At 52.4% G+C, this 68,135-nt stretch overlaps 5 protein-coding genes across 12 annotated transcripts in view; 1 reads left to right on the top strand and 4 right to left on the bottom strand.

The window, feature by feature from the left end:
• Window positions 1-8,789: 8,789 nt before the first annotated feature.
• On the bottom strand, window positions 8,790-12,984 carry Neu1 (neuraminidase 1). Its single transcript, XM_032888527.1, has 6 exons — window positions 12,668-12,984; window positions 12,112-12,304; window positions 11,511-11,773; window positions 9,949-10,131; window positions 9,602-9,824; window positions 8,790-9,505 (listed from the first exon to the last, which is right to left on the bottom strand). Exons 1-6 carry the CDS (start codon window positions 12,806-12,808, stop codon window positions 9,279-9,281), a joined length of 1,230 nt encoding a protein of 409 aa, XP_032744418.1. The 5' UTR covers window positions 12,809-12,984; the 3' UTR covers window positions 8,790-9,278.
• A 1,413-nt stretch (window positions 12,985-14,397) lies between these two features.
• Slc44a4 (solute carrier family 44 member 4) lies at window positions 14,398-30,289 on the bottom strand. The gene is made up of 21 exons (XM_032888526.1): window positions 30,199-30,289; window positions 28,050-28,098; window positions 26,915-26,988; window positions 26,711-26,789; window positions 25,953-26,052; window positions 25,749-25,871; window positions 25,271-25,331; window positions 23,232-23,322; window positions 23,066-23,149; window positions 22,626-22,861; window positions 22,432-22,531; window positions 20,995-21,087; window positions 20,691-20,793; window positions 17,102-17,352; window positions 16,918-17,012; window positions 16,720-16,823; window positions 16,536-16,609; window positions 16,310-16,380; window positions 16,112-16,206; window positions 15,951-16,035; window positions 14,398-14,639 (listed from the first exon to the last, which is right to left on the bottom strand). Exons 1-21 carry the CDS (start codon window positions 30,230-30,232, stop codon window positions 14,518-14,520), a joined length of 2,124 nt encoding a protein of 707 aa, XP_032744417.1. The 5' UTR covers window positions 30,233-30,289; the 3' UTR covers window positions 14,398-14,517.
• Window positions 30,290-30,674: 385 nt separating this feature from the next.
• Window positions 30,675-47,385, bottom strand: Ehmt2 (euchromatic histone lysine methyltransferase 2). Of its 8 annotated transcripts, none has more exons than XM_032888899.1 (28): window positions 47,314-47,385; window positions 46,609-46,675; window positions 46,295-46,501; window positions 45,945-46,201; window positions 42,646-42,727; window positions 42,512-42,549; window positions 42,268-42,423; window positions 40,036-40,173; window positions 39,836-39,950; window positions 39,581-39,682; window positions 39,234-39,382; window positions 38,998-39,141; window positions 38,685-38,920; window positions 38,426-38,608; window positions 38,238-38,350; window positions 37,861-37,967; window positions 37,647-37,769; window positions 37,440-37,541; window positions 37,012-37,116; window positions 36,761-36,915; window positions 36,497-36,664; window positions 33,811-33,955; window positions 33,550-33,627; window positions 33,120-33,235; window positions 32,933-33,019; window positions 31,980-32,058; window positions 31,636-31,811; window positions 30,675-31,086 (listed from the first exon to the last, which is right to left on the bottom strand). In XM_032888899.1, the coding sequence occupies exons 1-28, from the start codon at window positions 47,353-47,355 to the stop codon at window positions 30,906-30,908; spliced, it is 3,651 nt and encodes a 1,216-aa protein (XP_032744790.1). In that variant the 5' UTR covers window positions 47,356-47,385; the 3' UTR covers window positions 30,675-30,905. The 8 variants fall into 8 exon arrangements, with proteins under 8 accessions (XP_032744790.1, XP_032744791.1, XP_032744793.1 ...); XM_032888900.1 differs by having other exon boundaries at window positions 38,238-38,320; XM_032888902.1 differs by lacking the exon at window positions 39,581-39,682 and having other exon boundaries at window positions 38,238-38,320.
• A 1,084-nt stretch (window positions 47,386-48,469) lies between these two features.
• Zbtb12 (zinc finger and BTB domain containing 12) lies at window positions 48,470-51,343 on the bottom strand. The gene is made up of 2 exons (XM_032888905.1): window positions 51,085-51,343; window positions 48,470-50,636 (listed from the first exon to the last, which is right to left on the bottom strand). Exon 2 carries the CDS (start codon window positions 50,614-50,616, stop codon window positions 49,237-49,239), a length of 1,380 nt encoding a protein of 459 aa, XP_032744796.1. The 5' UTR covers window positions 50,617-50,636; window positions 51,085-51,343; the 3' UTR covers window positions 48,470-49,236.
• A 10,625-nt stretch (window positions 51,344-61,968) lies between these two features.
• C2 (complement C2) overlaps window positions 61,969-68,135 on the top strand; it is a 19,432-nt gene continuing 13,265 nt past the window's right edge. The window contains exons 1-6 of the mRNA XM_032888903.1: window positions 61,969-62,215; window positions 62,353-62,580; window positions 63,805-63,990; window positions 67,342-67,518; window positions 67,591-67,689; window positions 67,822-67,955. Of these exons, the coding sequence (XP_032744794.1) occupies window positions 62,122-62,215; window positions 62,353-62,580; window positions 63,805-63,990; window positions 67,342-67,518; window positions 67,591-67,689; window positions 67,822-67,955 (918 nt within the window). The 5' untranslated portion in view covers window positions 61,969-62,121. The remainder of the gene's footprint in view (window positions 62,216-62,352; window positions 62,581-63,804; window positions 63,991-67,341; window positions 67,519-67,590; window positions 67,690-67,821; window positions 67,956-68,135) is intronic.

Genomic DNA, 68,135 nt, shown 5'->3' with positions numbered 1-68,135 from the left:
CTTCTTCTTCTTCTTCTTCTTCTTCTTCTTCTTCTTCTCCTTCTCCTTCTCCTTCTCCTTCTCCTTCTCCTTCTCCTTCTCCTTCTCCTTCTCCTTCTCCTTCTCCTTCTCCTTCTCCTTCTCCTTCTTCTTCTTTTCGGAGCTGGGGACCGAACCCAGGGCCTTGAGCTTGCTAGGCAAGTGCTCTACCACTGAGCTAAATCCCCAACCCCGGGGATTGTCTTTATTCAAGGCTAGCCTGGGCTATATGATAAGTTTTGTGCCCGCCTGGGTTATAAGAGACTTTTTTTTAATATATAGAATTATTTATTTTATGTATATGAGTACACTGTCGCTGTCTTCAGACACACCAGAAAAGGGCATCAGATCCCATTACAGATGGCTGTGGGCCACCATGTGGTTGCTGGGAATTGAACTCAGGACCTCTGGGAGAGCAGTCAGTGCTCTAACCACTGAGCCACCTCTCCAGCCCAAGAGACCTTTTCTTAAAGGATGAGTTGATGCCTCCAGCCTCCCTGGGCACCGGAATTCACCTGCACACACCGATCACACCACATACCCATATACACGTAATCTAAAAAATAAAACGACTTTTAAAACTGCTATCCGGAGACAGAGGTGTAGTTTATGTGGGAGGTCCTGGCTCAATTCCCAGCAGTGGGGGTTGGGAAGGACAAGAAAGTGACTAGAAATTCTAGAGTATAAATAAGTACACAGGGGAGTGGCTCACAAGACTCCTAGCTGAGGAGCTATTAGTTACGGAAGGCTGCTAGGGTGTGGAGAATCAGGTCTACAAATGTGTGTGTGTGTGTGTGTGTGTGTGTGTGTGTGTGTGTGTGTGTGTGTGTGTGTGTGTCTCACACTTGTGGAAGTCAGGACAAATTAGCAGTCAGATTTGGGGATTAAACTTGGGTCTCAGGTATGGAGGCAAATGCCTTTACCGGCTGAGCCATCTCACCTACCCAAAAGGTGTTGCCCCTAAAAGTGTCGCCCCTGGTAGATTTCCCATGTTCAAGTAGGTGGCCCTGCAAACATGGGTGTCTGGATGCATTGACTGGACTCATCGGTTTACAAAAAGGGGGTAGCTTAAAAGATGGTTCAGTGGCTAAGAGCACTGGCTGCTCTTCCACAGACGACCCAGGTTCGATTCCCACCACCCACATGACTGATTCTCCACTGTCAATTTGAAGGGGGTCCTATCCCCTCTTCTGGTCTCTGAGGGTACCAGACACGCCCATGGCACATAAACCCACACACAGACAAAACCCCTATTATGCCGTGGGGGCGATCTGGGCCGAGTTGGGTCAGGCAGTAGATAGGATCAAACTGTATTGCATACATGTGTGAATTTCTCAAAGGATAAATGGAAAGTATTATACTTAAAGTAAGCGCACAGTGAAGAGGTTTAACTGGAAGACGGACTGAATGCCGCATTAATGTCTCGGAAGGGAAATTACCCTTAAAAACTTTAGGAGTAGCGTCGAGTCCTGAAGTTGTGCCAAGTCAGGGCTTGTTGGGAGCTGTCCCGGCCATGCAGGTTTATCACGATGCTGCCACCCCAACAGGCACAGGTGATGTCCTTTGCTCTACCCGAGGAGGTGGACAGCGTCTCTCAGCAGGCCAGACCAGACCTTCCCATAACTATCTTTTTTTTTTTTAAGATTATTTTATTTATGAGTACACTGTTGCTGTCTTCAGACACACCAGAAGAGGGCATCAGATCTCATTACAGATGGCTGTGAGCCACCATGTGGTTGCTGGGATTTGAACTCAGGACATCTGGAAGAACAGTCAGTGCTCTAACCACTGAGCCACTTCTCCAGCCCTCCCATAACTAATCTTTATTCATTGTTTTTGAGGAAAGATCTTAGATAACTGGAGCTGGTCTCAGACTGGCCAGTGAGGTCCTCTGCCTCCCACAGGGCTGGTTATCTTTTGATTGCTGTATTATTTCCCCAAGAACAAGGAAATGAGTTGTTCCCAGTTAGTCCAAAGTACATGCTGACTCTTAACGAGTTAGATGTCATTGTCCCTGGCCAAGTGACCCTCAAGTGGAAATGACCACATTCTAGAATGCCTATTGCCTGTCATTAAACCATTAAAATCTAAAAATAGGCCTGAGACAGAGGTGTTTGCCAACACTCCCCAGTTAAACCTCATGGGGAAACACACTGGTGAGGGAACTTCATGGGGCCTTGTGACGGTTGATGCTGGGTTGGGTGAGGCATCTTCCACACAGAGAACCCTCTGAGAGGACTGAACGACTTCTATAAAAGAAGACTTTAGACATTTTTCACAAGCTGAGGTTGAATCCAGGGCCCTGAGCATAGGTATGCCACTGACCACAAGCCCCGGTCTAGCCTTTTCTTTACCATGAACAGTAAATATTACGGGACTATGCCGGCTATCCAAGAGGCCTGTGGTATTGCAAACAAAAGGCTAGCCTGGGCTACAGAAGTGTGATCAAAGCTTGGGAAACTTACCTAGATCCTGTCTCAAAATACACAAAGGGACTTGAGGGATAGCTCAGTAATATAGTGTGGGCCCTATCTAATCTTCAGAACAGGACAGTGCCCGGGTGCCGGTATGGTATTCCCTGTGCGTAGGAAGATCAGGAGTTCAAGGCCAGCTAGGTTTTAGGTTTAGATTTTATCTAAACTCTTTCCCAAGAAGGAAGGAAGGAAGGAAAGAAGGAAGGAAGGAAGGAAGGAAGGAGAGAGAGAGAGAGAGAGAGAGAGAGAGAGAGAGAGAGAGAGATGGAAATGTTAACAACTAACCTCAAATCAAAATGAAGACAGCACCTGCCTCTCTGGAAAATTCACACCCTCTTTCAACTGCCTCGCCCTTCTCCTATTCAAGCTCCTTGCTGCTGAGCCATCTCCCCAGCCTCCGTTGACCTGCCTCCCCTTCCCCCACCCTTGGGAGTACACGGCCCAGGACCTTTCTCCTAATCTGTTTGGCCAAATGCCATGCTGAAATCCAGATGAGCTGAGGTGCAGGCCTCTGACTCCTGTTTCAGCACAGCGGGGGGGGGGGGCTGGCGCTAACCTTGGCACCACATCCTCAGAGACCCATGCTTGGACCAGGACAGTGCCTAGGGCACACTGTGGTGCTTTCCCCTCTGCCTCCCAATGCTGGGGCAGCTCAGCATCTCCAGGGAGCATCATCCAGCCTGCTCGCCGGACTGCTACTCTGTAACTTTTACCAGCTCAGAGTTTGGACAGAATTCCTGCACTGGACTCAACAGACTTCAAACTAAGTCTGAAGCTCTGTCACACTGCTAGACTCTTTGCTTACAGATTCAGGGTCACTGGAAATGTGACTTCTGTCCTCCACCTCATACAGGTGTGAACTTCCTTTAGCCTCTTCCGTTACACCGGAACAGAGATGAAGAGCAGTTTACCCAGTGACGATCAGTGGTGCAGCCATTGACTAGCTTGCCTGTGGCCTCTGCTTCCTTTCCCAGCACACAAAACAAAGCCAAGGAAATAAAAAACAAAACAAAACAAAACAAAACAAAAAACAAAACCCGAGATGTTTACCCAGCACAGGTGCTGGTTTTTTTGTTTTTTTGGAGCTGAGGACCGAACCCAGGGCTTTGGGCTTGCTAGGCAAGGGCTCTACCACTGAGCTAAATCCCCAACTCCTGGTTTTTGTTTTTAAACTCTTTTGTATCTGTGGGTGTTTTGTCTGCGTGTATCTAAACGTACCACCCGAGAACCTGGTGCCCACAGAGACCAGAAGATGGTGCTGCTTCTACTTCACCAGTTCATAGGCAGGCACAGTGAGTATCATTTCCAATGTCCACTGGTGTGTTTGTGCCTGTATGTGTGTGTGAGCATGAGCGCATGTATGTGTGTGTGTGTGTGTGAGCATGAGTGCATGTATGTGTGTGTGTGTGTGAGCATACTTGGATGTGTGTGTGAGCATGAGTACACGCATGTATGTGTGTAAGCATGAGTGCATGTATGTGTGTGTAAGCATGAGTGCATGTATGTGTTGTAAGCATGAGTGCATGCATGTGTGTGTGTGAGCATGTGTGTGTGCATACATGCATGAGTGAGTATGCAGGTGCATATGTGTGAGCATACGTAAGTGGATGTATGTGTACATGAGTGAACGCATAAGTGTGCACATGCTTGTGTGTGTGTGTGTGTGTGTGTGTGTGTGTGTGTGTTTTTTTGGATCCCATTACAGATGGTTGTGAGCCACCATGTGGTTGCTGGGATTTGAACTCAGGACCATTAGAAAAGCAGTCAGCACTTTTAACTGCTGAGCCACCTCTCCAGCCCAAGTTTGACCACTCTATCTGTCCGTCTGTCTGTCTTTCTATGAACTGGCCTGGAACTTGCTCCGTACACAAGGCTGGCCTCAAGTTTTCAGGATCCTCCTCCTCTGCCCTCTGCGTGCTGGGGTTCCAGGCAGGCACCACCTCGTCTCTCTCTCTCTCTCTCCCACTATCTCTTCTGACTCAGTTTTACACTTACTGGTTTATGCGTTTGGTGGGGGTGGTGGGTGCATACATGCCGTGCCATGTTTGGTGTGTCACAGGACACCTTGCCAGAGCCAGTTCTCTCCTTCCAACCCGTGGGCTCAGAGCTTCGAACTCAGGTCATCAGCCTTGCTGACAAGAACCCACTGGGCCATCTTGCTCTCCCCTCTTCCACTGCTGGGTCCGGGCCTGTGATCTCAGGTCAAGGAGTGGAGCAGGAAGGACTGCAGGAGTCCCAGGCTGAGGAGCAAGGCTTGGGTCAAACACCAAAAAGCAAAGGACTGGCAGGCAGGTGTGCAAGTTCTGGTGGTGATAGTCATGGGACTGGTGTCCCAACTGCTGTGGTCCTGCCTCCATTCTTCCTTGTTCAGTGATCACAACCAAACCAGGGACTGGGCATTGTACCCGGGCCTCATGCATGCTAAGCAGGCATTGTACTGAGCTAACCCGTCAGCCTGTTGGGTGTCTTACTGTCAAGCATGTTTCCTCATTCCCTCTCTCTCTGCCCTGCAGGCCACAATGTTTCCTCATTCCCTCTCTCTCTGCCCTGCAGGCCACAATGTTTCCTCATTCCCTCTTTCTCTGCCCCTGCAGACCAGTGGAAGGGCCTCTGTACCTACCCCATGGGGCAACACTGTGGTTTACTGACTAGAGCAACCAGTTACATCAACTGACTCAGAACTGCTCGTTTAAGGGAGAGTGAGACCACACAGCCTGCAGTTCCTGTACCGGCTATGTGTCAGTTAACAAACAGAGGAGGGAAGGCTCTCTCTTTTTTCTTAAAGTCTTTACTTTTGTTTTAGATTTATTTTAGTTTTACGTGTATAAATGTTTTGCCTGCAAGTATGTATGTGTGTACGTATGTATGTACATATGTATGTATGTATGTGCCTGGTGCCCACAGAGGTCAGAACAGGGCATCAAAACCTCTGGAACAGAAACCACACATGGTTGGTGGGTGCTAGGAGTCAAACCCAGATTCTTTCCAACAGGAGAGCATTCTTTTTTTTTTTTTTTTCTTTTTTAATTTTTTTTTTCAGAGCTGGGATTGAACCCAGGGCCTTGCGCTTGCTAGGCAAGAGCTCTACCACTGAGCTAAATCCCCAACCCCCGTGTGTGTGACTTTTAACTGAATTTCAGGTAATAAATGAGGGAGAAATAAGAAAAAAGTGAAAAGCACTCATTTGCAACGGTAGCAGACAACGCATCCAGGATGGGTTTGTTGCTTGGGTTACCAGCAAACCTTACAAAGATGTCTGGGCCACCTCAACCCTGTGCTCAGTCTCTACCCAGAGGGATGAACAGGCTGTGCGAACATGGGGGAGCAGTGCGCAGCACATGGGAAACATGGGGGTCTGAATCCAGCCAAACCTTCAGAGGTGGAGGGAGATGTACGATGAGTCCGTCCAGGGCCATCCCACGGGACAGCCTGCTGTTTTGTTTAGATGGCACAAAAATCAGGCAACCTGCTGAACAAACAGAAAAGTTAGGCTACAAAGATTAAAAGAGAATCAGCAGTCGGAGCTGGGAGGTGGTGGCGAATGTCTTAAATCCCAGCACTAGGGAGGCAGAGGCAGGGGAATCTCTGAGTTTGGGGCCAGCCTGGCCTACAGAGTGAGTTCCAAGACAGCCAGGGTTACACAGAGAGACCCTGTCTTGATAAAATACAATCAAACAAACCCTAAAAGAATCAGGAACAGATTTTCCTTGGGTCGCTTTTGTTTTAAACTATTCTATTTTACGGGTATGGATATTTTTGCCGGCTTGTATGTCTGTGCACCACACAAGCACCTGATGCTTGTGGAGGCCAGAGGGTGTCAGGTCTCCGTGGAACTGGGGTTACAGATGCAGCTACCCTCCACGCTGTCTCCCCAAGTCGAGAGCACAAGGGCTCTCCTCAGCATGAAGGAAAAGAATGGGTAAAAGAAGAAAACATGGTAGCATCCAGTCTGCAGTCAGACATGGGTGGGGTCATGCGTGGTTAGAACGGAGGGTCTGAAGCTGGAGACGTCGTGCATTCTGGGCTAGCCTGGGATACATTGTGAGCCCTTGGTTCAAACCGCAAATAAACGATCAATGGTGGAGGCTGGCCTGTCTTGGTGGGTTATACTGGCAGTCCTAGTTCTGAGGCAGGAGGATGTCAGGAACTGGAGAGACCAGCTGAGCAGTATGTAGGATCCACCTTTAAACAAACAAGCAAAACCTAACCTAACCTGGATGTGTGAGTGTTGAAGACGTGTGACTCACTTTCCTTCTGAGTTTTGAAAGCGTCGATTAGCCAGGTGTGCTGGCGCACTCCTGTTATCCTAGCCCTTGGGAGACTGAGGCAGGAGGATAGCCATTTGGAGGCCAGTCTGGGTTGCTTAGTGGGTGGGTTGGGTTCAATCCACTTTAAAATACACGACAGGATTTTTGCGAAAATGAAGTGACTGAAAGTCAACACGTCTATCAATTTGTTTAGAAAACCTGAACATTTGTATTTGTGTGTGTGCCAGTGTGTGTGTGTGTATACATATGTATCAGTGTGTATGTACATGTATGTCAAAGTGTGTGTGTCTGTGTACCTGTGTGTCAGTGTGTATGTGTGTTTGTACATGTGTGCCAGTGTGTGTGTACATGTCAGTGTGTGTACATGTGACATGTGTGTCAATGTGTGTGTGTTTGTGTACCTGTGTGTCAGTGTGTACACATGTATCAGTGTGCATGTCTGTACCTGTGTGTGCCAGTGTGTGTGTACCTGTGTGTAAGTGTGTCTGTATATATGTGTGCCACTGTGTGTCTGTGTACCTGTGTGCCAGTGTGTATGTCTGTATCTATATGTGCCAGTGTGTCTGTGTATGTGTGCCTGTGTGTGTGTACCTGTGTGCCAGTGTATATGTCTGTACCTGTGTGTGCCAGTATGTGTCTGTGTACATGTGTGCCAGTGTATATGTCTGTACCTGTGTGTGCTAGTATGTGTCTGTGTACATGTGTGCCAGCGTATATGTCTGTACCTGTGTGTGCTAGTATGTGTCTGTATACATGTGTGCTAGTGTATATGTCTGTACCTGTGTGTGCTAGTATGTGTGTGTGTACGTGTGCCAGTGTGTGTACATGTGTGCCAGTGTGTGTACACGTGTGCCAGTGTGTATGTCTGTACCTGTGTGTGCCAGTGTGTCTGTGTACCTGTGTGTCAGTGTATACACATGTGCCAGTGTGTATGCACATGTGCCAGTATGTGTGTGTGTACCTGTGTGCCAGTGCGTGTGCACGCACATGCATGCACTGACTGAGGCCTTGTGCATGCTGAAGTGCTAAGCACCAGGCTGTACTAGCACCCCCTATACCTAGTACAAACTCTGGATACAGTGCACTCAATCCCTCCCTGCTGACATACAATGGGGTTATACCTCTATCACACAGAACGCATGATCTCAACCTTTCTTAGGGAAGAGACATCAAAAGAAAAATGGCCCTCCAATTGAAATGATCATAACCCGAACCCCCCAGTCCTTAATAGTCTTAAAAAAAATTAAAGCAGAGATGGTTTAATTTTTCCGGCAAAGGCACTGGCCCCCAACTCTGATGATGAGGTCATTCCGTAGGACTCACAGCGTGAAGGAGAGACAGCTCCAGTAGGCTGTCTTCTGGCCTCTACAGTACCTGTCACCTTCCTCTCAATGAACACATACCCCCTTCAAGACCCAGAGTCTTAGGCATTCCAACTAGCTCTACCAATGAGCTACACTGCCAAGCCAGCAGTGCAGGATCATAGGCAGCCGACGTGCGTGCTTAGCGCCCATCTTTCCTTCCCACATGGAGAAGGGTTCTTCTCTTCCCGACACGGGCAGCCTGTTTTTTTTTTTTTTTTTTCTTGGAGCTGAGGACCAATGCCTGCTACTTTCTTACAGATGGTCTTCCTCATAGGCTGGGCTGACGAGGCTTCCTGTCTGGTTTTACACAGCTGTTTCCTATTTCCTATGCCACCCCATCTTAGAAAATATCGGGGCTGGAGAGATGGCTCAGTGGTTAGAGCACTGACTGCTCTTCCAGGGGTCCTGAGTTCAAATCCCAGTAACCACATGGTGGCTCACAACCATCTGTAATGAGATCTGATGCCCTCTTCTGGTGTGTCTGAAGACAGTGTACTCACATAAATAAATCTTTAAAAAAAAATATATAAACAGCTCCCTGATACTTGTGAACAGCAGCGGGGAGGATCAGTTCCTCTTCCAACTGCCACCCTGTCTCTCCAGTGTCCATGAGGCAATCTGGAAAGTGTGAATGGACAGAAGCACAGACTCCACAAACACTTTTCTTTTGCATTAAAAATTTTAAGTCACAAATATTTCGATTCATAAATAATCAGGGGGTGCACGTGTGTGTGTGTGTGTGTGTGTGTGTTTATCCTTGCGCTGAAAGGACACTCTGCCCCGGGGACTTTCAGCAATCACATCTAGTACCTGCCTCCAATACCCTAGGACACCGGGCCTTCCCAGTTCCCTGAGTTCATATCTATTCACCTCTCCAGGGGGAGCCCCTCCCCCATCCTGTCCCAGAAAGGAACAGCTCCGTTGTCCTGGAGGAGAATGGACAGGGACCGTCCCCAACATTGTGGAAAACCAGTGTTCCTGGTGAGGCAGGGACTTCCTCTCTGGGAAGAGGAAGCTGGGCGTTAAGTCATAACGGAGTGACTTCCCCGTTGAAGGGGAATTCGGAGGAAGCGCTGTGTTTCAGGCACCCTCTGCACACGGTCCAGAGAGCTGTGAAGTCAGGGTCCAGGACTTGGTGTCCTTAGGCGCGCGGCTCAGAGCGTGCCGTAGACGCTGATTTTGACCATGGAGATGCTCTCCGTGTACCGGTTCAGTCCTTTCTCGTACAGAACGAACAGTTGCGGGGGCTGCTTCTTCCCGTCCGTGCTGTTTTCCAGGGCTGTCAGGGATGAGTAGCCGCTGGGTCCCGGCCACAACTGGACCCTCTCCTTCTGCCAGGATGTGCCATTGCTGAAGCTCCAGCGCAGGGTCAGGTTCACTCCTGGGAGAGCAACAGTCAAAGGGAGGTGGGTCTCCGCTCTGGCCAAGCCTTGTTTAGACGGGGCGCCCTCCACCCACTCCACCCTCAGTCACTCACGGTACTCGGGATGGGCTGGATTGGAGAAGAAGACAATGCCGGAGCTGGTGGCTAGCGCTCCTGCAGCTACCACAGGGTCCACGAGCTCAGGGTCGAAGGTCACATCCCGGGGCCTGAGGGTGTCACAGGCGTCATAGCTGCGGAGGACGATCCTGCAGCGGCAGTGGTAGTTATTCTGGTTCCGGGCGTTGATGATGACTGAGCCGTCTGGAAGCTCGTAGGGCTGTGGTGGGGGGAGAGGAGAGGAGAACCTGGGGAGGCTGAGGAGGCCAGAGCTGGGTCTTGGTGTGATATGGCTCTCCGGGGAAGGCCGTGGTGTGGGCGGGTACAGTCCGTGGACTCCTGACCTGGCACTCGTCGGGGTTGAAATCGTGATCGTGTTTGGGCTGGCCGAAGGGAATGCCGCTCACTCCAGTCCCATAGTGCCAGGAGGCACCGTGGTCATCACTGAGGAGACAGAAGACCCCATCTCGCTCCAGCGTCCCGTGTCCACACACAATGAGCCGGCCCTTCCAAGGCTCCCGCTGTTTCTGTAAGAAGAGGACGTGGGTGTCACAAAGGCGCTCCTGTGGAGCTCAGGCAGAGGGCTGGCAGCTCCAAGAGTGAGGACACGCTAGGCCCTTTTGTTCTCCTGCAGACACTGCCCAAATTTAGAAGCTTTGTCGTGCCAGGTCTGTAATCTCAGCTACTTAGGGTGCTGAGGACTGAAGATGGTTTGTCTGGGCCACCACAGGGTCACTTCGGGGCTAGCCTGGGGAACTTAGCGAGACTCTGTCTCAAAATAAAAAGTATAGTAAAAGAGCTGAGAGTATAGCTCAGCTCAGTGGTAAGAGTTCATAGCTCTCTGTTAATGAAACTCCTTAAAAAAATTTTTTTTAAAGTAGAAAAAAAAATCTCTCTAAGGGGTTGGGGATTTAGCTCAGTGGTAGAGTGCTTGCCAAGCAAGCGCAAGGCCCTGGGTTCGGTCCTCAGCTCCGGAAAAAAAAAGAAAGAAGAAAAAAAAAATCTCTCTAAATTCAAAATATTTATTTACTTGAATAAAAAGGGAGCCCACGCTGGCCTCCAACTCACTGTATAGCCAAGGCTGACTATTTGGCTCCCAGTCTTCCTCATTCTACTGCCTGATGCTAGACATGTAGGCTTTTCTTTCTCTCCTTAAGACAGGGTTTCTCCATGTAGCCTGGAAGGCTCTCTTGTAGACCAGGCTGGCCTTGAACTCAGAGATCTGCCTGCCCTTGCCTCCCGAGGGCTGGAAATGTCCCCAATTTCAATACTATCTTTTTCCATCCTCCACCCCGTTTTGAGATTGTCTCTCTCTGTAACCTGACTTTGAACTTACAATGTAGCCCAGGCTAGCCTTTAACTCATAGAGATGTCCTTGCCTTAGGTTTTTGTTCTTAAGTAAATTGTTGATTATCATGCAAGAAATGGGCTTCACCTTGACATTTTCACACATACACACACACACACACACACACACGTACGTCATGCTTGGCTCTCTCACCCTCCCACTGCCCTTCCCTGGAAGTCCCCCAGGACATGTGGAACGCATCACTGGACAAGTGTACAAGTGCCCAGCTAGCCTTGGGAACTTCAGGCTAACCTGCACTCATGGACTCTGTCGAGCCCTGGGTACCCTGCACAGGCTAAGGACAGACGGTCAACAGACAGTCTCCATGTGAGATGTCAATGGTGGTTTCTTTTTTTTTTTTTTTTTTCCCGGAGCTGGGGACTGAACCCAGGGCTCTACCACTGAGCTAAATCCCCAACCCCTCAATGGTGGTTTCATCTCCACAGTGGAGATGGAAACTTCCAGAACGCCCTCCTCCAAGGACTTTCTCTCATTTATGAAAAAAAAAAAAAATCTGACTCGCGGGATCGTGCCCTCTTCCTATCCCTAGGGTGTAACCTGAATGCCAGAGCCGGGTCCAGGGGCAAACATCTCTGTGCCAATATCCACGGAGAGATTCCGTGGTGGGCTCCAGGAAATGCCGTCGTCCTTACTCCAAACCAGCATGGTAGAGGCCACCTGGCAGTTGACCTTGTGAGCACAGAGGGTATAGATGAGAACACCACTCCTGTGTCTCACGTCGTCACAACACAGCCCCAGGTTCAGCCCATCGGAGGCCTCCCCGTCGTCTACAATGAAAGCCGTAGAGGACCACGTGCTACCTAGAAGTTAAAAAAAGAAAATCGTACCGTTTGCTGTTTACTTCCTGCCTCTCCCCAGGGACCTCAGGGTGGCCTCAGAACCATGTTTTCTTCTTTCTCTAACATTATTTCCTACTAATTCCCCCAGCGACCTAATTCTCGTTGTCAATACCTTGGTGGTTACAGTTTGTTCTCCAGACAACTTTCCCCCCTCTGGTTGCTCTAACTCCTTAGGGACTCAGGCCTCAAAGTTCTATCTCTGGGCGGTTGGACTGGTGAAGGGAACCCCCAACTCCCTACCCCAGCCACCCATACAACCCAACATCCGCTCTTTCCACCCACCCGGGGCACCTTTGTACCCTGGTCTGTGGACCTCCTCATAGCGATGAACTTGGCCCCCTCATCGGATGCAGACTTTTTCCTAGCCTCAGCGAAGGCCAGGAGCGTGCCCCGAGGGGTGGCTGTGATGAGCGGGATTCGAAAAGTGTCTACGGAGCCGATCTGCTTCCCGCTCACCCACAGCAATTGCTCCATGGTCACCAGCGGCTGCACCTGCGCAGAAGGACACCTCAATGAACGCAAGCTTAGTGAGGTTTAAGGTACCTAAGACCGGGGTGGGCTCCAGCCAGGGCTCCCGTAAGAGAGGGTAATGGGGAGCCTGAGCAGGGGTGGTGGTCCTAGAACAAGAGATGGGAGCCCGGAACCCAAGAGTATGGGCGGAACCTGAAAGCTCCTAAGGAAGAAAAGGCTTCGAGGAGAGAAGGAACGAACCCTCAGGGATGGGAGAGGACCCCATAACGAGCCAAGGGGTCAAAGGATGAAAAGGGGTTCGGAGAGGATGGAGGGGCAGGAGTGCGGTGCGGAGGAGTGGCCAAGCTGGGCAGTGGCCACCTCTGCAGGTGCAGCAGGGCTCACCAGGCTGAAGTCATCCTCTGTCCTGGCCTCTGATCCCGCGGCGGACACCAGGAGCAGGAAGATCGCTGCGAGCCCCTGACCCCGCCGGCCTGTCCAGTAGCTCGGTGGTCCAGGGGGTCTGCTTGGCTCTGCCCCCACCATGGCTCCCCGCAATCCCCAATCCCCGTCCACGAAGTGGTCACCGGTGGCAAGCGGTCAGCTGACCTCGACCCTTTAAAAGCGCGCACGTCACTCCGAACCCTCCCCTTGGAGGGCCTTGGTCCGCGCTGCAGCGACTCCAATTAGTCCACCCAGCTGTCCGACATCCGCATGTGACCCAGAGGCGGCCCCAGTCTGTGTGAGCCTTTTGACTGGCTCTGACACCAGCGACGCGACGAAGGGGCGGGGCATGTTTTAAAGCAACCGGCGGCTACTGAGGCACGAACCTTTCTTTACCTTGTGGAAGACAGTTAGGGGTGGCATGTGACTCAGTTGGTAGAGCGCCTTCCTAGTTTGTATGAAGCCCTGGGTTCAGTCCTAAGTCAGGTGTGATGGTGCACTCCCGTAATCCCAACATTCAGGAGATGGGGGCCGGAGGATCAGAAATTCAACAAATAGGGTCTCAAGGCCAGACTGGGTTAGGGGACCCCACACACACCACAGATGAGCACGCACACACTCACGCACGCACACATACACATGCCACAGACGTGGACACAAAAACTCGCACCAGCCTCTCACAGCTATCTTGCCGGTGGGGCTGACACAGTCACACAGTCAATTTATTTATTTTTCTTTTCTTTTCTTTTTCTTTCTTTTTTTTTTTTTTTTCTGAGCTGGGGACCGAACAGGGGCCTTGCGCTGATAGGGCGCTCTACCACTGAGCCAAACTCAACCCCACACAGTCAATTTATAAGCCAGACATTAGTCATGACATAGAGCATACAGCTCAGTGGTAATGCTTGGCTAGCATACAATAGCCCCTGGGTTACACACACGCACACACACACACACACACACACACACACACACACACACACACACACCCTGTAATGGGTTAGGAATCCCCACTCCTAGCTGAGGAGCTCTTGGCAGTTGATGGCTGCTAGGGGAGGAAAAGGCACTTTTCTTCAGGAGTGTGACTGTGGTAGGTAGGTACTCCACATCCCAGTGGATAACCCCAATGCCAATGATGACCCCAATGCCCAATGCACATGAGTAACACTTATTAGAATCACTAGGTTAAAACTAATAAGCAACTGATGAATGAATGAATGAATGAATGAATGAAAATAGAGCCACACACAAAAAAATTGTAAGTGTAATATTAGCCGGGCAGTGGTGGTACACACCTTTGATCCCAGCACCTATGAGGCAGAGGCAGAGGCAGAGGCAGGTGGATCTTTGTGAGTTCTAGGCCAGCCTGGTCTGCAGAGTGAGTTCTAGGACAGCCAGGACTAACTACACAGAGAAATTCTGTCTCAAAACAGAGAATGACTTGGAAATCCCAATGCCCCTGCCTCTACCTCCCAAGCGTGGGGATTACAGGCATGAGAGTCCCAGTCGTGTCTGAATCTGGGGACCCCCTCCATGCTAGGCAAACACTCTACCAGCTGAGTTACGTACGCCCCCAGTCTCCTAGCCTTAGTCACTGAACACATTTTTCTCCCTGGGTATCAAACCATGCGATGGCGATCTGGACTTTAATAAAAAAGGAAGTGAGTTTGGACTGGAAATAAAGTCAGGACTTATCAAGAATATAAAATATTAATCTTTAATAAAATCTGTTTTCTACAAAATTATGATTCTCAAGGCATTAATGGCAGGGTTTCTGTACAGGAGGGCTGCAGTCCCGGGTCACGATGAGTCTCTCACTTCTTCCTGTTCCTTCCCCCCGTAGGTACCTCATTCTTCTTGCCCAGAATCTTCAGGAGTGCCTTGGGCATGTAGTATGGCCGCTCTTGGGAACCGTCATTCCTCTCCAGGTCCTCAACTGAGAGGCAAGGTAGATTGGTGAGGGTGGATCATGATAATGACCATTTTGCCCGCAAAATAATCCAGGATGTGTAAACCAAACAGTCTGGTTTCCTGTCTGGCCACTTAAGGCAGTTTGATGTAATCTCCCTGGCACACTGCATAACCTGTTTCCTCACATAAAGTAGGACAAATAATTGTGTCTGTCAGGGCTGGAGAGATGGCTCAGTGGTTAAGAGCACTGACTGCTCTTCCAGAGGTCCTGAGTTCAATTCCCGGCAACCACATGGTGGCCCACAACCATCTGTAATGGAATCTGATGCCCTCTTCTGGTGTGTCTGAGGACAGCTATAGTATATGTGCATACATGAAATAAATAATCTTAAAAAAATAATTGTATATGTCATAGGAAAATTATGTATGTCATACGGTGATAAATTTAAAAAATTGCATGCCAGTCCATCATGGTGGCTTTTGTTTGTAATCCCGACATTTAGGAGGCAGACACGGGATGGCTTAGAATACATGGGCCCCTGAGTTCTCCACAGCAAAACTCTGTCTTGAGAACGGTTGTGCATACCCATGATTCTAACACTTGGGAGGCAGAGGCCAGAAGATTGTTTTGAGTCAGATCCAGCCTAATCTATATAGCAAGTAGGAGCCAGGCAAGGATACATAGAGAGACCGGACGTAAATAAATAAAATTTAACCAACAAACAAAAACCATAAAACAATAAAATATTCATGTCCATTGTGCAGTGCATAGCTTGGGGACTGGCACTGTGGTGGGGGTGTCCCTGCTTCGCAGGCACAAGGCTTTGGCTTCTATATCACCGCCACCATCATCACCAGGACAAAAAAAAATCACCATAATTCCAGCACTTGGGGCCTGAGGTAAGGAAGATCATCACTTTGAGACAGCCTTAGCTATAGACTTAGTTCCGGGTCAGCCTGTGCTATATAGTATGATATTATTCACCTCTATGCATGCCTCCCCCCCAAAAAAAAAAACAAAATAAAAGAAGGAAGAAACACCCACCTCCCCAGCTCAAAAAAAGAACCCCCCACACACACTGTGACTACCTCCTAGGAAGTGTTTTGTGGCTAACTCTACTTATATTTCCTAGTCAGGCCTCCGTCTGAGGTTTCCTCCCCCATCTCAGAATGCTCAGGGTGTGTTCCCTTCTTTCTTCCCTAAACCTCTAGCCTTAGAACGTCTGAAGATATTCCCTCTGGCTCTTTTAGTTCACAAAGCTACAAGCAACTGGTCTCCAAGAGAAGCCGGGGGACCAAGAGCTTGAGGGTGGGTGGGGGGTTGAGGGACACTCACGGAAGCAGAGGAAGAGCGTGTCTACACACATCCCAAAAACGCTGAAGAAGCCACTGGCAATGACATAGGCTCCCATGACGGAGGTCTGCAAGAGACAAGACCGATTGGGACCCCTAGGCTCCTCTGGGGATGTGGGTGGGGCAGAGAGAGGTGTCACTCACCATGATGGGCAGCCAGTAATAGTTGAGGTCGGGGTTCTTAAAGTCTTTCCCCAGTCCCTTGATACGACCGGAGAAAAAGAAGAAGGACAGAACACCTATGGGAAAGAGTCCTGCGGTCAGTGCTGTTCTTGCTGAGGACCCCCCTTCCTGCACCCCTAGGGGGCGCCTGACGCTGTAAGTCCGGGTCTTGATCCTTACCGACACCTCCGACCACCAGCAGCTTCCCAAAGAAGAGCAGTAAATCAGTGACTTTATCCAGGACGACTACCCTACATGGAAGTCAGGACAGACTGGGGTGAGGGACCTGGCAGGGCTGGGAGCAGTGAGACCCCTTCCCATTTTAACACGGTGACGGAACGGCATTGGACCAGGCACAGGATGGGAGAAATGGGTAGGGGACCCTACCGGGGCACAGCAGCCTGACCTGACAACGTTCCTCATGAGCAGCATGAAGGCGTTTTTGGCGGAGACACAGAAATTCTTCCCATAGATGGCGATCTGAGAGGAGCGGGAAGATCTGAGCCACACCTTTGGAGAGCTTGCCCGCGTACTGGCGGGACCCGGGGCCGAGGGGCACAGGGCAAGGGGCTGCTTGAGGCTGTGCTCACCATGATGTAGGCATTACGGTTGAGGAACTTAATAAACTTCTCCAGACACCAGAGACAACACTTGAAGCAGCAGATGATGCAGCGGGCCACAGGATTCTGGGATCCTGGGGACAAAGGAAGCTCACGCTTAGCTGCCCCGGCTTCTGCCTGTCCGCCTGCCCTTCCCAGGCTCTGGCTGTCAGCCTCCCCCACGCTCACCTCTTAGCTTGTGGTCAATGTATTCCAGGATAACCCGGGCTATCTGCACAAGGGTCAGGATGAGGGCTCCAAACGCCAGTGAGCCAGTGTGGTAACTGCAGAGGGAGTTAGGTGAGTCGAGGTGCCCCAGCACCCCTGGTATTCCTAGAACTAACGTTTCCTTTGGGGGCTGCCCCTGGCTTACCGGAGTGTGCGGATGAAGGCTGAGCTCAAGGGGAAAGTAGGGATGTCTCGAGGCTTGTGAAAGGCCCAGTAGAAGGAGGCAAAGGCCCCAGCGAGGACACACTGGCCCAGGGCCAGTACCCAGTTAACAGTCCAGAAGAGCCCCAGGATTCCATAGATTTGCAGGTTGAAGAGAGAACGTTGGGCTAAGCCTGAGGACGAGTAGCCTGTGAAGGTGCACATGAGCTCTGGGCAGGAGGAGTTCAATGGGGCCTGGAAGTGACAAGGACACAGCAAGTTCATGCCCGGGAGCTGCAGGCAAATCTTTGACCTTCCCTGTTCCTAGTGGCCTCCAGACTCAGACCACCTCAGTGCCGCCATCGTCGTGGTGTGACTAAGCAGCTTCCTGGCTTCCAGACTGGCACAAGAGCTACCCACTAGGCAAGCACCAGGTGTGGGTGGTTTCAACCTGCTCTCTCTCCTTCTTGCTTTCCCAGCAGCCTGCTTCTGGAGAAGGCTCTGTATGCACTGAACATACTGTGGGGATTTAGTGATACTAAAGTGACTTTGTTGTCACATTACAGTGTGCATGTGCGTGCATCTGTGTAGTGTCTGTGCCTGTGGTGCATGTGTGAGCGTATGCATGTGTGTGTCTATATGTGTGTGTGTGTACATGTCTGTGGGATGTGTGTGATGCATGTGTGTGTGTGTGTGGTATGTGCATGTGTGTGGTGCATGTATGTGTGTGTTGTATGTGTGTGAGGTATGTGTGTGGTATATGTGTGTGTTGTGAGTATGTTATATATGTGTGTATGTGTGGTATATGCATGTGTGTGTATATATGTGTGGTACATGCCATGTGTGTGGTATGTGTGTGTGAGCGTGTGGACTATGTGTGAGTGTGAGGTATGTGTGTGTATGCAGCTGGGACTGAACACCAATTCACACTCTCTCTAAAAAACACACACAAAATTGAGCTTCATGGTGCCCTGCTTTTGTTATTCATATCCACCCCCAGCCAACCCCTTTCCTCCCTATTTCTAGTGTGGAACCTGGGCCTCAGGAACAGAAGACAACTTTTACCACTGCCCCGCTTTCTGAGCTCTCTGTTGAGGGACTGGGGAATTATATCAGCTGATAGAGTGCTTTTAGCATGCACAAAGCCACCACATAAAACCCTGAATGAGGGCTGGAGAGATGGCTCAGCGGTTAAGAGCACGGACTATTCTTTCAGAGCAAAACCAGGTTCAATTCCCAGCACCCACATGGCAGCCCACAACTGACTGTAATTCCAGTCCCAGGGCATCTGACGCCCTCACACTGACATACATACAGGCACAACACCAATGTACACAGATCAGTTTTAAAAACTGCATGTTTGGGCACACCTGTAGTCACAGCAGATGGGAGGTAGAGACAGGAGGATCAGAAGTTCAAGATTGTCCTCGGCTTTGTAGCAAGTTTCAGGCCAGCCTGGGCTACACCCGACCCTGTCTATGAATAAACAAGCAAGCAAGCAAGAAAACACTGTTTGAGATCCACCTTATTTACATGTAAAGTGGCAGGGTGGAGTTTGTATTCAAACTACCTGACCTATGTGGTACTTTACCCCTATACTCAAGGAAGCTGAGGCAGGGGGATCACCATGAATATGAAGCCAGCATGGGCTACAGAGTACATTTCAGGTCAGCCTGGAAAGAAAGAAAGAAGGAGGAAGAGAGGAAGGAAGAACAAAGATAAGGCAAGCTAGCCATGTCATGCCCCTGGCTGCTCCTGCGAGAGAACCAGAGTCCTGTTCCTAGCGCCCACATAGATGGTTCACCACCATCTATAACTCTCGTTCCAGGAGATCTGATGCCCCCTTCTGGCCTCTTTGGACAGCAAGTACAATGCTGAGCATAGACATATATGTGGGCCAGACACCGTGTGCACGAAATGAAATAATAATAACACGTGGGAAGTAATAAAAAAGATATAGTAATTTTAAAAAGGGGGAGAGGGAAGAGAAAACATTTTTAACACCCAGAAGCTGGGGTTGTATCTTAACGATGGGGAACTTATCTAGGACTCACCAGAACTCCAGAACAAAAGTTATAGATGAAGACAAGGGGGTAAAAGTTGAGCCCTGAGGAAGGTTAGGGATGTAGCTCATGCCTGAGGACCTGGGCTCAAACTCTAGCTTTGCAAAGAGGAGGAAGGGAAGGAGGAGTTCTTAGAGGAAACTGAGGGCTGCAGGAACTCACCACCTTCTGTCACTCCTGCGTGTGTTCAAAACTGCCCGTAATCACACGCAGAAAAAGAGCAATTAAAAACTAGATAAATGGGGTTGGGGATTTAGCTCAGTGGTAAGCGCTTGCCTAAAAAAAAGGTCCCCAGCTCCAAAAAAAGAACAAAAAAAAAAAAAAAAAAAAAAGAATTAGCAAAAACTAGATAAATGCAGAAAATACGACTGTACGAGCTTCATGGTTTCTGAGTGTGAGAGGCTATGTTTGAAGTAAAGCTGGGTTTGGTGTGCATGCCTTTAATCTCAACACTTGGGAGGCAGAGACAGGTTTGTGTGAGTTTGAGACCAGCCCGGCCTACATATTAAGTTCCAGGACAGGCAGGGCTATAGAGTGAGACCCTGATTCATATAAAGGAAATAAAAATCCGCTTGCCCTTAGCAGACCACTGTGGGTTTGTAGAGGGTGAGCTACGAAAGAAAACCAGGTCCCCCTGAGCACAGAACGCAGTGGGGGTCTTTTACAGATCTAAATAGGCCTTCCTTCTCTTTTAGTATGTAAGGGTTCTTGGCATACATAAGGGTCTCCCTATGTAGCCCAGGATGGCCTTGAATTTAAAATCCCCACTCTTAACCTTCAGGATGCTGGGATTAGTGGCTTGTTTTGTTTGCTTGTTTTTTTCTTCCTAGGCTTCTTAGAGACGGCTTCACGTAGCTCAGACTGGCCTAAGACTGGCTCTGAAAGTCTGATCTTTCACCTCCATCTCTCAAGTTCCGGAAAGTACCAACAGGCCTCCCAGTTCCTCCAGGAGGCCCTCCTGTGGACTTCCTAGTGCCACTGTCTGGGGCTCCGTTCCCAGGACGTGAAGAGGGAAACGGAAGCGTCCAGCCCGCTGGGCTATCAGTGGGCAGGCATTAGGCACAGCACTAGACATACTCAATGCCATTAAAACTCCTAAATTGCCCCTGAAACAGGAGTAGGATCAGTTCCAATTTATAGAACAGGGGGAGGAGGCACAGGGGGAGGAGCCATGGAAAGAGGAGGAACCACAGGAAGAGGAGGAGGGGCCACGGGAAGAGGAGGAGTCAGGAGGTGGAGCCACAGGAAAAGGAGGAGGAGTCACAGGAAGAGGAGGAGAAGCCAGGAGGTGGAGCCACAGGAAGAGGAGGAGGAGCCATTTAACGGCCTTAGAGGCAAAGGCTGCCCCCACCTTTTCTTTGGGTTTCCGGTGTCCACCTCACTTTCCACAGTGGAAAGTGGACTCCAAATTAAGGGAGATCCCATCCATCCACGTGAGAGTCCGCGCCCTCTTAGGTATTAGTGCACTAGCGGAAATCTGTGCTAATTGACCCCCAAGGTCCCCTCAGCACCCACCCTATTCCCTCTCACCATGGGGTCACAGGACACGTTCACAAGAACTTTCTCACAGCCCGGTGTACTGGTGTTATGCACCCAATAGACGTACTGGGGTTGCCCGGATGTAGCCAGGTACCCAGAGGTGAGTCAAGAAAAAGCTCGATGCCAGCTGTCAATTGCTGCCCCTGGGGTTAATGCAGATTATTCCCCCCCACAGAGGGTTGGCATTCAGCCCAAGCTCACCCTTAAAATACAGTCCCCTCACATTCCCTCATGGCACATGTCCCGTGCCGCACCCCACTCCCAAGCTCTCCAGCGGGGGTTTCATAAAGGATACAGAGCTGTCATGGCCCAGTAACCAATGCAAATGACCAGGAGGACGAAGGTGACCAGAGGATAGAACATAGTTGACATCATCTGTCCCACAGCTCTGTAGGAAGACAAGAGTAGAGTCCTCTGGGACCTCAGCCCTGTGCATCCGCTCCCAGGCCTGACCCTGGCTGGACCCTTCCTCGAGCCTGTTTGTTTCCCAGACCAGAAACAGAACTGCAGCTTTCTTCCACATCCATAAACCCAGCCAGCTCCTCGTTCTGGGAGCGGAACGCTGTAGACTTGCGAGTGAACCGAAAGTCACAGAAGACACCTGGGACGCTCAGGGAATATAAGGGAAGAGAACCCCAAAAGGTGTGCCCCCTAGTGGCTTTGGCAGCCCCTGCTTCTCCTATCTCCACAACCCCAGCCATTTCACCCAGCAAGCATCTTAGCTCCCAGTGCCTCCAGAGTCCTGCACCCTCAGTCCACACCATGCAAGGTTTAGACTGCTGTTATAGGAGCCTGAGGGTGGTGGCACATCCATCCAATTCCAGTACCCGAGAGGCTGAGAAAGCAGGGTTGCCGGTCTGAGGCCGGTCTGGGTTACTGTTGCAAAAGTGACAGGGATGGGGCATGATGACAGAGGAGGGGATCCTGAGCTAGACTCCCCCATCCCAACATTGCCTAAAACCCTAGCATTCTGGAGGCAGGTATAGAAGGATGGGTTCCAGGTCATCTTCAACTACGTGAGTTTGAGGTCAGCCTATGCTTCCCGAGACCCTTTTGTGGGGAAGGAAGACCCAGAGTTTGCAGTCAGCCTCAGTTACACAGTTGCTCCACGATGTTAGTTTAGGCTGTATGAGTTCTTGTCTCAAAGACAAAATAAATAAACAAAAAGCCCTTGGGGCTGGAGAGATGGCTCCATAGTTAAGAGCACTGGCTGCTCTCCCAGAGGACTTGAGCTCAGAATCCACATGGCGGCTCAGGACTGTCTGTAACTCCAGTTCCAGAGGATCCAACGCCCTCTCCTGTCCTCCACAGGGACCAGACATGTGCACGGACATGCATTCTAGCAAAACGCCCATACGTAAAACACAAATAAATAAACCTCACCCCCTCCCAAGGACAACAAAACAAACTAGACAAGGAAACTGAGGTCCTAAAAGGCTGGAACTCTCCGGGCAGTGGTAGTGCATGCCTTTAATCCCAGCACTCGGGAGGCACAGGAAGGCAGGTCTCTGTGAGTTCGAGGACAAGCCTGGTCTACAGAGTGAGTTCCAGGACATCCAGGGCTGCACAGAGAGACCCTGTTTCAACCCACCAATCCCTCCATCCACACCCACACACACCCAGAGGCTGAAATTCAGCAGTGCTACCCATCTTTCTCCTCTGGGGTTCCTATTACCCCACTCAGGCCAGCACCCCTGCTTGAGTCCCCTCTCCCTCACAGGCAGGCCCTGACCTGCTAGCTTCCTTCAGCAGAGCAATGGCAATCCAGATCCGCTGGCGCAGGAAAATGAGCATGAGCAACAAGACGCCCTCCAGGACAGCCAGGATAATCACTGCAGGGAGACAGCGGGCGGTAGTCCTGGGTCAGGGCCAGGGACACCCAACCCTGGGCGTCCAGCACACGGAGGAGATGGTCAGGGGACTCACGAGCAGCCAGCCATGTCTCCTTCACATTCTGGTAGGCACTGAGGTTGGTAGTGAAGCCTAGCTGGGTGATGGAGGCACCCTGGTCCCGCAGCTCTCGGTACTGTTGCCAGCAGTGGTAGATACCATAGGCCAGCACGGCCAGCACCCCCACAATCAGCAGCAGCACCAGGGGGGCCGCCACCAGGCGCAGGAGCAGGATGAAGAGCAGACTTAGCACCAGGGCCACACCCAGCGCCCTGCAGGGAAGGAACATACGTGAGGGGTGGCCTCCCAAGCCCTTCATAGTTCCCCACGGTTCTTTCCTTGCAACCCCTGGTATCCATAGATTTGATCCGTCTTCTGAGAGGCCTCAGGGTCCACTCTGAGCTCCACTCCCTGACCACTTTACATGTAGACTTGGGGGAAGAGTATCAGGAAGGGTGGGGAAACTGTGGACTCACACGAGAATCCAGTACCAGGACTGGGCAAAATCTTCAAAGATCTTCACAGAGACATCCCGGGCATTGATGCTGTCCAGGAGGCCACTGTCGGGGAGGGATGGTGTCAGACTGGGCTGAGGGTAAGAAGGGACACGGGGACACAGGTGATACGGAGGGTACCATTTACCTGATTCCTTTAGAGACAGTGGTGTTATTGATCTGTAACTGTTCAGGTAATGTGTAGTTGATGTTGGGGAGCGGAAAACAACGTCCCAGAGCTGGAAGAGAGAACAGGGGCTGCTGGGTAGGAGTCTCTCTGATCCTCTGTCTGAGGGGACAGGGAGTAAGGGTGGATGGGGTGCTGCAGCCTGTTTCCCCTCCCCAGCACTGGTCAGATGTCCTAGCACCCCATTACCGGGACCCCTGCAATTCTCTCCAGCCCTGACCTCGCTGTGCCGCTGAGATCAGGACACTTATGGTTTCCTCATTCCACTGTTCCTCTCCTCAGTCCCTCTGCTCTGTCATGTCCCTGGGCCATGCTTCCAGGCCCAGGATTCTCTGTACATTCTACACCTCTGCTCTCTCGGGGCCTCTAAGTAGCCTCTTCAGAAACTTTCCTCTCAGTCTCAGGGCAGCCCCCGTCCCATCTCTGTATCTGCATCTCTAGCTGGGTCTGTTATGGGGCTCTGGAACCACATGTAGCCGGGCAGGTTTATTTTATCACTGACATCCCAATGTCGGGAAAACACAGAGAGTAACTGGCCTGAGACCCGTCCGCTGGAAAGCGCTCGAGTTTAAAAACCACATCTGTCAGTTTTGAACCTGCCCTTTCTATCATACTTGCCCTGAAAACTTGTCCTTTCTCATACCAAAATTTAAAAATATCTTCTACTGAGAGAGAGAGAGAGAGAGAGAGAGAGAGAGAGAGAGAGAGAGAGAGAAGACAAATAGGAAAGATAAAGGGAGGTGACATGATGGTGCCTGGGTGACATGGCTGTGCCTATCTGTCATCTCAGCGTGGGGTCAGGCTGAGGCAGGAAGATCACCAGTGTGGAGCCAGCTGGGTTACAGAGTATGTTCTATCTTTAAGTAAACCAAACCAGTCACTGTGGCAGAGGGGAAGAAGTGTGTGCCTCCGAAAAACCCACGGTGACTGGCTTAAGCAGCCAGGTACACCTGTAATGTCTGGAAAGGTATCTTGTTTGCTATATTTTCCTCAGTTTCATTCATCCCTATGGATTTTGTTTAAAAAAAAAACTTTTAAAAGATGTATCTATTTTGCTTTGTTTTTGAGGCAGGGTTTTTACTATGTAGCGCCTTGGCTGCCCAGCCCGTTTCCTTCCAGGAGTCTGAATGCTCTGCCTGCACGTGGGTCTGAGCATCTGAGTGACAGTGTAACTTGTGTCTGTGGAGGCCAGGAGAGCGTGTCAGAGCGTCTGCATGGTTACGGATATTTTCCAGCCGCTCAGTGGGTGCCCAGAACCCATAGAGGAGCAACCAGCAGCTCCTAAGTGCTGAGGGCCTCTCCGGCTCCTCCACCCACACTTTCCTGATAGCTTCACACGGACGTTCCTTGTCGTTTTTGTTCTGACCCGTCTCTGCTGACGGCGTTGCACAAGCTAGGACGGTGCTCTGCACGCCCGCCACTCACCTTCCTTAAGAAACGAAACACTATGACATCTATTTATTGGGTGTGAACGCGTGTGGGTCGTGTGAAGCCTGCGATGTTTAGAGAGTGCGGTCTCTCCCACCATACAGGTCCCAGGGTTCGAACTCAGATCCTCAGACCTGACGGCAGGCACCTTTACCTGACATGCCACCTCATTGGCCCTGCTTTATTGTTGTTTTGAGATAGGATCTTGCTAAGTGTCCCAGGCTTGTCTTTGACATCTTTCCTCCTGCCTCAGCGGCCCGATTAGCTGGAATTATGGGAACGTGCCATATCAGCCTCTTGTATCTCTGATCTCTCCACCTAGAGTGCAGCTCGAGCAGGGCATGGTTTCTATCGTCCCTGCATCTGTCCCCAGCACCTGGTGCAAGCCTCACTGAGGCACCAAGGGTCTGACTCTAGGGTCCCGAGGCAGGGGGATGAAGGCCTACTGCTCACTTCTGAGCTACACTGATATGCTGAGATATCAGTGGGCCTGCTTTCCTCGTTTGAGAAATGAAAATATTGGGTGGATTGATGCCTGGGTGTGTGTGTGGGGGGGGGTACCTGGTCCTTACCTGGAGTAGAAGGAAGGAGGAAACTGGGACAGAGTCCCTTTTGCAGGCTGTCCATCACTGTCTGGAGAGAGGACAGACAGAGGCTCAGATACAGAACAGAATGAGGGAGCTGTGACTCCCAGCATCATAACTACGACCACCATCACCACCATCACCACCACCACCACAACCACCATCATCACCATCAACTCCACCACCATCACCTTCATCACCACCACCACCACCACCAACCACTACCATCAACTCCACCACCATCACCATCACCAACACCAACACCATCACCAACACCATCACCAACACCACCATCAACTCCACCATCACCACCATCACCACCACCATCACCACTACCTCATTTTCCACAACTTCTACCACCTCAAGGCTCAGACCAGCCCATCCCTCCTTGGAAACCTCTACCTCTACCTCTACTATCATTATGGGTTCTCTCTAGCCTGGTGATGCCATGGGCACCAGCATTTACCAAATCTGGGGACACCGCTGGTAGACAGAAGTTCCTGTATTCTTTATAAACGTCACCGACTGTCTTTGAGAGCTGGAACCCCTCCACAGCCCACGGGGTCTGTGGGCAGGAAGAGACGCACACCTGTGGATAGAGAATGTGCTAAGGGACTGGTCCCCAGGGCCTTGGGGACAGGTGGGGCTCAGGCAGGCTCTGGCTTCTGACCTGGGGTGTGGGGCACTGTAGGCCATTCTCGGCAATGGAGATGACGTTGATGGCCGCTGCACAGCTTAAGATGTTGAAGTACAGGACGTAGGGTTTATCCCTAGAGGAAGAGAGGCTGTGTGTGCCTAAGGGCCCGGGCAGGGACAGAGTGTCATTCTCCTAGCACAGAGATAGCACTGGGGACCAACCTCATTAAATCCAGCTCCTGGCCCAGCTTCTCCGGGAAGATAAGGAAAAGTTAGAACAACTAGGTACTCACAATACAATGTGTGGCTGGCCGTACTGGTTCTGAGGTACAACCCCCTAGTAAGGTAGCTTTATGGCCTTTAACAAGGCCTCACGTTCCTCGTAGGAAATGACAGAATCCACCTCAGGAGGCTTAGCAGTTTGGGTGTGAAGCACCCCGCCTTCCCAGAGCGTTGTAACTGCCTTATTATTTACCCTGCGTTTCCTGTATGCTTTCTGGAGGGACTCAGCTGCTTGGCTGAGGAAGTTTAAGCTCAGAGAGGCTGCGTAAGTTACTGAAGGTCACACAGTATCCTGTGGAGACTCACAGCGATGTCTGAACTCTAAGCTTATGCACTTAAAACTGGCTCTGCACCCGCCCCAGTCCTGGGAAGGCTGGACAAGGAAGGGCTCTTGGTGTGACCCGGAAATGCTTGAGTTCAGGGAGACAGAGGCTGGGGCTGGAGCCAGCCAGGCCCTGCTGTGTGCCTTGGGGTTGTCTCCCGCCCCTCATCCTGCTACTGGCTACTCACTTGTTGTCGCCCACGCCGCAGTAGGCTCCCGTGGAGTTTCTGGGGTAAAGCACTTGCCGAGGGTCTCCGTACACCCAGGCTGGAGACAAGGACACAAAGGGATCACAGGAAGGTGGAGATTTGGGGGCAGGCAGCTATGGGGTAATCTCTCCCTGGGTTTCTGTCCTCACCCTCGGCCCCAGCGCTGGGCAGCTAGAAACTTACCCACAAGCCCCACTACGATGTAACCCAAGATGAAGACCAGGAAGAGGATACAGCAGATGATGTCTGTGCAGCCCCTGGGGAGAGACAGACGTCTGTCTGAGCTGGGGTGTGTGTAACCATGGGGTGGGGAGTTTGGAGGTATAAGTGTGGGGCATGGTTGGGGGTGGGTTATGGTTTAGAAGACTGTAGAATGCTAGGAAGATTGGCCTTCTTTTCTTCAGTTTAGTTCAGTTTGTTTGTTTTTCCAGATAAGGTTTCTCTGTGTCGCTCTGGTTTCTCTGGAACTTGCTCTGTAGACCAGGCTGGCCTTGAACTCAGAGATCTACCTGCTTTTGCCTCCTGAGTGCTGGAATTAGAGATGCCTGCCACCACTGTCTGGCAAGATTGGCATTCTTTATCTACTTTAAGGAAGCTTTTCTTTTTTTTCTCTTTTTCTTTTTTTCATAGCTGGGGATCGAACCCAGGGCCTTGCGCTCGCTAGGCAAGCGCTCTACCACTGAGCTAAATCCCCAACCCCAGGAAGCTTTTCTTAGGATGGAGAGTCTCCTGCTGAAATACAGCACAGATAATAACACACAGACACACACATACACACATACACACAGACACACAGACACACACACAGAGACAGGCAGAGAAAGAGAGACAGAGACACACACATACACACGCGCACACACATATACACGCACGCACAGACACACACACACACACACAGAGGCAGAGAGAAAGAGACAGAGACAGACACACACATACACAGGCACACACGCACACACACACACACACAGACACATAGACACAGAGAGACAGGCAGAGAAAGAGAGACAGAGACACACACATACACATGCACACACACATATACATGCACACACAGAGACACAGACACACACACACACACACACACAGGCACGCACACACACGCACACACAGAGCCTGTGCAGTTGCTTCTCTGGGTGACTTTTCTTCAAATGTATACAGACCTGAGTAGCTGGCACCCAAGTCAAGAAGTAGGATGGCCCAATACCCTGAGTTCCCTCAAGTCCTTCTAGACAACACAGATGCCTCAGTGGACCAGGTTCCTGCATCAAAGACAAACCAAATCCTCCCCACATCCCTCGGGGCATTGCCCACAACTCACCTGTTTTTGATGGGTCCTCGAAAGGAGGGGTCGTATTTGGCTGAATTCCCTGGAGGGGGGAGTGGAGAATGAGGCATTAGGGGTCTCTCTGCCCCCATCGGGTCCCTCTCAGACACTCCTTAGTCTCAGGCGTCCGTCTAGCTGACTAATAGGACACCAGGGACCTGGGTCAGCAGTATCCTGGCCAGAGAGCAGCCCAATGGTTGCCTACTGTGGCTACTACTACCCTATAACAAGTGGGAGGTGATATCAAGTCTATGGTTTCTTACTTGTAAGGCAAGGGCTCTGCCACTGAACTGTAGCCACAGACAATTATTTTATTTCCTTTTTTTTTTTTTTGAGACAGGGTTTCTTTGTGAAGTTTTGACTTCTTGGAACTATCTCTGTAGACCAGGCTGGTCTTGAACTCAGAGATCCTCCTGCCTCTGCCTCCCAAGTGCTGGGATTAAAGGCATGCGCCACCACCTCCAGACCACAGCCATTTATTTTGTAATTATACTTTGCATCTCAGACGAGCTCTTGCTGAGTTCCCCAAGCTGGCCTGGAACCCGCTTCAGCCCCCTGATTGTTTTTTTTTTTTTTTCTTTTTTTCGGAGCTGGGGACCGAACCCAGGGCCTTGTGCTCGCTAGGCAAGTGATCTACCGCTGAGCTAAATCCCCAACCCCGCCCTGACTGGTTTTTATGATACACTTCTTAGCGGCTCTCAGACCCCAGTTCTGTCTCTGTTCTACCGCCCGTTCTAAGTCGTGTCTGGAACATCCAGTTTGGGAGCCCCCTCAGGGGACAGTCACTCATCTCAGCCCTCTGGCCGAAGGATATGACAAAGATAGGATGGTCGGAGCTATGAAACCCTGCAGGACAATGGGAGCTCCGTAGGACCCCCCCCCTTCCCGCCCCCCAGGCTACCACACAGCTCTGGGTAGCCAGCCAGATTGACACCTGAGCCAACTGCTGTGGTTGTAGCCACCTCCTGTTCCTGGTCCTCCTTGAGTACACAGGGGAGGGGGTGGGGCCAGGCTGCCAGGGTCCTGGTGGACACTGAGGGACAGCTGAGGGCTGGGCTAGCCTGAGGCAGGTATCTTCTTTCTTGGGCATTCTGTACTCTGTCCCACCCGGGCTCACAGACACAGGGTCAATGATTGACCCAAGGCTGTTCCAGGAAGTTTCTGTGGCCATTACTCTGTCTCCTAGGGGACACCAGCCCCACCTAGAGGAGGCCCAACCCTTTCAGTCCTCTCTCTTCCCGGTCCAGTCTCATGCTTCTCAGGATTTGGGGGAAAGATTTCCAGCCCTTTCACTTCAGCACTATTGCAAACAGGCCTCCCCTGCTTTCTCTCGCCTCAGGCCTCACCCTCCACAGCCTTGGCCCCTATTAAAGAGCTGCAGATTCACCGACACACACACTTTCCCAACTGAAACCTTAAGGCAGTGTCAGCTGTTTCTCCACCACAGTCCTTACTCCTCACGGCGGGGGGGCGGGGGGGGGCTAGCAGGCAGACCCCAGCAGCTCAGGGTCCTAGGTCTCCCACTTTCACAGGAATCCTGGCAGGCTGACCGTAGAAGTTTGGGGTTCCAGCCCCCTACTCCTCAGAGGACTTTATTAGTTCAGAGGCCCATCTCCCCAACTCTTCACATAGAACCCCGGAGTCTCAGACCCTACCTCTTCACAGGGTATAGGTTGACAGACCCCCTCCCCAGCAACCTGTGCTCCTGCGAGATCCAAAGTCTAAACAAACTCCCCGACTCACAGGAGCCCCCTGCCTCAACTCTTGGAGGTTCTACAGCACCGGACACTGCTGGAGTCTATGTCCAGAACTTCAAGACCTTAACCCGCCTCGTAACATACAGGCTTTGTTTGCCCTCAGGGACCTATACTCCAGGCCTGACCTCCTCCCTCCTCCGGCCACACACAGACGCCAGCCCCAACTCCTGCTCATCCAGATTCCATTAAGTATGCAAGACCTTTCCGGTGGTTCAGACCATCCTCCCAGAGAGACCTGATTCTGTCTCTTTTCCTCAACTCCCGCTTTCCTGTAGCCTCTCCTCAGGGACCCAGGACTCCATTCTTCTGTCAGGTTCCAACCTCAGCCGCCATGGCAGAGCACCACAACCTCTCTCCAGAGCCCAGGCCTCTAACCCCAGCCTTACCGTAAGCCTCGTTCTCCTTCTGCTTTTTCCCCATGGCTCAGTCTCCGGAGTGATTGGAGCCAGGGAGACCTAGCCGCTCACCTGCTGCCCGCCCCTCCCCTCCCGCCCCGCCCCTCCCCTCCCAGACGTCACAGCCCCGCCCCTGCCTGTGGTCCTCCGCGGTTCCTTTTTCAGATCTCAACTCCTAACCAGCCCAGGGACTGGGCCCACAGGAGCTGCTTGCCGGGTGGGTCTGCCACGGAGTGCAGCAGGAAGAAACTGGAGTACTTTGATAAGAAAACACTGCATTAATTATTCCGAGTACTTCAACTGTGGCACACCCAAACCTCTAGGTTGTGATTTTTCTTTCCTTAGACCCCTGTGGCCAGTGGGTGCCCCATAGCTGTTCTCCCAGCAGGTGGCAGCCCACACACAGCTTGCTTTCCATCCACTTCTGTTCCCTCAGCCCCGCAGTCCTCAAAACAATCACCGGATGGTTTATTACCAAACCCAACATTTATTGAGAGCACAGAAAATCAGTTGGCAGAGGCCCAACTTCAATGAGCGAACTGAGGCCAGGCTCAGTGGGGTAGGCCAGCCCTGAAGTCACTCACTCCCAGTGAGAAACCAGCTCTGGGAGAGGGGCTGTAAACCTTCCAGGCCTTACTGGGGTCCTCCGATGGGGGAATGTCTGAGGGGCAGTGCCCCGGCCTGGATTTTAACAGTCCTCAGGTGTTGATGGGGGGCAGGGAGCTGAGGTCAGGGAGCAGCTCCGGGTGGGGGTCCAGACGGGCCAGGCGGCTCTGCTCCAGGGCGATGGCCTCGGCTGAATGCTTGCACTTCTCAGAGCCACACTGGCAGGTGAAATACTTGCTCTTGATATCCCAGAACCGGTCGCCATAGTCAAACCTGGCAGAGGAAACACAGGACCTCTTGGAGCACGGATCCAGACACTCAAAGCCCATCTCAAAGAGCCACGGGAGCCCCCTCTCTAGGAGGGAGCCTCCAAGCCCTTGTTGGGTCTGTTGACTCACACTCCCAGAGAACTGTCATAAATGCAGGCTTCTGGCCTACCAGCTGTGTGACCACAATCTCCAGAGGCTCTGTGGGAGGTGGGATGCAGCCCAGGGCCTAGTACACTCTCCAAGTATTCAACCATCCTAGCCCCCACCCCCTTCCTTGTTGTTTGTTTTTAAGATAGGGTCTCTCTCTATGGCCCTGGGTGGCCTTGAATTTTGTGGCCAAGTGATAACAGGGCAGACTGGACTTCTCTTTTTGTCGTTTTCTTTGACACAGGGTCTCACTCTGTAGCCTGGACTCTCTGTGATCCTCTTGCCTCAGCCACCTGAGTGCTATGATCATGAACGTGTATCCCCACACCTGCCTTCACTGTTTGACAAGCCCTCCCAGGGGACACAAGATCACCAATGGCTGCCCAGGATTGCTGAGGCTGCTCACCCCAGCTCCTCCCCGGTCCGGATGTCCCTGGAGCTGAAGAAGGCAATGCGAGGGAACCGTAGGTCTTGATGCAGCATGAAGACCCGAACGGGGATGATGTTGGGGTCGCACAGGTGGTTAATGAAGCGGCTGATGTTTCCATAGTAACGGGCATCAATGCAGTAGACCTCACCATCCTGGGGAGTGGGGCACATAGTGCTCTTAATGCCCACCTCTACCCACTTGACTGGCTAGTTTTCCTTCAGCGACACCCAGTCCCTCCACCCAGATCTCCACTCCCAGATGTCCCAGGTGGCTCCAGAAAGCAGCCTTTGGTAGTGAGGACATAGGTGCTGCCTTCCCACCTTGTTGTCTAAGTCGAAGAGGTAAGAATCATCCTCTCTCACGTCTGCCTCGGCGTCGGAGATCAGCTCCCCGACGTACCTATTGGACAGAAACTGGTTCTGCGTGTGAGCGGGGCTCTGGGTCCCACCTCCCGCCCAGGGGAGGGAGCAGGACACAGTCCAGCCACTGGGGGTCCCCCTGTGCAGCTGGAACAGCAGGTGGGCAGGCAGGTGTGAGGCTCTGTCCGGGTGGGGGTTGGGAGGAAAGAGCCTGCAAGACCTGCAAAGGCATGGCGGGAGACGATGGGGGAAGGCGTGGGCCCGTGTTCTGGGGATGAGGATCCCTGGTGGCAGGCTGGGTGGAAAGTTCCAGGTTTAGACATGGGGAGGTGTCAGAACACAGAATCACACAGGTGGTGGGCCCAGGCACAGCTACATCAGCCGTGAGGATGCCCCGTGTGGCTGGCAGAGAAACTGCACAACGCAAGGACAGACATGGGTGTCTGAAAAATTCAGGGAGCAGAGAAAGAAACCTCGGAGGGAGCAGGTGAGAGGGTTTCTCTGCTCTGAAGGCCACAGGAGACCTAGGGGAGGCTAATGGCCACGGGGAGGAAATTCACAGGAAGAAGCTATTCTCTGCTCTACAGATAAAGACGATTAAGGCTGAAAGAGGTTAAATAAAGTGGCTGGGGACACACAACAGTGCACAGCTCACACACAACAGTGCACAACTCACACACAACAGTACACAACTCAAACCCGGGTCATCTGCAGTGTGCAAGAAAAAGGGGGGACATGATGTCTGGAAATACACGCGCTGGGTGGGTGGAGACGTGCATGGTGACAGGGAGATCAGGGGTTCAGGCAGAGTGGGCTCCATCTCTGTCCTCAGTGCAGGAGCAGCAGCAAGCAGGTCAGAGTGGGGCCTGGTGTCAGCAGAGCGCTCAGGCGCCACGGCCTTAGCGTGAACTTACTCGCAGATGAACGTGCCCTGGGGAATGGTCTGCAAGGCACGGACCCCCCAGCCCATCTTGGCCGTCCGGTAGAGCTGCAGCCGCACCCTGGAGGTGGAGAGGGAGTCACACTGAGTGTGGGACGCCTGGGAGGGCCCCAGGGGAGGGGAGGCGGAGGCGAGGCAGGGTGCCGGGGCGCGCGCCTCACTTGATGCCGCTCTGCACCACGCGGTTCTTGCAGCTTCTCCAGCAGGAGCATGCCTGGTTACACTCAAAGATCAGGGGGGGCTCGATCTTGTTAAACTCCTGGAGCAGCCGCCCGTCCTGGGGTGCGGAGGGAGGGGACAGTGGTTTCTCTGTGGGGCCCATTTCAGCTGCCCAGGACCCAGAGGACTCCACAGGAAACTCCACTCTGACCCCAGCCCAGAGCAGGAGAGGACGGTGCAGAGTCTGCAGGCTGAGGTCAGAGACCAGGAAGTGTGCAGGCGGGCACCAGCGTCCATTTGCATATACGTGAGCAGAGAGGCCCATTGCATTCCTGGCAGGGCACCAGGACTTCCTGCTACACCCTGTATCTCTTCCCCAACAGAGCAGGGTCCTGGCTCCTTGGTGGGAGTGGCCAGGTGAGGGACACGCACCTTGTCATACCAGCATCGGATGCTGAGCTGGCCACACAGGCAGTTGGAGCTGGAGCAGTCGTCAACACACGTGCAGTGCTGGGCGGGAAGGAGTGGTGTGAGTGAGAGGGCTCTCCCCTGGAGCACGGGTTCGTTTCAGGACGCTGGCTGGTGACGGTCCCAGCGCGAGGGGGGAGTCTTCATGTGCCCCAGTGTGGAGGGACTCCCACATCAGGCTCCTTTAGCCCCTGCTCCCTCGAGCCCGGTGGGCCTGTGTCTCACCTGCAGGTGGGTGATGTTTCGGTCGATGTTCATGGTGGACGTCTCACAGTTCTCGGAGATGTACTTATAGTCCTCTGGGCATGGCTCCCCATCCACGCCATTGACACAGGGAATGGGCACATTCTCATAGCCTCGGGCTACATCCCTACAGAAGGGCAGTAAAGTTAGGTAGGGGCCGGAGCATTCCTGAAGGGAAGCTCAAGGATTCCTCGGTATAAGGGTGCTGGGGTGGTGGCACCTTTAATCCCAGCGCATGCGGTGAGACATTCTTGAAAACAAACAAAAAAAGGGAAGTTAAGACACCAGGGAAACAATCTCAGCTTAGAAATAATTATGTCCTCAACATCGCACAGGTTATCTTTGTTTCTTGGTGAGGCCGAACAACATTGTGCATGTGGGGCCAATAAACACTCTACTCCGGCCCCGGCCCCGGCCCCGGCCCCTTATATTCCTCTGTGAGATACAGCATCATATAGCCTGCTGGTCCCAAATAGCAAGACAGCCGAGAATGACTTGGACTCTTGACTCTCCTGCCCTAGCTCCCAAGTGGCTAGGATTAGAGGTATATGTCACCACCCTGCTGGACTCTGGACTTTTAAATTTTAGTTGGAGACTGAGCCTTGGTATAATGCCTCGGCTGGCCTTAAAAGTGAAACCATGATCTTCTTGCTTCCTTAGTGTAAGCACTGACACAGACTTCAAGTACCCAGCTAGCACAGGACGCACTAGTATTCCACACTTGCATATCTGCTCACCTGAAAAAACATTTTCTCATTTTACGTGTTAAGAATACTTTGCCTGCACTTCTGTATGCACCCCACATGCATGCCTGGTGCCCGCAGAGATCAGAAGGAGGCATGGATCCTCTGGGTCATGGATCTGAAGTTACAGATGGTTGTGCGCCACCATGTGGGTGCTGGGAATTGAACTCAGGACCTCTGGAAGAGCAGCCAGTGCTCTTAACCGCTGAGCCATCTCTCCAGATCCCTTTTTTTTTTTTATTCTTTTTTTTCCGGAGCTGGGGACCAAACCCAGGGCCTGCGCTTGCTAGGCAAGCGCTCTACCACTGAGCTAAATCCCCAACCCCCTTTTTTAACTTTTTAACGTGTTGCCTCTTCCTTCCTTCCTTTCTTTGAGACACTCTCATTCTGTAGCTCTGGCTATCCTAGAACTCAGATCCATCTGCTACTCCTCCCCAGTGCTAACATTAGAGTTCACAGTCCTTTCTGGCAGAGTGATGCACTTCTTTTTTTTTTTTTTGGTTCTTTTTTTTGGAGCTGGGGACCGAACCCAGGGCCTTGCGCTTCCTAGGTAAGCGCTTTACCACTGAGCCAAATCCCCAGCCCCGATGCACTCCTTTTAATCCCAGCACTAGGGAGGCAGAGGCACAGGGATCTCTGTGAGTTCGAGGCCAGCCTGGTCTACAGAGTGACTTCCAGGACAGGGGCTACACAGAGAAACCCTGTCTCAAAAAAAAAAAAAAAAAAAAAAAAAAAAAAAACCTCTCCTCAAAGACAGTGAACATTCCTGGTGCCCTCCGACCGCTCCCTTCTTGAGACAGCATCTCACTGTGTAGCCCTAGAGCCCAGAGATCAGCCTTCGCCTCCCTCCAGAGTAGTGGACTAAAGGTCTAAACCACCACACCTGGCTTGAGGACCTTTCTATTTCTGTGTGTGCGCGCTCACACAGGATATCGTGTGGAATTAAGGTCAGAGGGCAACCTTCAGGAGGCAGCTCTCTCCTTCTGGTGGGTTCTTGGCTTGAACTCAGAATGCACATTCAGTAGTTGGGCCGCCTCACATTAGTCTTGCGGGGTTTTTTGGTTTGGTTTGATTTTCATTTTTAAGGTCTGAGTCTCGATAATAACAAATAGTGATCTCCAACCCGTGGGCTCAAGAGGCAGGTCTTCCTCCCCAGCCTTCAGAATAGGAGGGGTCACAGGTGACGCCCAGCTCCTGTCTGAAATTCTTTTTTTTTTTTTTTTTTTAAAATGCTTTATTTATTTTATGTTTATGAGCGCTCTATCTGCATGTACACCTGCAGGCCAGAAGAGGGCGGAAGATCCCCTTTCAGATGGCTGTGAGTCACCATGTGGTTGCTGGGAATTGAACTCAGGACCTCTGGAAGAGCAGTCAGTGTTCTTAGCCTCTGAGCCGTCTCTCCAGCCCGTCTGAAACTCTTATTTGGGTATCTGCCTCAAACTCACAATCCTCCTGCCTCAGCTACCTATAAGGCTTGGAAAACATGTCCTTTTCTTTCTTTTTCTTACATATTTATTTATTTTTCATTTATTTTAAGAAATATAAGGTCTCACCATGTGGCCCTCCTTGGCCTGGAACTCACTAAATACATACAAACCAAGCTGGCCTCAGGTTCAAAACAACCAACCGTCTGCCTCCTGCGTGCTGAGATTACAGGGATGGCCACCACACCCTGCCTTTAGCTTTTTTCAGCTGTGTGTGACTGTGCCATGCTGTGTGTTCGTAGGCCAGAGGAAAACATGGCTCTCCGGGGACTGAACTAAATTTGTCAGGCTTGGTCAAAGGCTCCCTTGCCCACTGAGGGCCCCTTATTTCCACCTCCCCTAGGGGCAAGATGATTATAGCAGCTACTGGGACGTCCTGCGTCTGGGAAGGGGCCTGAGACTGCAGACGTGGAGGAGCTGTGGCATCTGGGCTGCACTCACCGGCAGATGATCTTCTCGGTGCGGACAGCCCGGTTCCCTACCCCGAGCCTAAGCTTGCGATTGAGCTGCAGTGCAAACCACACATCGGAGCGCTCTGGGGTCAGATCCCACGCCGTGTCCCCTTCTTTGTTCCGAAGCTCAGGGTTGGCTCCACGGGACAGGAACAACCTGAGAGGGATAGAAAACCTGAGTCAGAGACTGGACAGTGGGGTGTGGGTGCCGGGAATGGGGTGTGGGGAGGTGGGTCCAGAAGCTGGGGCTTACAGAACGCAGTCATGGTAGCTCTCCCTGGCGGCTATGTGCAGGGGCGTGTCCCCATGGTAGTTGACAGCATGAAGGTCGCACTGGGCATTCAGGAGGACCTCGGCGATAGCGGCACTACCCGTGAAGGAGGCCCAGTGCAGGCAGATGTTTTCCTCCTGTGGAGGTGAGGGGCAGAGATCGGGTTGCAGGTGACAGGATCGGGGTCCCCCTGCTCCCCACCAGTCCTCCCAGCTCCCTTGAGTGCCCCTCACGTTGTCGGTAAGGGTGACGTCGGCGCCCCGGGTCAGCAGCATACGGATCACGTCGATGTGCTTGTGCTCGGCCGCCCAGATGATGGGTGTCCAGCCCCCACTGTCCTGAGGGACGGAAGAAGGAAGGGAATCAGGGCCCAGACTTGCTGGCCAGAAAACGGGAGCTGAGGGGCACCTCTGGGAACAGCCAAAGCCAGAGCATGGGGTATTCCACAGATGCACACCCTCCCCACCCAGGCTCATCGGGGTCCTCACTGGATGCGCTCAGAGGTTAAGAGGAGGGACTCAAGTTCCATGAACCAAAGAAACGAGGAGGGAAGCAACGTGAGCGGTGGGAGAGGGTCAGAGCAGCTGAGGAAGAAGTGAGGAGTGAAGCCCAAGGGACGGCCAAGGAGCCTATGTACAGGAGCAGCGGCCAGGCCACCGACCTGGGCATTGACGTCCACCTGCCCCGTGCTCAGTAGCAGGCTGACCATTTCCAAGTTCCCAATTTTGGCCGCATGATGGAGACAGGTGGAGCCATCCTCTTCCTGAGGGAGACAGGAGCCAGTGAGCCCTTCGGCTGGCACTTGGTGCCCAGGCATCCGTCCTCCCTCCCACCGCCGGGCCCCGCCCCGCACGGCTCCGCCCCGCACCTTGCTGTACACACAGCCGCCCAGCTGCACCATGTAGCGAGCCACCTCCAGGTGGTTGTTCACCACGGCCTCCATCAGCGGGGTGCGCTGCTGCTTATCCACGGCGTTGATGTTGGCTCCTGCCTGTGAGGAGGAGCAGGAAGGTGGCACCAGGGACAGGGCTGGGGAGGGGGCTGGACAGCGAGGCGGGGAAGGGTCCCCACGACCGACCGACCTGCAGCAGCACGTGACAGATCTCCACGGACCCCTTCTGGGCGGCTGCGTGCAGGGGCGTGCGCTTGCTCTGCTGGTCGCTCTGGAAGTTGGGGTCCAGGTTGTCGACTGCAGGCCGAGAGGAGACAAAGCAGTAAGAGGGCTGGGGACGGGACAGCCCTACATCAAGGGAGGCGTCCCAGGACCGCCCGGTACGCAGCTGCGCCAGCCCCCCAGGACTAGAGGAGCACTCAGCCTCGGTTCTGCGAAAGCTTGTGAGCTGCGCACTGGAACAATGCCCATCACCCACAGGACACCACCACTGCCATCAGAGAGAGGGTCACGTGACCTTCCTCACTACACAGGGCCTCAGTTCCCACGGGTGGGAGGGACACTCACGCAGCATGAGGATCACCTTCTGCAGCTCCCCCTGCTTCACCGATAGGTAGAGCTGCCGCGGGTGGAACCGCAGCTTCTTCCTCCTGCCCGGGGACGGAGGGGGAGAAGGTAGGCTGCTCAGATTTAAGTACCGATAGCAGCACCTGCGGTTCCGGACCAGTCGTACCCTGAAAACAGCACCAACTCACCTCTCGGACTCCTGGATGACCAAGGCTTTTTCCAGGGCTTCCCGGCCTGGCCCTGGGGGCAGACCCACAGCTGAGAGGCAGCCGCCATTAGGCAGAGTCAGAGAAGGCCCCGAGCTGTCAATGGTGTCGGCCAGGGGATCACAGGGTGGGCGCCTTGGCTCTCCGTGTCCTCGCATTCGGGCACTGTGGGAGAAGGGTCTGAGGTCTGGGGGGCAAGAGAATTAAGATGGGGAAGGGGCGGGGCTGGGGAGGCCAGTACCTGGGCTGGGAGGTATCCGCTCGCCCTGGGGCGTCGTGTGCCAGGGGTGGCGGGGCAGGCGCCACAGTGCCAACCGGGGGTGTTCCCCCATCGCCCCGAGGGATGGTCACCTCCTGGGCCTCTGAGGCGTCCTCCCCACAGTGGGGACAGAAAACCATCCCATTGAGCTGGGACACGCAGGCCTTATGGAAGCGGTGAGCTACACGGAAGTCGGGGTGACACTCCAGGAAGGTGCCCTGGGAAAGGGAGACAGCAGTCACTCCAAGCTCTCTCTTGCTGGTCAGGCCGCCCATCTACCCCAGTGGCCACTCACCGCCGTGCAGAAGTAGCCACAGCCTGGGCAGCAATGGTGCTTGACCATGCGGGCTCGATGGGCCTCACACAGTACCATCAGCGCCACACGGCTAGACGGCCGCATGGTCTCCCGCTTCAAGATGGCGGCATTGCAACCCAGCAGCTAGCGGTAAAGGAAGGTGGGGGTGTGAGGGTGAGGCACGGGCCCAGGCTAGTTCACCCTGGGCCTCCTAAGCCAACAGCACCCAGACCCACCTCTCCGTCCACACTTTCGGTGGCCATACACTTGTGTCCTGCTCTCTCGCTGATGCGGTCAATCTTGGGCGCCTCCATGCGGCAGCTGCAGAGGGGCAGCTCCTCAAACCCACGCTCCGTCTCCAGCGAAGACGTGTCATTGGAGACCCCTTAGACAGGAAGAGACAGAGACGATGGGGGACCTTGCCCCTCACCCACTGGAAGGGTCCCCTCCTTCCCGCCCCACCACCCCTTCACATTCTAGAACCCCAAAGCCTGGCACAGGACACCCCGGCTCTGGCAGGATTTCCCTCCACCCCCGTGGGCACCCCGATGGCTCCCTATCCCGGAAGTTGGTAATTAATTACCAGCGTGGTTGGGGGAGAGGGTCCCCTCGCTGGGCAGCTCCAGGGACCCCAGAGGAACCTCCATGTACTCACTGGGCCCTGAGGAACCCACACCATTCACTCCTGACACAGAGACAGAGAGAGTGAGAGTGGGAGCTCACGGGGCCTGGGCGCGTGCGCACATGCGGTCTACACAGTCAACATGCATGAGCATCCGAGTGTGTACTGCTCTCTGGGGCCAGAGGAGGGGACCCGGGAGCAGAGGGGCCTTCTTACCTCTGGGCTCCTTGGCCCTCGGAGGCTCTCGCTTCCGCCGTTTCCTGGATGGCTTCACCCATGGGCTGTCTTTCCGCCATTTCTTCTTGGCCTTGCGTCGGCCGCTAGAGCCACTCTGTGGAAGAGGAAGATTCGAGAGCTCTGCTCCAGGCCCAGAAGAGCTCCCCGACTCCTCTAGGTAGGCCAGTCCCTCCTCTTACCCTGTCTGACTGATTGCCCGACTCCTCATCCTCCTCCTCCTCCTCTTCCTCCTCCTCTTCTTCCTCCTCCTCCTCTTCTTCCTCCTCTTCCTCTTCCTCCTCTTCACTCAACTGTTCAGCTAGAGCTTCGACTTCAGACTGAAAGAGAAAAATTAGGCTGGGAAACCAGCAAACAGCAGCCATCTCCTTCAAGAGCAAGACATGGTGAATCCTGAGGTCCCCAGTCATTGCCACCCCACCAGGGAAACTCCAGGGGGTGGATCTGGGCAGGAAAGGGCTGGATAGGGACCGAGGTGCAGAGCGTTACACAGCAGTGAAAAGGGCTGGTTTTAGGAAACACACAGACACGACTACCCACGGCAACCAAACCACTCTATGAAAAGCTCATGAGGTGTGGAGGAGGTGGTGACAAGGCCTCACTCAGGAGGGTAGTCCTGGCCACTACCTAGAACTCACAGAGATCCCACACCTCTGCCTCTGGAGCGTGTCAACATTTACCAGTAAAAGAAATGACCACACAACCCACACAGGTTCCAGCGGCAGGCAACAGGAAGGAAGCACCTGTACCCACTTCCACGTTTTCTTCCCAAAAACTAGAAGAAAGCACCAGACACGCCTACAGCCCAAACATGTGGGAGACAGAGCGGGGAGGAGGACCAGCTCAGGAGCTGGGGCTGGAGAGACGGCTCAGCGGTTAAGAACACCGTGGCTCTGGCAAAGGACCTGGGTTCAACTCCCAGCACCCACACGGTGGCTCGTACCTGTCCGTTACTCCGGTCCCAGAGTACCAAGGCTCTTCTGACTCCCAAGGGCACGAGACACACACTTGGTACAATATACACGCAGGGAAAACCACTCATACACGCTAAAAAGCAACCCAGACGCTCAGGGTCATCCCTGGCTACATAGCAAATCTGAGGACAGCCTGGGTTACACGACTGCACCCCGAGACAAGCGGCGTATTAGGCACTCGAAGGGAATCTCACCCCTACAACTGTGAACAGCTTAATCAGCTCACAAGCAAATAGGAGGAAGAGGCAGGTGCTGCAGAGGCTCAAGGCCAACCAAGGCTACAAAGTGAGGCTCTGTCTCAAGCCCCATCCTCCATTAAAGCCTGCCTTTAATCCCAGACCCCTGGAAGGCCGAGGCAGGCGGACCACGAGGAGTGAAGGTGTAGCCATCCAAGGCCACTCGGTAAACGATGAGGCCTCAAATTATTTAAGTAGCAGCTCAGTGCTCGCCACGAGAGGCCTTGAGTTTAACCCCAAAGTCAGCAAAAATAAAGCAGAGGCCTGTTTGGAAGTGCAAAGAGAAGTCGCTTCCACACAAGCAAAGCCTACGACTCGCTCTGTCCGCGTGTGTGCGGGTGGCTGGCTGTGTGTTGGGGCTCACCGTTCTTCCCTTTTCTGACCAGTGGAAAGTTTCCACAGCGGAGTGTTAAATAAATGAAACACGAACCCGAGGGATGGGGGGGGATGGCCGAGTGGGAAAGTGCCTGCCGCTCCGGGGTGAGATCTGAGTGATCTTCAGACTACTCAGAGGTCACAGAAAAAAGCCAGGTGCTCACCAACATAGCTTGCCTGGCAACACACACCCGACTACTGTGCTTGCCGAGCGAGCTCCAGGTTCAGCCTCAAACACTGGGGAAAGCATTCTGAAAACTGAACCCCATACATTGTAGATTAAAATCCCCAGAGCCTACATCGAAAGAGAGCCAAGCCAGAGATGCCGTCCTCTAACCCCAGATGAGTACCCGCATGCACGCACGCCACACGTGCGCGCACACACACATACATGCACACACACATACATGCACGTACACCACACTGGCGCACTCATGCCTGGAATACATGCTCACACACACGTGCACATGTGTGCGCATGCACATACATGCACGCAGGCACACGCGCACATGGTGTATGCAGTATATGCCTTTCATCCCAACACTAAAGAGGCAGAGGCAGACAGATTTCTACGAATTTGAGGCGGGCTTGGTCTACTAGTAAGACCCTGTCAAACAAACTAAACTGGCCAAAAGCGAACGAACAATACGAAGGGAGCAAACAAGCCGACAGAAGCAGGGAGGAGACCGTCTTGGAAGGAGAGGAGCAGAGATGAGAGAAGGAATACAAGAAATGGTTGCAGACAACGTGGGGCACTGAACTAGAGGGTTCGTATTAAAGGGGAAGAACAGATTGGAAAGGGAGGCGTGAGGACAGCACACCAGCACACCTTGCTGTCAGAGTCCACCCGCTCATCCACAGAGTACGCGTCATAGTACAGGCTGAAGTCATCGCCCACCACCGTCTCCCACTCCTCCAGAGGCCTGGGCTCTCCCTTCTCCAGGATCACTTCTCCTGAGCCCCCAGCAGAGCCCAAGTCCTCTGACTAGAGAAAAGATCACAAAGTCTGAGGCTCCTGGCATTGACCCACCAACCCCCTTCCCGGCCCGGACGGGTCTTCCTCTCCAGCTCACCAGGCTGCCCGAGGTCAACTTCCTCCGTTTGGCCACATCTGGAAAGACAGAAAAGTGAGGACTGAACTCTAACTCCTGGGACAGAATACACCAAGCCTCCTGGAGTGTGTATGGGGGGAGTGGCGTCGACTGACCTGAAGTCACCTTTCCCAGATGCATGTCGTCACTCATGCGGAAATGCTGGACTTCAGGGGGCCGCTTCTCAGGGACTGGAGGCTGGAGCGCGAAGGAACAACTCTCGGTCAGAGGATTTACTCACCCAGGCTAGGTATGGTGGTCTACACCGTTCACCCCAGCACCCTGGGAGGCAGGCAGATCTGAGTCCCAGGCCAGCTAGGGCTACAGAGTGAGACCCTGTCTCGAGAACACACAGAACACCCAGCGACAGAAAGGGGACCTGGACACAAACGGTGGTGGTGGTGGGGTGGAACAGACAGATGGACACCACAAGGACACTGTGCTAAGGGAAAGAAGCAAGCTACCAAATTAAAGTTACCAGTCTGCTCCCTCAGCCTGGGGCCCAGGTGGGAGTGTTGTGGCTGGCTGTACCTCAAAAATGCTACCCAACAGAAAAAATAAATAAATGAAAATGCTACCCGAAGGGCTGGAGAGATGGCTCAGTGGTTAAAGGCACTGACTGCTCTTCCAGAGGTCCTGAGTTCAATTCCCAGCAACCACATGGTGGCTCACAACCATCTGTAATGGGATCTGACGCCCTCTTCTGTTGTGTCTAAAGACAGTGACATTGAACTCATATACATAAAATAAATAAATTTAAAAAAAAAAAAAAGAAGGGGTTGGGGATTTAGCTCAATGGTAGAGCGCTTGCCTAGCACGCACAAGGCCCTGGGTTCGGTCCCCAGCTCCGAAAAAAAAAAAAAAAAAAAAAAAAAAAAAAAAAAAAAATCCCTGGACAGAGGGATATAGGAAAAAGCATGAACAGAAACCCACAGGTCTCTGACGTGGAGCCATATGCACTGGCTGCTTATCCACGGGTCTTCCTGAATCTGTGCACTCCATGTGTGCAGGGGCTGGAAGGAGGCCGGGAGGAGCCACAAGACCCCTTGACACTGTGGCTGTGAGCGGCCATGTGAGGCCGGGATCTGAACCAGAGTCTTACACAGGACCACCTTTAAAAGACGTGCCTGGGGGCTGGGGAAATCGCTCAGCGGTTAAGAGCACAGACTGCTCTTCTAGAGGTCCCAGGTTCAATTCCCAGCAACTACATGGTGGCTCACAACCATCTGTAATCTGGGATCTGACGCCCTCTTCTAGTGCTTCTGAAGACAGCTTCAGTGTGCTCATATACAAATAAATGAATAAAACAAATAGAATCGAGATATCTTAAAAAAAAAAAAAAAAAAAGACGTGCCTAAGCAAGGCAGTCTTTAAACTGCCGATGTTGACATTCATAAGCGCACCTGACCACCAGTCATCCCTCCCGTCACAGGGCTCAACCATTTAAAAACCATCAAAACCATCACGAAAAACCAAAACCCGGGGCTGGAGCGATGGCTCAGCGGTTAAGAGCACTGACTGCTCTTCCAGAGGTCCTGAGTTCAAATCCCAGCAACCACATGGTGGCTCACAGCCATCTGTAATGGGATCTACTGCCCTCTTCTGGTGAGTCTGAAGACAGTGTATTCATATATAATAAATAAATCTTAAAAACAGTGTACTCACATAAAACAAACCTTAGAAAAGAAAACAAAACAAGCCAATTAAAGAGAGAACATCGGGCCAGCAAGATGGCTCAGCGGGTAGGCGTGCTTGCTGTGCAAACCTAAACCTCGAGTCTGACTCCCTGGATACCATGAAAAGGCAGAGACCAGGCTCCGCAAACATGTCCTCTCCTGTGCCCCTCCCCCGTTCCACAAGCACACTTAAAATAAGTGTTCTTTCAAGACAGGGTTTTCCTGTGTAGCCTTGACTGTCCAAGAAACCAGGCTGGCCTTCAACTGCCGGCCTCTGCCTCTCAAGTAATGGCACTAAAGTCGTGTGCCACCAACACCCAGCAATAGATAAAACTCTAAAAGTCTGTAATCAGTCTTAAACTACCGATACGGACATCCACTAGTCATCTACAACGTCTCTGTAAGGAAGAGATGCCTAAGTCACACGCAAATGTTGATAGCTTAGCTGGCCTCTGCCTCTTGCCTGCTCTCATAATTTTATGAGGGGCTTGAGCCTCACACACGGCCTTCTGTACCAGAGGAATACAGTCCCACCATGATGAGGTAATCCCTTTCCCAGAAACACAGCAATGAGAGCAGTTGGAGAGGTGGCTCAGTGGTTAAGAGCAAGGGGGAGACCCAGGTTGGGTTCCCAGCACTGACTCACAACTCCTTCAAACTCAAGCCCCAGGGGATCCACCGCCCTCTTGCCTTGAAGGGCAACCCCAGACACACACGGTGGTTCTAAGAAAAAAATACAAAAAAACAACCAAAAAACAAAAAACAAATTTAAAAAAAAAAAAAAAAAAAAGGAAAAAAATTAAATGCAGAGGGTGGCTCAAGACAAAATCCTTGGTATTATAGCAAGTTCAGTCAGCCCGAGCTACATGAGACCGTCTCAAAAACAAAAATAAAATAAATAAAAGGCAGGTGTGTGGCACCTGCAACCCCAGGAAGTGGGGGACAGAGCAAGGTGGACCTCTGTGAGCTAACGCAACCTAGTCTACAGAGCCAGCCACCTAGGGCTACACAGCAAGATCTTATTACACACACACACACACACACACACACACACACACACACACACACACACACCCCAAACAAAATAAGCCCCTCAAAGCAAACAACAGCAAAGCAAACAAGACCCAGCCCAAGCCACACTTAATGTGAGTCAGGAGCTTTTAAAACTTTGCATAATTTTGACTCTGGGGTTCTCGTCACCCCCCTTCTGTCATTATGTGGCCTTCCCAAGGAAGAGTTCCCAGTAAGAACTTTATCTGGTTTGAAAATGGTCTCAAAGTAGGGATTTAAAAACAAAACAAACAAACAAACAAACAAAAACCCTTCCCTAGGCGCTTGCTCAAAGGCAAAAAAAAAAAAACAAAAACACACACACACACACACACACACACACACACACACAAACCGGGAAGGCTGATCAGCCCGGTCATTTGTATAAGTGTAATTATAGGACAATAACTACATAATTAACTCTACATCTGTCAGTCTCCGCTGCTGACCACCCCTCCCCCAAGAACACAAACTCCAGGAAGCCGACAATTACTCCGCTCACAGAAGCCCAGCCCAGAGGCTGACACTTGGTAGCCTATTGGTAAATTCGAAAAAAAAAAAAAATCTGAATACAAGAGGTCCGGAGGCTAAATCCCGGAAGAAAAAAAAAACACCAAATCACCAACAAAAACAAAACAAATTCCCAGCCAGACTCCCCCAGTTTTTCCACCCGACTTCCACACTCTCACCTGTCCGTTGCTAGGTTTGGACATGGTTTTCCGAGCTCGGTGTACTTTGGGCTGCCCCTCCTGGCCCGCAGTTGTTGCCGGAGGGGGCTCAGGCCCAGCAGTTGCAGCTCCCTGGGCCCCAGGCATGCTCAACAGCCTCATGGCCAAACTCTGGACCGAGGGGGGCGACTTTCCTGCCCCTGTCATTGACATTTTGGCCCGACTGGGACAGGCACCCCCCTTGCTGGGGGAAGAGGGGAATGACTTTGTGGCATGGCCTAGAAAAGAGGCGGGGGTGGGGGGGTGCAGGGTAAGCAGAAATGCAGAAAGCCCCCTTTACACCCCCTCTCCCTCGCTCCCCAGCCTCTCACCCAGCAGGATTCGACCCCCATCTCCCTCCAGGTTCTCGGGTTCCTCCCCGATGAGCGGTGTGGCCCCGACAGGGGTGTCAGCCCCCTCATCGCCGACGGTGACAGTGACAGAGGCCGGAGAGGAGGGGCCGGTAGGCTCCAAGGAGTCCGGATTGGCCTTGGGAAGGGTCTCCTCACTATGAGAGGTGTCCCCCAAAGAGCCATGAACTGTCGGGGAGGGGAAAAGAAAAAGTTCAGGGCTCCAGGCTGCCCAGATCCCGTGTTGGGGGTGGGGAGGGTGGAGGTCCGGTCGGGCCTGCCCGGGCCGCACTCACCTCTCTCGGCGGCTCCTCGGGGCTCCTTCTCCAGCAGCAGCGCCCCCATCTCAGCGGGGGCCTCCCCCTGGGAGGGGAGACAAGGGACCGGAGGACCGGTCAGCCCGGCAGGCAGCTGGGGGGCCCAAGACGCCTGGGCCCTGGGCAGCGAGAGCAGGCTTCGGGGCCTACCTCGTCCACGGTGGGCGCCCCCGCGACCCCGGCCGCGGCCGCCCGTGGGGGCCGCACGCCCCCGCCCCCGGGCCCGCATCAGCCCCCTCCCTCTCGGCAGACCCCGCATCTCTGGGGCCTGGGAGCAGAGGAGGGGAGGGGGGGGGGCCTCGGCGCCCCGGCCCCGCCCCTCCTCCCGGCTGCACGCGCCGCTCCCCTTTGTCCCCCAGGCCGCGGGGACCCCGGCCACCAACCCCTGCAACGCCCGCTGCGCCCCAGCCCGGCGGACGGCCCCTCGCGCCCCTCGCGCGTGCTCCCTGGGGGTCGCGGTGCCCACCGCCCACGCAGGGGCAGCGGGCGGCGGCACGTGCGACTCGGCGCCCACTCCCCCCACCTCCCACCCCCTGGTCCCCTCATCCGCCCCCGGTGTTGGCCCCTGGTTTGCTGCAAGTTCGGCTCAGGCCCCCGGCCCGTTGCACCCCGGGCATTGCACGAGCGCGCGCTTCCCCAGGCGCGCGCGCAGGCATGCACCCGCCTCTCCCCTCCCTTCCGCACCTCGGCGGCCGCCGCCGCAGCAGCTCCCGCCGCCGCCGCCATCGCCGCTTGCGCGGGGGGCCGAGCCGGCGCGCGGCCGCCCCGGGTCACGTGGACAGGGAGGGAGGGCGAGAAGACGCCTTAAAGGAGCCGCTGCGGGCCTTTTGGCCATTTTTGCCCCCCAAAATGGCCCTGGAGGTCCAGAACTGGGGTTGTAGGGGAGAGGGCGTTCGTTCCTAGCCTCGGCTCCGCCGGGAGCCAAGGGTGAGGCCCGACTGGGCTGTGGCTTCCCTGTCCCCGCCCGGTTTGGGTAACACGTGTAGCCTGAGCCTCTGCAGCTGCCGCGTGTGTCTTTCTGGTTCTGAGCCGCCAGATTGAAGGCTGGCTCTTAGTTTTAGACTCTAGTGCACAAGAAGGGGCGACAGAGACTCTCGGAAGACACCTTTACTTCTGGGTCAGTGTGCTTTTGAAAATCTGGGAGGGGAAATGTCTTCTGTTGCACTAGAGATGACAACTGAACGCAGCGGAGGCCTCGAGGGCGACTACAGTCTATTGACAGTAACTATTTCTGCCCAAATACCATCGGGGGCTCATGGTCCAGCTGACAGCTAAGCGTGAATGGTGGACACGGCAAGTATACAAGCCCTGAACACTATCGAGGGCACCATCCCTGTCCAGGCATTAAGTCCTGAGCAAAGTTGGAAAATGCCTGCATTGGTTTTACACATAGTATTAGACAAGCAGGTAGTTATGTTACTGGGCCCGAGGCCGATTCGGCGTCTTCTGGGAACTGTAGTTCTCTTTGGATTTAAAAACTTTTCAGAGCTTTCTGGGAAATGTAGTCTTCTAGGTAATGGACTGTAAGTTGAGCTGGTATTTCGACTTTCCTTAAAATTCGAACTGATGCCTGCTTGCCATCTCTGTGGGTTCATTGGCCACCTGTGGTCCATGGCTTGCACTGCTACCAAACCCCACAAGGTCTACTCCAGCACTGGGGCTGCCAATCACTCGTGTGATAAAGTTTCTGCCAAGGTGTTTAGGGCGTGTTCCTAGTCTCTGCTTGAGGGCTGGACTCCTTTTGGCACCAGACTGCAGTTGTTAGCGCTGGGAGAATCTATGGTGAGTAGTCACACACATGCAGTTGCCAGAATATAAAGGAAAAAAATGTGTTTTTGGTTTTTTTTTTTTATTTTTGTGGAAAACAAAGAAAAACTAAAACCCCAGACTCCAGAAAAAATCCTAAAAAATACGTTTTCTTAAAAAATACTGTATAAGTCTCTACTCCTCTCCCTCCCCCAACAGCCCCCTCGTGTCCTTTTTCCTACGTGCCCTGCCCCCCACCCCTCTGCTACTCACTGCTCTCCCTACTGTACCCCAATGTCTCATTACCTACCCAGGTTGCCCACCCTGTTCTCTTACCTGACACATATATCATTTTTCCTTTCATTTCCAGTGAGCTTTGTACTGTCCCACTTCCCCAGCATGCAAGATTCGCCTCCCCTCCTTTTTCTGGGACATCATACTTGGGTCACCCTCCTCTCCCTTCTCCCTGTGATCTATTCTAACCAGGAACAAGTAAGCTGCACCCAGGCAATCCCCCTACAACTCCCACCCCCACCCACCTCAAGAAACGCTAGACTCCTCCCCCTGAGGCAGCTTTAAGCTTTACCCAGGGAAGTGCTGTACTCCAAAACTTTCATCATTGCTTGTTTTTCCCCCCTTCCTCCTCATCGTTTATGCACCTCTTCAATAAAAGAAATCTTTCTTTGGGACCCCATATTCCCTCAGCCATGTCAACCCTGTCTCCGGCTCCATCTTTTTCTTCTGCTCTTTGAGGCAAGGTCTCTCTCCAATCCTCCTCCCTCAAAATGTATGCCTGCCCCAGAAGCCCCTCCCCTCCCCAATTCTGCCGGGCCCAGGAACCCCCCCCAGCCTCTTGGTCCTTCAGCGGATGAGGACATTGATCTCGGCCACACCAGCTTCCAGCACGTTCTCGGCTGTGGTTTTGCCATGCTGCTCCTTGAGGTGCCGCCTGATGGCGGGCTTGTGGGCAAAGCGCACATCACAGTAGGAGCAGCGGTAGGGCCGCGCTCCCGAGTGCAGGTTGAGGTGATCGTGCAGCGTGGACTTCTGAGTGAAGCACTTGCCGCAGATGCCACAGGAATGTGACTTAACTCCACGGTGGACGTTCATGTGGCGGTTGAGGTTGCTGCTGTGGTTGAACTGCTTGCCGCAGCGCGGGCACATAAAGATGAAGTGTTGTGCGCGCATGTGGAAGACCAGCTTCTCCACGCCCTGGAACACTTCCGGGCATTTGGTGCACTTTATGTTCTTTAAGGGGTTTCCACTTGAGAAGCCCCCAGGCAGAGGTCCCCGGCTCCCCCCTGCCCCCAGACTGCCCCCCGCCCCCCGGGCAGCCATGGCCACCGCTGCTGCTTCCACTAGGCCTGAGGTGGCACCCACACTGGCCCGGCCTCCTGGGATCAACAACAGGCCTTCCCCTTCTGCGTCCTCTGACAGGCTGTAGCAGGCCTTCACCACACCTTGCGGTGGGGCGACGGTGTTGGGGGCCACACTACTCTGGGCCAGCTCTCCCAGATGGCTGCCCACAGAGGCCCCGATACCCAGACCCCCTGCTAGGCCTCCTGGGGGTTTGAGCCTGTGTGCCACTTCGAGGGCAGACTCCACCTTGACGATGCAGATGTCAGAAACATCCTCGTCCTCATCCTCGTCCTCCTCTTCCGCCTTCAGCTCTAGGTCCTCGTCCAGAGGAAACTCCAGCTTCACCGGTCGCAGGAGCGGAGGGGGTAGAGGAGGTGGTGGCGGGGGTTTTGGAGCTGGCTTTGGGGTCCTGGCTGGAGGGAGGAGGGACTTGGTGGCACTGACACTGCTCATGAGGCTAGCCTCGCTGATCCCATCTTCTTTAAGGCCTATTTTGGGCTCAATGAACTGGCTGAGGGCGTTCCTGCACTTCTCCACCACATGCTCCATTTGCAGGTAGGAGGCTGCTGTCAGGTAGTTCACGATGTCCCTGACTGCGAACTCCAGGGCGCCCGTGTAGCAAGAGAGGAGCAAGTCCGCCACAATACGCGCGCTGTGCATCAGTGAGACCTGCAGCTCAGAACTGGGGTTCAGCAAGAACTGGTCCCGGAGGAACGGTGAGCAGGCGGCCAGGATGACCTTGTGGCCACGGAATTTGAGACTGTCAGCCACGATGGTCACATCGCAGAACCGCTCCTCTGCACGGAGCTGGTTCATGTTCCGCAACGTTGCGGCCTCGTGGCCAGGCAGCTGGAAGCGCAGGACTTCCACCCCAGAGGCCATTGTGGCGGGAGTGGACTGCCCTGGGTGGGAAGGAAACGGGTCAGAGACAAAGGTCTCTGGCTGTCGGAGGCCAAGGCTCCAGATCCCTCATCCCTACCTCCCTAGTCTTGGCGCGCCTCCCTCAGTTTCCCCAATTCCAAGGAGGCGCGGTCCCTCCGAGGAGGGAGGCGTGGTTCCCGGGGGCGGGGCAGCGGCGTCCACACCCCCCAGTCCCGCGGCCCGCGCGCCCATGGGAGAATGGATAAAGGGGTGGGTGGGGGGAAAACCAGAGGATTGCAACTCTGGGATGGCCCCTGGTTGCAGGCTCTCCTCACCCGCCTCGCTCTAGCCTGGGCCGCGCTGCTGTGAGTCCCCCTTTTCACGTCCTCCCACCGCCCGGACAGGTCGTGCACGCCCCCCTCCCACGCGCAGATCTCCGTGGCACGCCCCCCCCCCAGACTCACGACCCTGGGTGCACGCGCCTCTCACCTGGCCCGGTTCCGCGTGCTGATTTTTCCCCCCTGGTCCCCCACCCCCCCGGGGCCAGCGACGCCCCCCACACTCGGGCAGGGCCGGGGCAGCGCGCAGGCGCGGGGGTGCACGGGGCGCGCGCGCGGGCCGGCTCCGCGTGGGCGGGAGGGGGAGGGGCGGGGGGCAGTTCGTGCCGAGTGTTCCAAGGCCCCGCGCAGCGCTGCGTCCTCGCGGACTCGGGGCGGAGGAAGAGGGGAGGGAATTAAAGGAGCAGGATTCCCCCTCCCCGACCCCCCTTTTCTCCCCCGACACCCCCACGCGGTTAAAGGGCTGGACAGTCGTGCCTCTCCTTTGGCCAGGATTATTTGTCCGCCAGAGCGGAAATACATCCACCCCCCCCCTATTTCACGCTCCCCTCCTCTTTGCCTCTGGGTCCCGCGGCCCGTCTGCGCGTGCGCGCCAAAGGCCCGCGCGCCCGGCCCCCCCCGGCTCCTGGCGCCCCCCCTCGCGCGTCCCCGCTAGCCCCGCCTGCCCTGCGCTCCCCCCCATCCCCGCCAGCGCGCGCGCTCTGGGAGCTGCGCAATCTGCGCGGCCACCTGCTCTCCGGCGAGGCGTCGCTCCCGCCCAGCTGCGTGGACTCGGGCCACCTCCCAGAGCCTCGGACCTGCTGGTGGCCTACGGATCTTTGGATCACTGCTGCCCTCGGGTGCATCCTCTGTTGAATATGTGCACAGTTCCTCAGGACACACTTCCAGACTTTTCCAAGTCTTCTGAAGCTAGTGTCCACTGTCATCCTACTGATCTAAAAGAGAATTTCACTTTCCACAAAGCCTGGTGAACCAGCGTTCCCAGCTTGCCCGGCTTAGAGCACACAGTTACTTAAATCATCCTTCTATTTCATCTATTCCGACTTCTTGCCAAGGCCAAGAACTCCGCTCATAAAGCAGACGATTAGGCATTTCACCTCCGCTGTGTAATTAACCCTGGGACTAACCCTGCAAATTGTGCAATTATTTATATTGGTATTAATGTACCAGCTATAATTTTCCCTGCACCCACTCCTTCCTTCCGTTCCACAGCATCTTATCCAGAAAGTCGCTCCCCAGCCCTAGATATCCACGATACTCTGCGCCTGGCTTTCATTGCAACTCCTAAGAGGATGCTATGCAGCTTGTTACCCAATGTAGTCAATAACTGGTTTCCCCTCAAAGATTGTTACTTCTTTTTTTTTTTTTTTTTTTTTTTTTTTTTTTTTTTTGGGGGGGGGGGGCCCCCCCCAGGGCCTTGCGCTCCCTGGGTAGCCCCCCCCCCCCGGGCTAAATCCCCAGCCCCAGATTGTTACTTCTTGAATACAGGAGTTAAGTTATGGGCTGTGTTTTGCAAATAAAAAGTCAGACAATAAATGGCTGAGTGTTAAAGTCATTAGCTTTCAGCTGGACCAACATCCACCCGTACAAAGTCCATTCTTGATTGAATGGGGATACCCCGTTCCCAGAGGAGGCACAGGGAGAGAGCGGGGAGGCCATACCTTAGCTGTGGATTTTAGGGGGAGCATAGGCCTTTGGTGTGCCTTGTTTAAAGCCATATTCAATGTCTAATGCACAAGGGGGAGAGACCTTGGGTGAGTCAATTATCTGAATCTTGGTGTCTTTACCTTTGAACTCAAGGTCCTGAGTGCTTACCAGGCTGATGGAGGTTTCTAGGGAGCCTCACATACACTGAACAGATACACCCTGGATGAATCTGTGGTAACGTTTTGTTTTGTGGTTTTGTGCTTTTATGAAAAATAGACTGTAGCAGTTTCTTTGTTTTCTTCTTTCTTTCTTTACTTTCTTTTTTCAAGACAATTTCTCTGTATTACCGTGGCTATCTGAAACTGGCTCTGTAGACTCCGCTGGCCTTGAGCTCAGTCATCTGCCTGCCTCTGCCTCCCAAGCGCTGGGATTAAAGGCGTGTGCCAGCACCAGGTGAGTTTGGCCAGGTTGGCTTCGGGGATGCACACGGTTAATCCCAGCGCTGGAGAGACCAAAGCAGACAGATTCTCTGAGTTCAAGGCCAGCCTGGTCTACAGAGCGAGTTCCAGGAGAGTCAGGGCTACACAGAGAGACCCTGTCTTAAAATCCCACCCCATCAAAAGGTGGTGGGTGGGGGGAAGTTTGGAGTGAGGTTGGAACTAGGAGAGATGACCCAGGCTTTTAATCCCAGCACTCAGGAGGCAGAGGCAGGTGGATGGATCTCTGGAAGTTTGAGGCCAGCCTGTTCTACATAGTTTCTGGACAGCCAGGGTTAAATAGAGACCTTATCTCAAAACAAACAAACAAGCAGGAAGAGTTTGGGGACTGGAGGTCGCTCTTGGTGAAAAGAACAGTTCCCTCTCTTAGCACCATTGTGGGGGCGTCTCAACTGCTTGTTAACTTCAGCTCCAGGGGATCCAGCGCCCTCTTCTGGCCTCTGCAGGTACTGCACTCACAGGTACCTCTCCCTCCTCCCCCCTCACACACAAATATATGTAACTTAAAAGAAAATATTTTTCTTTTCTTTTCTTTTTTTCGGAGCTGGGGACCGAACCCAGGGCCTTGTGCTTGCTAGGCAAGCGCTCTACCACTGAGCTAAATCCCCAACCCCACAGCCAGTCACCGATCACTACTGTCAGTTGGGGGATCCAGTGCAAACAGGCTTCAAAGAGGGTGCTAGGAGATGGCTCATCGTGGAAGAGGGATGGATGGGAGGAGAAACCAATCTCCTGAAAGTTGACCTCCACACTCCTGCCCAGGAACATATACCTCCCCCACCCACCCCACCCCCACCACTGCTGCAGGACATTTGATCACACTGTGAGCCCTGACATTGTGTCTGTTACTGGAAAAACCTGTTTTTGGTGCTGGTGTGGCTCATACCTTTAATCCAAGAGCTTGGTCAGGAAGTAGACGGGAGGGACATTGAGTGTGAGAAGGTCGGCGAGAAGGGCATTGCTTCTGGGATGTTGGTCAGCTGGGTGCTTTCACCGAAGCATCTGGGCCCAAGTTTTCATTGGGAAAACACAATCACCACCATTTTTTTTTTTAGATTTATTCATTTATTATATGTAAGTACACTGTAGCTGTCTTCAGACGCACCAGAAGAGGGCCTCAGATCCCTTTACAGATGGTGGTGAGCCACCATGTGGTTGCTGGGAATTGAACTCAGGACCTGTGGAAGAGCAGTCAGTGCTCCTAACCACTGAGCCATCTCTCCAGCCCACCACCATTATTTTTGACTGGAGAGATGGCTCAGCAATTAAAGGTTAAGGGCCCTTGCTATTCTTTTGTTGGTGGTGTTTTTTTTTTTGTTGTTTTTGTCTTGTTTTGTTTTGTGAGACAGGGTTTCTCTGTGTAGCTCTGGCTGTCTTGGAACTCTCTCTGTAGACCAGGCTGGCCTCGAACTCTGAGATCCACCTACCTCTGCCTCCGAGCGCTGGATCAAAGGCCGGCGCCACTGTGCCCAGCTGCACTCACCTGCACAGGTTGTAGGTTCGGTTCCCAGCACTCACATGGCACTTACAACTGTCTTTAACTCCAGTCCCAGGGGAATCTGGCATTTTCTGCTGGCCCCCCGTGGGCATCAGACACGCACATGACGCACATACATACATGCAGGCAAAACACTCACACACGTGACATAAAACATGATAAAAGTCCTTTTAAATTCGTTATAAAGTTTAACACATCAAAAATCATTAGACAGGGTTACTAGGGATTGGGGGTAGAGGCCTTTCCATCCAGCCTGAGTCCAAACCCTGGGCTCCACAGGGAGGAAGGAGAGAACAGATGCCCATAAGTCCTATGACCTCCACATGTACATCATGGTGTATGCTCCCCCCTTAAAAAATACATAAAATAAGGAAATGCGGGGTTGGGGGTTTAGCTCAGTGTTTAGAGCGCTGGCCTAGGAAGCGCAAGGCCCTGGGTTCGGTCCCCAGCTCCGAAAAAAAGAACCAAAAAATAATAATAATAATAATAATAAGGAAATGCAACGAAAAGAAGATATTAAAGTCCGGCTCAGCGAGAGGGAAATCGCACCAACCATACACAGCTAGTGAAGTCATGCATCTTGGAGGAGAACCCACAACCACCCCTTTACAAAATTACCCCTAACTATATCCTAAAGATTGTCTTTATACCCACAGGCGAGGGGAGTCCTCACCCCTCATCCATGAAAGTTCTCTTGGGAGCAGACATACAATCACGGAAAGCCACCACCCATCAACATGTAGACTTGTGGAGCCCACTCCTGACAGATACGACTACAGTTCGGCTCCTGTGCCCGAGGCCTAGGGGTCACCGAGGAAGAGGGGTGGAAAGACTGCAGAAGCCAGAGAAACCTCGAGCTTTCGACGGGACTGCGTTTTCTAGGAATGTCAGACGCTCCTTCCTTCCATTAAAGTCTCCCCAACATGACCACCAAACACGAGCTGGACAAGGACGACCCGGACGGACCTTCCATAGTGGATGGGGAAAGCCCACAAGGCCTCGGCCATACACAAAGAATGACAGGCAACTAAGAGAAGCTGAGAGCAGAAGTAGCCTAACCCAGGAAAGAGCACATCAGTCGGTCATCCTGTGCCAAAATGTCAGCTGTGAAAACGTACATATAAGTAACGTTACACAAACTGAACACGTACTTATGTATTTAGGTATGCATAGATCACATATATATATGGATTATATTGTTTATGTGTACATATATAGACATACGTATATACACATGGTATATATGCATATATATGGTGTGCATATACATACATGTATGTGTGAACATATACAACACGTGTCTGTTGGATGTATGTAATGACAACTAATGAAAAAAAAGAGATCATGAACTTGGAAGAGACCAATGAAGTTGGAATACGTGAGGGTTTGGAGTACGGAAACAGGAAGGAGAGAAATTATGTAGTTGTAATCTCAAAACAAATAATTTTAAGAAATTTACACGCACTTGGCCTAACGCAGCATGCCTGCCGTTCCAGCACTTGGGAGGCTCAGGCAGGAGGATGAGGAGGGCTCACCTCAAGGCCATCTTTGGCTTATATCCTGCTGCCAGATCTCTTGAGACCTGGTGTGAAACAGCCAATATGTAAGCCAGGTCTGGTGGCACAGGTCTTTAATCCCAACACTTGGGAGGCAGAGGCAGGCAGATCTCAGAGTTCGAGGCCAGTCTGGTCTACAGAGCAAGTTCCAGGACAGCCAGGGCTACACAGAGAAACCCTGTCTCAAAACAGCCAAAAACAAGCTATATGTAAACAAACATTGCTGGTTGGCTGGGGGTGGCTCGGTGGTAGCAGGCTAAGTATCACACAAGAAGCCCTGGGTTCGTGTCCCGATTTAGCGATACAGAAGGAAGGAGAAGAGACCTCCAGCAACATTACCTTGGGGATTCACACATCTGTTCGCCCTTTTGAGGCAAGGTCTCACTATGCAGCCCTGACTGGCCTGGTAAATGCAGGTTAGAAAGGCCTGGAATTTATGCAATCTTCCTGCCCTCTGTCTCCTGAGTGCACTGTGAGGCTCCTTCAGTTGAGGACTTCTGATGTGTGGGACCCCTGCTCACTGTGTAAAATCACTTGGCTGTAACTTCAGCAAGGCTCAGACATTTGGTTCTGTCACGTGCTTGGGAGGCAGAAACTGGGAGTATTGACAAGCAGCCCGCACGGCAGTTGGGTAAGCTGGGTGCCCTGAGAACCAGGGTGCACGTGCACCCACCCCTGCCTGGCAGCCAGTTGAACTCCTTGATTCTACTGTCTCCATGAGTTTGAACTCTGGGAAATCTGCTTTCCCAGTGACTAAAACTATGTGTCACCAGGCCCCTCCCATCCCTTAAAAAATTACTTGTGACCACCAGCTTGAGGAGGGTTCAACCTCTCCTCAAGCCCATCACCCAGCAGAGGTAGTGGAAGAGAAAAGTTATTAGGATGTGGAGAAAGTGGGCCTGTTCAGCAATAGTTCTTTGGGGGTGAGTTAGATCTTCAGTCCTGTAGCAAACACCAAATATGACTCAGCAGGTGCAGACCGGCCCTCTAGGCAGGCAACACACAGGAACCAGCAGCTGCCGTCCGGTCCTTTCAGCAAGCAGACACCGGCAGCTGCAGTCCAATCCTGATGAAACCGCCAGGCTCACTGACTAGCCTGATACAAGGCTGCAGAAGGGCCAAGCTGCCACAGGAACCTCACAGTTCTTGGGCGAGTTTCTCTCAATGGCGGCATTACCACAAGTCGAGTTCGACAACTCTTAAGTAAGGCAAACCGATACATGAGTGTCGTTAGCGAAGAATAGCGAGGAGGAGCAAACCAAACTGAAGCTCAGCGTTCGTCTTCCACTGTCTGTGAGGTCATATTCATACTCCTTCATCACGGGTCCTTCCCCGTGTCTGCTGTGTCCAAACATCCTTTCACCTGTGTCTGCTTCAGGAAAACAGAGCTTCACGTGTCTGCTTTAGCGAGACTTCCTTTCACCTGTGTGCCCCAGCAAAACCTTATTTGACATGACTGACTTTCCAAAGGACTAGAAGTTTCCACTTCAGTGTGTATGTGTGCGCATACATGTGAGAGTGCACACATATGTATGCATGTATATGTACATGCGTGTATGTGTGTATATGCATGAATATGCGCAGCATGTGTGTATATGTGTGTGTGTATGTGTGTGTGTGTGTGTGTGTGTGTGTGTGTGTGAGAGAGAGAGAGAGAGAGAGAGAGAGAGAGAGAGAGAGAGAGAGAGAGAGAAGACAACTATTGAGAAGCTGGCTCTCTCCTCCCACTATGTGAATCCAGAAAGTTGAACACAGGCTTGCCTGTCATACTTGTCAGCAACTCCGATACCCACTGAGCCATTGTGTCAGCCTCTCCGACCCCCTTCTTCCACACACCTGGTTTTTTTTGTGTGTGTGTGGGGGGGGGGTGTTGAGACAGGATCTCTCCTAGCTGAGCCTGTCCTGGAATTTGTTCTGAAGGGAAGGATGACCTTGAGCTTCTTCCTGATCCTCCTGACTCAGCCTTCTAAGTGCTAGAATTACACCCGTGAGTCACCACGCCAAGCCTTTTGATCTCAGAAGTTGGAATTTTAAAAATTCAGATTTGGCTCCCAGGAACTGACTCCAAGGTAACTGAAGTCAGGAGACAGCTCATGGTCTCCACTGATGACTTAACTCCGGCGTGCTTCAATGTACCCCTTAACTTCATCCTTTGTTCATTTTTTTTTTTAGAAAGTTATTCTTTCACAATTTTATTGATTTATTTACCTTTGAGACAGGGTTTCACTGCGCATATGCAAGCCTGGCTGGCTGGCAACGCATTATAAAGACCAGGCTAACGATGAACTCAGATCCACCTGAGCGCTGGAATCAAAGGTGTTCGCCACCAGGCCCATCCAACAAGAGTAAATCTCAAAGCCAAGACAAAACACCAGCTGGGCCTGGTGGCTAATGCCTTTAATCCTAGCATTCAGGAGACAGATCCCTGTGAGTTAGAAGCCAGACTGGTCGACGTGGCTAATTCCAGGCCAGCTAGCGCTACCCAAGTGAGATCTTGTCTCAAAAAAACAAAAGTAAGTCAACGAAAAGTTTCCATAGGCTTGAGAGGGAAGCTCAGTGGGTAGAGTGCTGGCCTAGTGTCCTATGCATCAGGCGTGGCGACATGTCTATAATCCCAGCATGCAGGGATACATAGAGGATCTGGGCTGCGAGAGACCTTGTCTCTAACAAACGTCACAGGCAGGAATACAGACGATTTGTGTTATGGAATGATCCCTCCTGGGCCCATCTTTCAGCCCCAGCTCTCCCGGAGATGGCTCTCCTGGTCAGTTTCCCGAGAAACTCTGCACCTATACAGAGCAGTGGGGTGGGGTGGGAGGTAGATAAGTGCTTGCCTGGCACACAGAAGAAGCCACAGCACACCAAAGGGGCAGGGGACAGCTGGGGGAGCAGACACAGTTACATCTCCCATGCTGGGTTTTTGTTTTTAATCTTTATTTTTTCCGAAAACGACGGCATCCCGTACATACCAGTCTGTTGTCAATAGTCTATATTTTTATCGGTCTTGAGATGTTCTGCTCTGTAGAGATGAACCTCAAGATAGAGAAGCCGCGTGGTTATTCCACTGTCTAAGTGTACCATGCTGGCCTGCTGGTCCTCTATGAGAGATTCTTCTCAAACTCAGTACGTTGCCCTTTCATATCTATAGGGCGATACGGTGGGTCTTCTCCCCTTTTTTCGGCCGGAGGACCACGCAACTCAAGCTGACCTCAAACTCGAAATCCTCTTGCTTCGGTTTCCTGAGTGCTGGGATGGCAGATGTGCGCCCCCATGCGGGCTGATTCTCTCCCTTTGGGTGCTATTTTATCCTCTGTTGTTTTTTTCTCTTGTGGGCCATGTGTGACAGTGACAAACCGGCTAACGGCTAACCTAACGGCTAACGTGCCAAGCTAAGCCTGAGCGCGTCTAAGCCAGGCGGAGCTGACAGGGAAGGGAGCTCCAGAGAGATTTCTGAGGACAGGAGAAGGCGGAGCACCTGTGCTCCACACTTAGGAAGGTTTATCATTGAAAGGGTAGAGCAGGGGCTGGAGAGATGGCTCAGCGGTTAAGGGCACCGACTGCTCTTCCAGAGGTCCTGAGTTCAATTCCCAGCAACCACATGGTGGCTCACAGCCATCTGTAATGGAATCCGATGCCCTCTTCTAGTGTGACTGAAGACAGTGACAGTGTAACCACATACATTAAATAAATAAAGGAGAGAGAGTATTTACATAAAATAAATCTTTGAATAAATAATAGTGAGTAATAAAAAAAGAAAAGGTAGATCCAGAACAGAGGTGTAAGAGGTGGGCAGTTGTAACACTTTTCCTTGCCCATGGTCACTACCCTATGTCACCTATGTCAGACAGGCAGCCTTCCCTCTATCCCTCAGGAGAGCCCCAACGGCCTTCAGGAATGTAGAGATCCTGGGGGATAGAGTGGCTGCAGTGAGAAGAGCTGTGGGTGTGCAGACATACACCCATAGATGGTTATGTGCACTCATAGTGTTTGGGGTCTCCAGGGGTTTAGCCATTGTCTGAGAGGGATGTGTCTCCTCACAGGAGGTCAAGGACAGACCATCTAGTTCTAGAGAGGCCCAAGAACCAACTTCTCGGCTTTCTGTTTGCGTCTTGGGAAGCTGGTACAATGTCAGGAGGTTCAGTGTAGAGCCTAGTGTCTGGGCTTACAGGGCAGCCTCTGGGGAAGGCGGCTTGGAGGAACCAGAAGCCAGACACAGTCCTTTTCCAAAGCTCCGAGAGCAGTGTGTGAAAAGCCTCCTCACGGTGGCAGTAAAGTAGCGGTTGGAAGGGGGAGGGGGGGAGGATCCTCTGCTAAACAGCAGGTTTGAGGCTAGCACTGGCCCCAAACTCAGTCTCAAGGAGATGGGGGCTGGACAGACGACTGCGTTGGCAAAATGCCTGTACGAGTGTGAGACCTCCGTGTGGACTCCTCAGAACCCACGTTAAAAAATCCGGACGTTGGGGTTGGGGATTTAGCTCAGTGGTAGAGCGCTTGCCTAGCAAGCACAAGGCCCTGGGTTCGGTCCCAGCTAGGGGGAGGTCCGGGCGCTGTATCGCTCTCTTGTAATCGAGGGAACGTTAGGGAGCAGAGACAGGCAGGGGTCCCTGAAGCTCATGGGTTGGTTAGACTGTTCACTTGGCAACGTTCTGGACCAGTGAGAGACCCTGTGTCGCACGAAAGGTGAAAGGGACCTGAGAAGTTACACCCATGATTGTCCTCTGACCTCCAGAGGCACAAACAGATGTGCATCTGTACACACACACACACACCAAAAACAGAAACCAATAGTATTTTTGTTGCTCATCTGACAGGTTTTCCTGGGGTGGCAGTGAGCCTAGGAGGGTGCTCCCCCTTGATCGTGTTATAGTAACAAAGAAAGCAACTTCCTCCAGAGGCTTGGGAGGGACAGAGGCTGACGCATCAGGTTAAGTTCTCCAGGGCTGGGCCAGCCGTGTGCACTTGGGAGGCAGAGGCCAGCCTGAGCTACAGAGAAGTCCCAGGACAGCCAGACTACATAGTAAGACCTTGTCTTTAAAGAAACAAATAGGGTCGGGGATTGAGCTCAGTGGTAGAGCGCTTGCCTAGCAAGAGCAAGGTCCTGGGTTCGGTCCCCAGTTCCGAAAAAAAGAAAAAAAAAAAAAAAAAAAGAAAGAAACAAAGAAACAAAGAAAGAAACAATCTCCTTAGCTGGGAGCCCAGTGCGGCAGGAAAGATCAGGATTGGAGGCCAGTTTCAGCTACTTAGAAATTCTAAATCAGTCTGGGTTACATGAGACCCTGTCTGAGGGGAAAAAAAAAATTATCAAAATATATTGTATGAAAAAAGTTACTTTTTTCATTAAATAAAAGTATATCTCGAACTTCAAAATGCTGTTTATTCTTTTGAATACCATCCCCAATTTTTTTTTTTTATTTTTACTTTTTGTAACTGGGGAATTTTATCTGCTGGATGTTCCCCAAAAAAAAAAAAAATTTTTTTTTCCCCCTTAAGCATTCTTCCCAACTTTCCAAGTAACTGCTGGCTTTTTTTTTTTTTTTTTTTTTTACCTTACTTTCAGGGAAGGACCCAGGAAAGAATGTGAACCTTCCTATATGCCAAGAAGTTCTGAAAAGATCAGTTTCGATTCCTCGGACACTATCCTGGGGAAGACCCAACGCACCCCAGGAGTCAGATCCGTGTCGCAAACTCCGAAAAAAAGCAAAACAAAATAAATATAACATTTTGCAGGGCTTGTGGTTTTGTGTGCTTAACACAATCCCACACAAGAACAAATGTGCTTCAGTGTGTGTGTGTGTGTGTGTGTGTGTGTGTGTATGTGTGTGTGTGTGTGTGTGTGTGTGTTGGGACAAAGGTCGTGCCCCAAAGCTGAATCCGGAATCCCTGGCTATTTCTCTTTTTCTCCCCTAGTACCATCCCCTCGCCACTCCCCGCGCCTTTTCAGTCCGTGGCAGCGGAGCCTACTCAACCCGCAGTGATTTCGGGGAAGTCAGATGACCTTTTCTCTCCCCTGGCTCTCCCGTTCTACTGTTCTGGAAACCATGGCCCCTCTGCTGGCTCTCCTCGCCCTGCTGCAGCTGGGCCCAGGTAGGAGGTTGGGAAAGGGGTTATTGGGGCCCTGTGGGCGTGGCAGGTGCTGCCAGGTTCAGTCCACAAGTCAAAGGGACAGCCTTTTCTTACCCCTCTCTCATTTGGCCTCTCCTTCCTTTCGCCCACACCCGCAGGCCTGGCTGCTCTTTCCTGCCCTCAGAATGTCAATATTGTTGGGGGGAATTTCACTCTCAGCCGTGGCTGGGCTCCTGGGAGCGTCCTCATCTACTCCTGCCCCCTGGGCAAGTACCCATCCCCAGCCTGGAGGGAATGCCAGAGCAACGGGCAGTGGCAGACACCAAGAGCTACTAGCTCACTTCCCACCCTGAGATCCTCTCGGTTGGCTAAAGCCGTCTGCAAACGTGAGTCCCTTTGGGCTTTGGGCTCGACAGCCCACCAGTGTCAGCACCGAGCTTCTTCTATTAACAGCGGCTTCTCCAGGGAGGGGGGTGGGGGGTTGGGAGGGAGAGGGAGAGAGACAGAGAGAGACAGAGACAGAGAGAGACAGAGACAAACAGAGACAGACAGACAGTCAAAATACTGCAAAAAGCCTGGTGTGGTGACTCACGCCTTAAATTCTGGTACTTGGGAGGCAAAGGGAGGGAGGCAACCTGGTCCTGGTGAGTTCTAGGCCATCCAGGACCATAAAGTGAGACCTTATCTCGGAAAAAAAAAAAACAAAAACCCAAACAACCCACACCAACAAAGGCCCCCAGAAGACCCCCCCAAAACCAGAACAATCCACCAAACAAACAAAACCAGGAAAAGCCCACTGTCTACTGAGGACACTTTTTTTTTTTTTTTAGCTAAAATTAACTGTAGGATTGAGCATTCTAAGTGGATGACGAATGTCCCAATACACACGCTAAACACACAAGTGTGGTCCGTGAGAGTCTGGAGTGACCTCGGCCTTTGGGGGGCGGGGCGGTGAACTGTTTTAAGTTGACGGTATTCAATCAACTGCCTAAAGCCGTAATCCTATGTTTCGGTCTTCTTTGGGGATTTCCTTGCTGCTGGGAGCAGGAATTAGGGTCTTCGTCTTCCTCGACCACCTCCCTACTTTGTAGCGCTTTTTCCTAGCCCTTTTTGATTAATTGACTTAAATCAACTGCTAACTTAGACCACCGCCTTCAAAGGTGAGCTTTGAACTTACCGTGAGGCTGAGGGTGAGCTTAACACTGCTTCTGCCCCTCCCACCTCTTCTTTCGGGTTCTTCGAGACGGGCTCATGCTACAGCCCAGGCTAGCCCAAACTTGCAGGGACGGATGCACCAGCCTCTGCCTCTCGAGCACCAGGTTGACAAGTGTGCTCCACCACATCCAACCTCCCTCACTGGTGGTTTTTGAGACAGGGTCTAGCTATACAGTCTACGTTGGCCTCAAATTCACTATAGAGCCAAGAGAGGGCTTTGAACATCTAGGACCCGACTGCCGCAGCTGTCCAAGTGCTGGTATTATGGGCTGTCACATCAGGCCCTTTCCATGTTAATACACCCAGCTGACCGGCTTGGGTCCTAACAAAAGACCCCCTCCCCCACAGCCGCCTTCGCCTCTTGCCCAGATATCTATTCTCTCCCCCCACCCCAGCTGTTCGATGTCCAGCTCCCACGTCCTTTGAGAATGGCATCTATATCCCTCGGCTGGGGTCCTACCCCGTGGGTGGCAACCTGAGCTTCGAGTGTGAGCATGGTTTCACCTTGCGGGGCTCACCCGTGAGGTACTGTCGCCCCAACGGCGTGTGGGATGGAGAGACGGCTGTGTGTGACAATGGCGGTAAGCATTCTGACCGTTGGGGGACATGGGGGGAGGGCTTGCAGCCCCAGAAGCTTTTGTGGTGACAGAGCCTGGTGTTCTCGGTGGCTCAGTAATATTCCTAGATTAGGGGAAGTTGAGGTCTGTGGGCTACACATCCCTGTCCGGCTGGGAGTCTGTCTAGGTTTCAGATCTGACTCAGGGGCTGACAAACCTTTCAGTTTTGTTTTCTCCTTTCCTCCCCTCTCTCTCTCTCTTTCCTTCCTTTGAAGCTGAACTGGGCTACTCGAGACCCAGTGTTTGTAAAACCAAGTGGCCCCAGGGGAATCCTGGGAGGAAGCCACTTCTAAGAGCTCATTCTGGAGCCCAGGATGGCCTGGGACTCACCTCAGTCTCAGTCTCTGGAGTGCTCAGATCATCAGGCATGAACTACGAAACCTGGTCAGTCAGCTTTTCCAAATGCTCCCAGCAACACTGTGTTTTTTTTTTGTTTTTTTTTTTTTAACATCTTTATTTATTATATACATTGTAGCTATCTTCAGACACACCAGAAAAGGGCATCAGATCTCATTACAGATGGTTGTAAGCCACCATGTGGTTGCTGGGATTTGAACTCAGGACCTTTGGAAGAGCAGTCGGTGCTCTTAACCATTGAGCCACCTCTCCAGCCCCAACACTGTGTTTTTAACTCCATGAAGTATCGAGACCCACGGCTGCGTGTCGGACTCGGTGCAGCCTCTGGAGCTTGGTGTGGCTCCAGCTGCTTTGGGTTAGCCTCTGCTTCACCTTCCGGTGCCTCAGTTTTTACATCTGCAAAATGGGAATAGCGTGGCTGTCAAGATGCCTCAGTTGTTACAGCACTTGGTGCTCTTCTGGAGGACCAGAGTTTGGTTCCCAGCGAGCACACGGGGCTCACACCCTCCAGCAACTCCAGCGGCCGGGGACCCAATGTTCTTGTCTGGCCTTCACACAGAAAAACACATTAATAATAATAACAACAACAACAACAACAACAACAACAATAATAATAATAATAATAATAGAATAGCTAGGCAGCGGTAGCAGACACCTTTAACTCCAGCACTCAGGAGGTAGAGGCAGGCATCTCTGAGTTCAAAGCCAGACTGGTCTGCAAAGCCAGTTCCAAGACAGCCAGGGCTACCCAGAGAAACCCTGTCTCAAAAAAAAAAAAGAAAGAAGAAACCGAAAAATAAAAAAAAAAAAAAAAAAAAAAAAAAAAGAACTAAAAAGGGAGTGCCTGGTGAGCTAATAGAGCTTAAGTTACAAAGCAACATTTCAAGGAAACAGGGGAGGCTGCAGTGGGCTGGCGGCCATGCTGTCCCCTGAGACCCCTGGCCTGGCTTAGCCATGTGTAGTTCTTCCCACAGAGTCACTCCTTCATGGCTTCCCTGAACAGCTGCCTTAAGTACTTTCCAGCCCTGTGAGTGGTGTCAGGGGAGAAGTGGGCCTCCTAGGACCCCCTGGAGCCACTTTGTTTTATAAACACAGTGTCTCAAGCAGCCCAGGCTAGCTTCCAACGCAGGCTGACCTTGAATTCCTCCTGGCTCTATGCCGTAGCCAGTGTAGTGCACATCACCAGGCCCAACTTTGCCATCACACAGAAAGCAGTGTACCCTGGGGAGCAGGGCCACCGACTCACCTGGTTACCTGGACGGGGGTGCCTTACTCATTCCCTGCATCTTTCTCAAACTGCTGTTTATTCAAACATAAATATAATTTGTTTTACATTTGACGTATAGTCTCCTGGTATTAAAGCATGCAATTTGTGTGCAAGACTGGGGATGGGACCCAGGGTTTCTGGAATGCCAGGCAAGCACTCTACCACTGAGCTATACTCCAAACTCCATAGTAGGAATATTAAAAAAAAACATGTATTCCTTCAGCTGCACACACCTTTAATGCCAGCACTCAGGAGGCAGAGGCAGGTGGATCTCTGAGGCCAGCCTGGTCTATGTAGAGAATTCTGAGCCTACACAATGAGATCCTGCTTCAAAACATTTGTTTACTAGTGTGCACGTGCACAGCATGGAGGTCTGAGGGTAACTTTCTTTTTTATTTTATTTTATTTTTTTATTTTTTTTACATATGATGAGTACACTGTAGCTGTCTTCAGACACACCAGAAGAGGGCATCAGATCTCACTACAGATGGTTGTGAGCCACCATGTGTTTGCTGGGATTTGAACTCAGGACTTCTGAGTCACCTCTCCAGCCCCTAACAAAATGTTTTTGTTTATGTGTGTATATATGTGTTTGTGTGTGAATGTATGCTGCACGCGTGCACTTCCATAGAGGCCATAAGAAGATCCTGAATGCCTTAGAGCTGCAGTTACATATTACTGTGAACTACTGTGTGGAAACCGGGAACTGAACTCAGGTCCTCTGGAAGAGCAGCGGATGCTCCTAGCCTCACCTCGTTTTCCTTTGCTCTGCACGTTCCTTTTGGAACTTGTGAATGTTGTCGCGAGGGTCCTTTTTCTTTCCTGCGTACTATTCTCTTATGAATGTTTTATATAAAGTATTACTCATTCTCCTCGACTTGTTTGGGTATTTGAGTGATGTCTGGTTTGGGTCTGTGGAGAGTGAGGCTTCAGGGATGGTCTCTCACCCGGCTTCATCCTCCGGAGTGATCCGTTGGCCAACCTCAACTTTATTCAGGGTCTCCACAGTGGGTGTTCTGGCTGTTTTAGCAGAGTTCTCGCTGCTCCACATCTCCCCTCATATCTGGAATCACCTCTAGGTGGAGACTTGACTTTTCTTACGACATATGCAATTGCCTAGTGGCTGATAAAATACACATGTGGCCGGGAGAGGGGGGCGGTCAGTGGGAGGCTGAGGACCTGAACTCTTTCTTCTTCTTCTTCTTCTTCTTCTTCTTCTTCTTCTTCTTCTTCTTCTTCTTCTTCTTCTTCTTCTTCTTCTTCTTCTTCTTCTTCTTCTTCTTCTTCTTCTTTCCTTCTCCTTCTCCTTCTCCTTCTCCTTCTCCTTTCTCCTTCTCCTTCTCCTTCTCCTTCTCCTTCTCCTTTCTCCTTTTCTCCTTCTCCTTCTCCTTCTCCTTTCCTCCTCCTTCTCCTCCTCCTCCTCCTCCTCTTCTCCTCTTCCTCCTCCTCCTCCTCCTCCTCCTCCTCCTCCTCCTCCTCCTCCTTCTTCTTCTTTTTTTTTTTCAGAGCTGGGGACCAAACCCAAGGACCTGAACTCTTAAGTGCTGTGGGTTCTATATAAGGTCTCCAGCCATACTCCAGTCTGATGGTTCTGGTGGCTTAGGGGGCCTAGAAGAAGGAAGAGTGCGTCCTGAAGAACAAGGGCAGCAGACATTTCCAGGTTCCGTTTACCCGTCTCTCTTCCTTTGCAGCTAGCCACTGCCCCAACCCAGGCATCTCAGTGGGCACAATGCGGACAGGCTCGAGCTTTGACCTTGGAGACAAGGTCAGTTACCGCTGTTCCTCCACGAATCTGGTATTGACCGGCTCTGTAGAGCGGGAGTGTCTGAGCAACGGAGTGTGGAGTGGGTCGGAGCCCATCTGCCGACGTGAGTATCCTCAAGATACTCCCAGGTCTCCGTGCCCAGCTCTGGTCCTGGCTGACTGTCATTTTCCCACAGAGCCATACTCTTACGACTTCCCTGAGGATGTAGCATCTGCCCTAGGCACCTCCTTCACCCACCTGCTTGGAGCCACCAATCCCATCCAGAAGAGGACAGGTGAGTATCGGAGAAGGGCCCGGATGGAGCAGGAGAGAGGCAAGATACTCGCGTGCTGGGAGGCCAGAGGGCCCTTGGTGGAACTCAAGTTGGGGGTGGGCATCTGAAAGCCTTGTTCCTTGTTTGCTTCAGAAAACCTGGGCCGTAAAATCCAAATCCAGCGCTCGGGCCACCTGAACCTCTATCTGCTGCTTGATGCCTCTCAGAGCGTGTCGGAAAAAGACTTTGACATCTTCAAGGAGAGCGCCTTCCTCATGGTGGACAGGGTCAGAGACCAAGAGGAACAGGGCTTCTCAGCCCCGTTGACTCTTCTCCCTTGCTCAGAGCCCCAGTCAGTCTTCTTCCTTCTAGAAGTTTCCCCCAGGCCACCAGAACCATGAGTTCAGTGCATAGGATCCTATCTCTGGTCTATAAATGTTTCAGGACACCTACTGTGTAGGAGGCCC

Source organism: Rattus rattus, chromosome 18 (assembly GCF_011064425.1).
Source record: "Rattus rattus isolate New Zealand chromosome 18, Rrattus_CSIRO_v1, whole genome shotgun sequence".
Taxonomy (NCBI): Eukaryota; Metazoa; Chordata; class Mammalia; order Rodentia; family Muridae; genus Rattus; species Rattus rattus.
Note: the sequence above shows the minus strand (reverse complement) of the source record. Positions and strands in the feature narration are given on the sequence as shown.

Bases quoted from the DNA above. Each gene is read 5' to 3' on its own strand.
- Zbtb12 (XM_032888905.1), bottom strand. From the start codon at position 50,616: ATGGCCTCTGGGGTGGAAGTCCTGCGCTTCCAGCTGCCTGGCCACGAG.
- Slc44a4 (XM_032888526.1), bottom strand. From the start codon at position 30,232: ATGGGGAAAAAGCAGAAGGAGAACGAGGCTTACG. The intron at 23,150-23,231 runs GTAAATGGTACC...CCTCCCCGACAG, and splicing joins ACTGTCTCTAAAGGAATCAG to TGGCCTCCTGGACAGCATCA. The intron at 14,640-15,950 runs GTGAGTGTCCCT...CTTGCCTCTCAG, and splicing joins CACGCTCTTCCTCTGCTTCC to TTGAGGACCTGGAGAGGAAT.
- Neu1 (XM_032888527.1), bottom strand. From the start codon at position 12,808: ATGGTGGGGGCAGAGCCAAGCAGACCCCCTGGACCACCGAGCTACTGG. The intron at 10,132-11,510 runs GTTACACCCTAG...CTCTTCTTACAG, and splicing joins GACCCGGCTCTGGCATTCAG to AAACAGCGGGAGCCTTGGAA. The intron at 9,506-9,601 runs GTGAGTGACTGA...TTGCTCTCCCAG, and splicing joins TCCAGCCCATCCCGAGTACC to GAGTGAACCTGACCCTGCGC.
- Ehmt2 (XM_032888894.1), bottom strand. From the start codon at position 46,888: ATGCGGGGTCTGCCGAGAGGGAGGGGGCTGATGCGGGCCCGGGGGCGG. The intron at 39,383-39,580 runs GTAATTAATTAC...TTCCTGTCTAAG, and splicing joins CCTCTCCCCCAACCACGCTG to GGGTCTCCAATGACACGTCT. The intron at 37,117-37,439 runs GTCGGTGGCCTG...TCCGTCCCTCAG, and splicing joins AGGTGGACGTCAATGCCCAG to GACAGTGGGGGCTGGACACC.